General features: G+C 32.4%; 4 protein-coding genes across 4 annotated transcripts; all 4 read right to left on the bottom strand.

Moving 5' to 3' along the window:
* Positions 1-44,918: 44,918 nt before the first annotated feature.
* LOC139841840 (uncharacterized) lies at positions 44,919-46,499 on the bottom strand. The gene is made up of 3 exons (XM_071832034.1): positions 46,437-46,499; positions 45,982-46,077; positions 44,919-45,490 (listed from the first exon to the last, which is right to left on the bottom strand). Exons 1-3 carry the CDS (start codon positions 46,497-46,499, stop codon positions 45,104-45,106), a joined length of 546 nt encoding a protein of 181 aa, XP_071688135.1. The 3' UTR covers positions 44,919-45,103.
* Positions 46,500-46,939: 440 nt separating this feature from the next.
* Positions 46,940-48,206, bottom strand: LOC139841839 (agamous-like MADS-box protein AGL11). The gene is made up of 7 exons (XM_071832033.1): positions 48,025-48,206; positions 47,834-47,912; positions 47,697-47,758; positions 47,462-47,561; positions 47,301-47,342; positions 47,144-47,185; positions 46,940-47,017 (listed from the first exon to the last, which is right to left on the bottom strand). Exons 1-7 carry the CDS (start codon positions 48,204-48,206, stop codon positions 46,940-46,942), a joined length of 585 nt encoding a protein of 194 aa, XP_071688134.1.
* A 1,046-nt stretch (positions 48,207-49,252) lies between these two features.
* On the bottom strand, positions 49,253-51,647 carry LOC139841838 (uncharacterized). Its single transcript, XM_071832032.1, has 2 exons — positions 51,618-51,647; positions 49,253-51,030 (listed from the first exon to the last, which is right to left on the bottom strand). The coding sequence occupies exon 2, from the start codon at positions 50,753-50,755 to the stop codon at positions 49,253-49,255; it is 1,503 nt and encodes a 500-aa protein (XP_071688133.1). The 5' UTR covers positions 50,756-51,030; positions 51,618-51,647.
* Positions 51,588-55,801, bottom strand: LOC139841837 (probable caffeine synthase MTL3). Its single transcript, XM_071832031.1, has 6 exons — positions 55,718-55,801; positions 55,157-55,564; positions 54,982-55,006; positions 54,587-54,639; positions 52,099-52,205; positions 51,588-51,738 (listed from the first exon to the last, which is right to left on the bottom strand). Exons 1-6 carry the CDS (start codon positions 55,799-55,801, stop codon positions 51,588-51,590), a joined length of 828 nt encoding a protein of 275 aa, XP_071688132.1.
* Positions 55,802-72,089: the final 16,288 nt, after the last annotated feature.

Raw genomic sequence — 72,089 nt, 5'->3', positions numbered from 1 at the left:
CAAACTATAGAATCACATGCAGAATTGTTAGAAGAATTTCCAGAATTACAAGGAACAAGAGAATGTTCTTTAGGAGAAGGAACTGAACCAATTAATGAAACTGAAATGTTAGCTACACTTATGGCTAATGGATATGAACCAACAACAGAAGAAATTCAAATGCTAAAAGAAGAAGACAGATATCGATATAAATCATCGATAGAAGAACCACCGACATTAGAGTTAAAGCCACTTCCAAACCATTTGGAATACGCTTATTTACATGGTGAATCTGAATTACCTGTAATAATATCGTCTTCTCTTACTGAAAATGAAAAATCTCAACTCATTTCTGTGTTGAAAGCTCATAAACCAGCTATTGCATGGAAAATTCATGATATTAAAGGAATAAGTCCTTCGTATTGCACACATAAAATCCTTATGGAAGAAGGTCATAAAACATATGTGCAACGCCAATGAAGACTAAATCCTAATATGCAAGATGTTGTTAAAAAAGGAATTATTAAACTGCTTGATGCAGGTTTAATTTATCCAATCTCTGATAGTCCATGGGTAAGCCCAGTTCAATGCGTGCCTAAGAAGGGTGGCATGACTGTCATCACAAATGAGAAAAATGAGCTTATTCCTACTAGGACTGTAACAGGATGGCGTGTATGTATTGATTATAGAAAATTAAATGACGCTACCAGAAAAGATCACTTTTCCTTACCTTTCATTGATCAAATGTTGGAAAGATTAGCCGGAAATAGTTACTATTGTTTTCTTGATGGTTTTTCCGGATATTTTCAAATTCCAATAGCACCTGAGGACCAAGAAAAAACCACATTCACGTGCCCTTATGGAACTTTTGCTTACAAACGCATGCCATTTGGACTTTGCAACGCCCCTGTAACCTTTCAAAGGTGCATGATGGCGATTTTTCACGACATGATAGAAGAATGCATGGAAGTTTTCATGGATGACTTTTCAGTCTTCGGTGATACTTTTGAATCATGTTTAGTTAATCTTGAACGAATGCTTATTAGATGCGAACAATCAAATCTAGTACTTAATTGGGAGAAATGCCATTTCATGGTTAAAGAAGACATCGTTCTTGGTCATAAAATTTCAAAGGAAGGAATTGAAGTGGATAGAGCTAAAGTAGATGTAATTGCTAAACTTCCACATCCCACCAATGTTAGAGGAGTTAGGAGTTTTCTAGGGCATGCCGGTTTTTACCGACGTTTTATAAAAGATTTTTCTAAAATTGCCACTCCTATGAATAAACTCCTAGAAAAGGATGCTCCATTCATCTTTTCAGATAAATGTATCAAATCTTTTAATATTCTTAAAGAAAAACTCACTAATGCGCCAATCATGATAACTCCAAATTGGAATCTACCTTTTGAACTTATGTGCGATGCAAGTGATTTTGCAATGGGAGCCGTTTTAGGACAAACGATTGAAAAATGATTTCAACCTATATATTATGCTAGTAAGATGTTACAAGGAGCACAAACAAATTATATAACTACTGAAAAAGAACTCCTTGCTATTGTCTTTGCTTTCAACAAATTTCGATCATATCTCGTTCTAGCTAAAACGGTGGTCTATACCGACCATTCTGCTCTTAGATACCTATTTTCGAAACAAGATGCTAAACCAAGATTAATCCGTTGGATCTTACTCTTACAAGAGTTTGATATTAAAATCCGAGATAAAAGAGGAGCAGAAAATCTCGCAGCTGATCATCTTTCTCGTCTTGAAAATCCCGAATTAGAAGTTCTAAATGAATCGGCCATACAAGACAACTTTCCTGATGAATATCTATTGAAGATAGATTATAATGAAATTCCATGGTTTGCAGACTATGCAAACTATTTAGTATGTGGATTCCTTGAAAAAGGATTGTCATACCAAAAACGAAAGAAATTCTTTAGTGATATAAAACACTATTTCTGGGAAGATCCACATCTGTTTAAAAGTTGTCCCGATGGAATAATACGCCGATGTGTATTCGGAGATGAAGCTAGTAAAATCTTAAACCATTGTCACACATGACCAACAGGAGGGTATTATGGGCCTCAACTAACAGCAAGAAAAGTTTATGATGCTGGATTCTATTGGCCTACAATTTACAAAGACGCACACCTTCTTTGCAAATCCTGTGATGCATGTCAAAGGGCCAGAAAAATAAGTCAAAGTGATGAAATGCCACAAAATGTCATTCAAGTATGTGAAGTATTTGACATTTGGGGTATTGACTTTATGGGTCCATTTCCAAAATCTCATAATAAATCTCTACATTCTCGTATCCATTGATTATGTATCTAAATGGGCGGAAGCACAAGCTCTCCCAACTAACGATGCACGAGTTGTAGTCAACTTTTTAAAACGTCTTTTTGCAAGGTTTGGAACACCGAAAGCTTTAATAAGTGATCGGGGAACTCATTTCTGTAATAATCAACTTGAGAAAGTTCTTAAAAGATATGGAGTAACTCATAAAATCTCCACTGCTTATCATCCACAAACAAGTAGACAAGTTGAAAATACCAACCGAGCTTTAAAACGTATTCTAGAGAAAACCGTAGGATCAAATCCGAAGGAATGGTCCATTAAATTGGAGGATGCACTCTGGGCTTTTAGAACAGCCTACAAAACTCCAATTGGAACCACACCTTTTAAACTCGTTTACGTAAAAGCATGTCATCTTCCAGTAGAAATTGAAAACAAAGCATTTTGGGCTTTGAAGACATGTAATCTTGATTTACATGAAGCTGGACGTCTACGGTTAAGTCCACACCTTTTAAACTCGTTTACAGAAAAGCATGTCATCTTCCCGTAGAAATTGAACACAAAGCATTTTGGGCTTTGAAGACATGTAATCTTGATTTACATGAAGCTGGACGTCTACGGTTAAGTCAACTAAACGAATTAGAAGAATTAAGACATGATGTAGTGACCCGAACTTTTCCAGGTTTATATATATATTAAATGAAATTGTTATTTACATGATTAAGTGTTTCCAACATGTTAAGCAATCAAACTTGTTAAGACTTGATTAATTGAAATAGGTTTCATATGGACAATTGACCACCCAAGTTGACCGGTGATTCACGAACGTTAAAACTTGTAAAAAACTATACGATGACATATATATGGTTATATATATAGTTAACATGATTTTATTATAAGTATGTATCTCATTAGGTATTTTAACAATGAGTTATATACATAAAAATGATACTATTAATTTAAGAAACTCGAAAACGATATATATAACGATTATCGTTATAATAACGTCTTACTAGGTACATATGAATCATATTAAGATATTGATACACTTGATTAATTATGTTAAATGATAAGTAAATATATTATTAAGTGTATTAACAATGAAATACATATGTAAAAATAAGACTACTAACTTAATGATTTCGAAACGAGACATATATGTAACGATTATCGTTGTAACGACATTTAACTGTATATATATATATCATACTAAGATATATTATATATCATAATATCATGATAATATAACAATTTAACATCTCATTTGTTATAATAAATAATGGGTTAACAACATTCAACAAGATCGTTAACCTAAAGGTTTCAAAACAACATTTACATGTAACGACTAACGATGACTTAACGACTCAGTTAAAATGTATATACATGTAGTGTTTTAATATGTATTCATACACTTTTGAAAGACTTCGAGACACTTATCAAAATACTTATACTTAACAAAAATGCTTACAATTACATCCTCGTTCAGTTTCATCAACAATTCTACTCGTATGCACCCGTATTCGTACTCGTACAATACACAGCTTTTAGATGTATGTACTATTGGTATATACACTCTAATGATCAGCTCTTAGCAGCCCATGTGAGTCACCTAATATATGTGGGAACCATCATTTGGCAACTAGCATAAAATATCTCAAAAAATTACAAAAATATGAGTAATCATTCATGACTTATTTACATGAAAACAAAATTACATATCCTTTATATCTAATCCATACACCAACGACCAAAAACACCTACAAACTGTTTCATTCTTCAATTTTCTTCATCTAATTGATCTCTCTCAAGTTCTATCTTCAAGTTCTATGTGTTCTTCATAAATTCCAAAAGTTCTAGTTTCATAAAATCAAAAATACTTCCAAGATTGCAAGTTTACTTCCAAGTTTTCTAAATCCATTCCAAGTAATCATCCAAGATCAAGAAACCTTTGTTACTTACAGTAGGTTATCTTTCTAATACAAGGTAATAATCATATTCAAACTTTAATTCAATTTCTATAACTATAACAATCTTATTTCGAGTGGAAATCTTACTTGAAATTGTTTTCGTGTCATGATTCTGCTTCAAGAACTTTCAAGCTATCCAAGGATCCTTTGAAGCTAGATCTATTTTTCTCATTTCCAGTAGGTTTATCCAAGGAACTTGGGGTAGTAATGATGTTCATAACATCATTCTATTCATACATATAAAGCTATCTTATTCGAAGGTTTAAACTTGTAATCACTAGAACATAGTTTAGTTAATTCTAAACTTGTTCGCAAATAAAAGTTAATCCTTCTAACTTGACTTTTAAAATCAACTAAACACATGTTATATATCTATATGATATGCTAACTTAATGATTTAAAACCTGGAAACACGAAAAACACCGTAAAATCGGATTTACGCCGTCGTAGTAACACCGCGGGCTGTTTTGGGTTAGTTAATTAAAAACTATGATAAAATTTGATTTAAAAGTTGTTATTCTGGGAAAATTATTTTTATTATGAACATGAAACTATATCCAAAAATTATGGTTAAACTCAAAGTGGAAGTATGTTTTCTAAAATGGTCATCTCGTTCTTTCGACTGAAATGACTACCTTTACAAAAACGACTTGTAACTTATTTTTCCGACTATAAACCTATAATTTTTATGTTTAGATTCATAAAATAGAGTTCAATATGAAACCATAGCAATTTGATTCACTCAAAACGGATTTAAAATGAAGAAGTTATGGGTAAAACAATATTGGATAATTTTTCTCATTTTAGCTACGTGAAAATTGGTAACAAATCTATTCCAACCATAACTTAATCAACTTGTATTGTATATTATGTAATCTTGAGATACCATAGACACGTATATAATGTTTCGACCTATCATGTCGACACATCTATATATATTTCGGAACAACCATAGACACTCTATATGTGAATGTTGGAGTTAGCTATACAGGGTTGAGGTTGATTCCAAAATATATATATATAGTTTGAGTTGTGATCAATACTGAGATATGTATACACTGGGTCGTGGATTGATTCAAGATAATATTTATCAATTTATTTCTATACATCTAACTGTGGACAACTAGTTGTAGGTTACTAACGAGGACAGCTGACTTAATAAACTTAAAACATCAAAATATATTAAAAGTATTGTAAATATATTTTGAACATACTTTGATATATATGTATATATTATTATAGGTTCGTGAATCAACCAGTAGCCAAGTCTTACTTCCCGACGAAGTAAAAATCTGTGAAAGTGAGTTATAGTCCCACTTTTAAAATCTAATATTTTTGGGATGAGAATACATGCAGGTTTTATAAATGATTTACAAAATAGACACAAGTACGTGAAACTACATTCTATGGTTGAATTATTGAAATCAAATATGCCCCTTTTTATTAAGTCTGGTAATCTAAGAATTAGGGAACAGACACCCTAATTGACGCGAATCCTAAAGATAGATCTATTGGGCCTAACAAACCCTATCCAAAGTACCGGATGCTTTAGTACTTCGAAATTTATATCATATCCGAAGGGTGTCCCGGAATGATGGGGATATTCTTATATATGCATCTTGTTATTGTCGGTTACCAGGTGTTCACCATATGAATGATTTTTATCTCTATGTATGGGATGTGTATTGAAATATGAAATCTTGTGGTCTATTGTTACGATTTGATATATATAGGTTAAACCTATAACTCACCAACATTTTTGTTGACGTTTAAAGCATGTTTATTCTCAGGTGAATACTAATAGCTTCCGCTGTTGCATACTAAAGTAAGGACAAGATTTGGAGTCCATGTTTGTATGATATTGTGTAAAAACTGCATTCAAGAAACTGATTTCGATGTAACATATTTGTATTGTAAACCATTATGTAATGGTCGTGTGTAAACAGGATATTTTAGATTATCATTATTTGATAATCTACGTAAAGCTTTTTGAACCTTTATTTATGAAATAAAGGTTATGGTTTGTTTTAAAAATGAATGCAGTCTTTGAAAAACGTCTCATATAGAGGTCAAAACCTCGCAACGAAATCAATTAATATGGAACGTTTTTAATCAATAAGAACGGGACATTTCACATGAAGCATACGAAAATTCGTTGATCTATAAGGAAAGAATGAAGAAATGGCATGATAAAAGAATCAGAAGTTCAAAAGAATTTAAAGAAGGAGACAGAGTTCTTCTTTTCAATTCACGATTCAAGCTATTTCCTGGAAAATTGAAATCAAGATGGTCTGGACCATTCATAGTCAAAAGAGTTTTCCCGTACGGAACAATAGAATTAATAAATTCAAATGGAATTAAATTTAAGGTTAATGGTCACAGAGTTAAACATTACATAGATAGTCTGATGGAAGTCGACAACGAAGTTAATCACAATTTTGACACCACAGCTAACTAAGTGTGGGGAGAATCAAGTCTTTAAAGGATAATACGTATTTCTGTTAGAGTTAGATTTTCTGTTTTTGTGTAGTTCTCGAAAATGGAACCTGAATAGTCTTTCCCTAGCAGACCCTAAAGAACTAGTCTTCTCCCCCCATTCTAAATTTTTATTTTTTTAGGTTTTACGAGATGAAGACTTCCTGTGAATTAAACCATGGTCTAATGCTACACGCTTTGATTACTAAACGTAATAATGACACCCTTCCAAGTGAAATAGTATCATTAATCAGAGGCAAATTGGACGAAGTAAGAAAAGAATCCAGATGCGAAAATAATAAGTTACAATTTGGTAAAGGAAAATCAAAATCCGCAGCGAAAAGAAGAGCACGACACCTTGAAAGATGTCACAAATGCGGAAAATGGTCACACGAAGGTAAATGTTCAAATAATCAAACCTATTCAAACACCGAATTTGTTACTTTATGCAGAGACGGACCGTTCATATGTTTAGAAGAAAAAACGTTAAATGCTCGAGGTTACGCCTATGTAGCCATGGAAAATCAATTAGTCCGAATATCTTATAAATGGGCTAGAGCATATCACTAAGAATACTATCTCACAGATAAGTTTGTACAGTTTTTATTTTTATTTTTTATTTTTAACCTTTTGATAATAAATGCTAATTTGTTCGTTATAAAGTATTAAATTGGTATTCGATAAAATTAGGTCTTGCGACCGAAATTATTGATATCATACAAAAATTTATTACATCACTGCGAAATTTAACGTTTATTCTTAAGGTATAAATATCTTTAATCAATCAACCAAAAATATTTCAAAAATTCGTCATGAGTTAAATTAGGTCATGGAATCGAAATTACTTTACCGAAAAGAGAGGCGTATATTTTTGATAATATTTGATTGATTAAAGTGGGATAAAAGACCAAAAAGATTTTTAATTTTATTTTTACTTTGTTTTTAAATTTAATATATAAATATTAAAATACTATTGTAAACTTTTAAATCAATATATTTAAAATTGTAAATATTTGAAAAAATAATATTTTTAATATAAGTTTGTATGTATAAAAACAAAAATATAATATAAATTTGGTGTGAATTTTTAAAAATATGAATTTTTAATTTTATGCATTTTAAATTTAAGTTTGGTGTGAATTTAAAAACAAAAATTTACTTTATTTCGTAAGTTAAAAATATGATTTTTAAAATTCGTCGTGAGTTGAAGACTAGGTCATTGAACCGAAATTGCTTTACCCAAGGGAGGGACGAGAACTTTTATTATCATTATTTTTAATCTTATTGAACTAAAGTATGCCAAAAACATTTAAAAAACCCAAAAATCTTTACTTTTAAAACCGCGCTTTGAATTGACGAAATTTTAAAATTTTGTCGAGGGACGGACTAGGACAACGATCCGAAACACCCTCGCTCCTAAAGGAAAACATAATTTTTAGAATTTAATTAATTATAAGTTTTATAAAGTATAAGGTTTAAAAAAAAAAAGCCAAAAATACTGTAGCCGGAGCCCCATGCGATCGCATGGGTATTGCACTCCAACTCCATGCGATCGCATGGAGCTGGAAATTTGGCCAGGATCATAAGGCAGTCGCCTGTTCTGCCTCACACCACAACACACACACATACACGAAACTCTCTCAAAATCTCACCAAATTTCATCATTTTTCCACCGTAATTCATCAAATTTTTTGCTCTAATCATGCCTAGATTCTCATTCTTCAGCAAAAAGGTAAAAATTACACCCCTAAACTCTATAAATTCCTAGTTTTTGTGATAATTACCAATATTTTACCTAATGCAATTTTGTTGATTTCTAGTGTAATTAGTGTTAAATTGTTAGTATTTTATGCATGTATAACCTAGATTGATGCTATTTAACATGATTTGAAGCTAAAAACTTCAAAATTTTTAGAAATCTAGGGTTTGTGTTCTTGAGCAATTTGGGGCTTTTTGATATAAACAGGTTATGGCCGATTTTTGTCATGAATTATTGCTAAATTGAGTAGTATAACATGTTTAGGTAGTTAAATGATCCAAAAATTGATCCTAAACATGATTTTTAAAGATTAAAGTGGACTTTTTAGGCGAAAATTCATGAACTTGATTAATTTGATATATTTGCCATTTGAGACTTGTTTAATTGTTAGTAATGACTATTTTGACATGTTATTTGAGTTAAATGCTTATGAACTTTGTCTACATTTTCATATGTGCTTATTTGAAAAAGTATAGAATTGTAAAAAATGTGAAAATGTGTATAAGTTTAATTTTGATTTAACATGTTATTGTGATTGTTTTAAGTTGTTATTTTGCTAACACTAATGCATATTTGGATGCACAAATTTTGTGTTTAATGTGTTTTGCAGAAAGCCGATACTGGAGGTTCAGGAGCATCATCATCTAGACAACCTGCTCCAGCTCCAGAACCAGAACCAGAAATGCAATATGAACCTGAACAACAACCACAACAGGAACTACAACATCAGCCTGATCAGCACGTACCTTATTATGATCCGCTACAGTTACCTAATGAATTCATAGTATTTCCCCCACATCCGCCTGTCGAATACCCAACAATTCCGGAACATACGTTACATCCTAATCTGAGATTTGATAGACGATGGAGAGATTACCCGGCATATCAAAGTAATAAATTTAAATTGGTAACAAAAGAGGTAGAGGTGCCGAGGGTAATTGATTGGAATCCTTTGGAAACGGTCCATCTGGCTGACCGTGTTAGACAGCAAATGATTCAAAGGTATGGCAGTTCTTTTTTTACAGATTGGGAACGTCTTTTCACCATTCATAGACCTGTATATAAGGAATAGTGTGTTGAGTTGATGAGTACTATAGCATTAAATGTAGATGTAGATAGGTTAGATGATAGAAGTTTTCTTAGATTTATCCTTGGCGGTAGGATGTACAGAATGTCCATGATGGACATGGCTAGGGCATTACAGATTTACACTCCTAGTGAATTGCTACTACCCGATTGTATGAGTTTGATTTATCGTGGTGAAAGGGTAGATAGGAACTTTGACGCTGACGCCGTTTGGAGGCGTATGTCGAACTATAATGTTTTTACACTAGGAGGAAACCACTCCTACTTACATATTAACAAAGCCGAGCTTCATGTGATTCATAGATTTTTGGCTAACTCGATTACACAGAGAGGTCACAATAAGGAGAAAATGACCTTACATGATTTATTTTACCTAAAGTGTATTCAAGACCCGAGGAGCTTTGTTAATATCCCTTACTGTGTTGGTTTTTATTTATCTAAAATGGTAGAAGGAATGCAGGATGGGAGTATAATAGGAGGAGGTATTTTTGTTACTCTCATTGGAGAGTATTTAGGTGTTGATAGGAACCAAGGGGGTCCATTACAGCTTTGTAGAGAACAGGATGAGACCATAGGATTGCGGGTTTATGTGGGTGCTAAAGTATTGAAGAGTAGACGCAACTAGGCATTGCCCTATGAAGGTAATCATCCACAGGTAGAAAGGGGTTCAGACGAAGAAATGGAGGAAGCGGAAGACATTAGGGATGTCATTCGAGATGCTATTCTTGACGTCCACGTTCGTATAGATGAGGAATCAATGACGAGCGCGGCCAGACATAGTATGTACGAGCAGTGGAACTCCGAGCGAGTATACGAGGATTATAGGCGACGTCAACACGATAGCTGGTTAGTTCATCAGCACCAAATCATGAGCCAGCTATCATATCAGGTACCAAATAATTACGTACCTACTCGACCTGCTCATTTTTCGCCACACAACCCCGACATCCGACCACCCTTTAACCGGTATGACTATAACCAAGCCTATCAGAACACTTATAACCAACAATGGAACCCACCTGACGAGATGAACTGGAACCCCTATCCAGACTGATTTGGTTCCATTGGTTATTTTTATGATTTTTATGTTTTTATCTTTTTAATTATTCATGTTTAAACTTATGTTATTGGATATATTTATGTAATTTTTATCATTTTTATTATTATTGTGTACTAATATTTCACATTTAGGATTTGAAAGTGGGATATTAAGTCCCATTTCAAATTACCGTGCATGTTTATATTTGTATGTATGTATATTGTCGATTGTACAAAACAGGGTAAAACAGCGCATTTTCAAAGACTGGCATTAAGTTCAGCAAAAGCTACTAATTTTGACGACAAGATGAAAAATAAATGTGATGTAACAACAAGATGGAATGAACAAATGATATGCACCATTTATCATTCAGCAAACAAACGCCAATATGTTTGGAAACTTTGGTAAAATTTAATCATTTTTCTACACTAATCACCCTCAATAATTTAAATTGTTACCGATTTCTTGCAAATGAGGACATTGCAAGATCTTAAGTGTAGGAAGGGGTTAAATTCTTTCGGATTTAAAAAAAAAAATTTGATTTAAACACTTGGTTATCATTAAAAATACTAGTAACGTAGTAGTTGTATTAGAATCTAGTGCTCACTGATAACAAAGAACAGTCCTAGTCTTATATACTGACTACCCACTTCTAGTAAAAAAATTTAAAATTTTCAATTAAATGAATTCAAAATCATGTTTATACATATTTATGAACGATAAAACTAGGTGTTAACACCGAAATTATCGTTACCTCGGAAAGGACATAAATTGAGAAACAAACCAAAATGTTAGAATTCATTTAAAATGGAATAGAGGACAATAAAAATGAAAATAAAAAGCCAAGTGTGGGAAAAATTACCAAGTTATATAAAAAAAAACATATATCACATAAATAAGACTAGATTTAATTTTCAAATATGAAACCCACCAAACCCACAAAAATATTTTGCAAACACCGGTGAAGGGTTATTCCGGAAAACTTATCTAGGGTAAAAACTAGATTTAATTTTCAAAAGATCAAATGTTTTCATAAAGATCCAATTTCCTTAATGGATCTAAATTTTTATAGTCATGTGGGACTGTAAACCACATCATTACTACCATTGTTTATACCGCCGTAAAGAAATCACTGATGTACAAAGTGTGAAGAATAAAGAAGTGATTCTAGTATTTCAAGACTATATTGCTTGAGGACAAGCAACGCTCAAGTGTGGGAATATTTGATAATACTAAAAATGAACATATATTTCATAGCATTATTCCTCAAGAAAGACAAGCTTTTAGTTGCAATTGTTCTATTTAAAAGTGATATTCGTTTAAATAATAAAAGGTGAAGACAAAAGACAGATTCGACGAATTGAAGACGCAAAGGTCCAAAAAGCTCAAAAGTACAAAATACAATCAAAGTGGTTCCAATTATTGATAAGAAACGTCTCGAAATTACAAGAGTACAAGATTCAAAACGCAAAGTACAAGATATTAAATTATTCGCAAGGACGTTCGAAAATCCGGAACCGGGACCAGAGCCAACTCTCAATGCTCGACGCAACGGACTAAAAATTACAAGTCAACTATGCACATAAATATAATATAATATTTAAATAATTCTTATAATTATTTATATATTATATTTATTTAATTAAAACGTCGACAAACAATAAAACAAGGAACTTTGAGCTGTCACCGACGGCCATGCGATCGCATGGCCTGGAGGAAGAAACTCCATGCGATCGCATGAGCCCTTTTTCCAGGCCTGTCCTATAAAGTTCGCGAGTTTTGGACTCAAAAATACACCTTTTTCTCTTCATTCATCAACGTATATGTATATATATTTATATTATAATTTTAATTTTAATTTTAATTTCTAATAATAAGGGTATGTTAGCGAATATTGTAAGGGTGTAAGTCCAAATTCTGTCCGTGTAACGCTACGCTATTTTTAATCATTGTAAGTTATGTTCAACCTTTTTACATTAATGTCTCGTAGCTAAATTATTATTATGCTTATTTAAAACGAAGTAATCATGATGTTGGGCTAATTACTAAAATTGGGTAATTGGGCTTTGTACCATAATTGGAGTTTGGACAAAAAGAACGACACTTGTGGAAATTAGACTATGGGCTATTAATGGGCTTTATACTTGTTTAACTAAATGATAGTTTGTTAATTTTAATATAAAGATTTACAATTGGACGTCCCTATAAATAACCACATACACTCGATCGGACACGATGGGCGGGATATTTATATGTACGAATAATCGTTCATTTAACCGGACACGGGAATGGATTAATAATCTATGGAATTATTAAAACAGGGGTGAAATTATGTACAAGGACACTTGGCATAATTGATAACAAAGTATTAAAACCTTGGGTTACACGCAGTCGATAACCTGGTGTAATTATTAAACAAAGTATTAAAATCTTATTACAGTTTAAGTCCCCAATTAGTTGGAATATTTGACTTCGGGTATAAGGATAATTTGACGAGGACACTCGCACTTTATATTTATGACTGATGGACTGTTATGGATAAAAACCAGACGGACATATTAAATAATCCAGGACAAAGAACAATTAACCCATGGGCATAAAACTAAAATCAACACGTCAAACATCATGATTACGGAAGTTTAAATAAGCATAATTCCTTTATTTTATATTTAATTGCACTTTTAATTATCGCACTTTTATTTATTGTTATTGTATTTAATTTCACTTTTAATTATCGTACTCTTTAATTATCGCAAGTTTATTTTATTGCACTTTTATTTATCGCAATTTCATTATCATTATTTATTTTATGCTTTAAATTAAGTCTTTATTTTATTTAATATTTTACATTAGGTTTTAACTGCGACTAAGTTTTAAAATCGACAAACCGGTCATTAAACGGTAAAAACCCCCCTTTATAATAATAATATTACTTATATATATTTGTATTTTTATAAATTAAAACTAATATAGCGTTAAGCTTTGTTTAAAGATTTTCCTGTGGAACGAACCGGACTTACTAAAAACTACACTACTGTACGATTAGGTACACTGCCTATAAGTATTGTAGAAAGGTTTAAGTATATCCATTCTATAAATAAATAAATATCTTGTGTAAAATTGTATCGTATTTAATAGTATTTCCTTGTAAAAATAAAGCTATTTCATATACGCCTCGCATAACATCAATATCTTCGCCTAACCAACCCACCCGACACATTAGTATGCTCAAGAACATCCCAAGAACAGTCACCAAGTCGTGACTTACAGCTCTTAATCAGTTTGGACCTTTAATCCGCTCAAAAACGTGTTTTAATCATAACGGGTGATCCGTGGCTTGGATTTCGATGACCCTGATGTTCTGCGAGGTGTATATAAAATAGTTTATATTTTACTAGGAAAATACTATTAAATACGATACAATTTTACACAAGATATTTATTTATTTATAGAATGGATATACTTAAACCTTGCTACAACACTTATAGGCAGTGTACCTAATCGTACAGTAGTGTAGTTTTTAGTAAGTCCGGTTCGTTCCACAGGGAAATCTTTAAACAAAGCTCAACGCTATATTAGTTTACTTTTATTAAAAATACAAATATATATATAAGTAATATTATTATTATAAAAGGGGGGTTTTTACCGTTTAATGACCGGTTTGTCGATTTTAAGACTTTAGTCGCAGTTAAAACCTAATGTAAAATATAAAATAAATACAAGACTTAAATTAAAGCGTAAAGTAAATAACGATAATGAAATTGCGATAAAATAAAATTGCGATAATTAAAAAGTACGATAATTAAAAGTGCGATTAAATAACAATAAATAAAAGTACGATAATTAGAAGTGCAATTAAATATAAAATAAAGGAAATTAAATATGAAATAAAAGAATTATGCTTATTTAAACTTCCGTAATCATGATGTTTGACGTGTTGATTTTAGTTTTATGCCCATGGGTTAATTGTCCTTTGTCCTGGATTATTTAATATGTCCGTCTGGTTTTTGTCCATAACAGTCCATCAGTCATAAATATAAATTGCAAGTGTCCTTGTCAAATTATTATTATACCCGAAGTTAAATATTCCAACTAATTGGGGATTCGAATTGTAACAAGGTTTTAATACTTTGTTTAATGAATACACCAGGTTATCGACTGCATGTAAACCAAGGTTTTACTACTTTGTTAACAATTACACCAATTACCCTTGAATGTAATTTCACCCCTGTTTTAATTATTCTAGTGGCTATTAATCCATTCCCGTGTCCGGTTAAATGAACGATTATTCGTACATATAAATACCCCGCCCATCGTGTCCGATCGAGTGTATATGGTAATTTATAGGGACGCCCAATTGTAAATCTTTATATTAACATTAACAAACTTTCATTTAGTTAAACAAATATAAAGCCCATTAATAGCCCATAGTCTAATTTCCACAAGTGTCGTTCTTTTATCCAAACCTCAATTATGGTACAAAGCTCAATTACCCAATTTTAGTAATTAGCCCAACATCATGATTACTTCGTTTTAAATAAGCATAATAATAACTTAGCTACGAGACATTAATATAAAAAGGTTGAACATAACTTACAATGATTAAAAATAGCGTAGCGTTACACGGACAGAATTTCGACTTATACCCTTACAACATTCGCTAACATACCCTTATTATTAGAATTAAAATTAAAATTAAAATATAAATTATATATATATATATATAAGTTTTACGTATGAATGAGGAAGAAAAGATGATGATTTTTGATCAGAATTCGGTTGGCTTTATAGCCAGAGTTGATTTTTGGGGCTCCGCGACTCGCGGCAAAATCCCCTTCAAACTCCGCGAGTCGCGGAGATAGAAATTACAGCTCAGTCCTTGGAGTTTTCTCTGCCGACGGTTTTTAATATATATATATATAATATATATATAATTAATATAATTAATTATATATTATATTATATTTATATATATAGTTAACTTGTAATTTTTAGTCCGTTGCGTCGAGCGTTAAGAGTTGACTCTGGTCCCGGTTCCGGATTTTCGAACGTCCTCGCGTACAATTTAATATCTTGTACTTTACGTTTTGAATCTTGTACTCTTGTGATTTCGAGACGTTTCTTATCAATAATTGGAACCTTTTTGATTGTCTTTTGTACTTTTGAGCTTTTTGGTCGTTTGCGTCTTCAATTCGTCGAATCTGTCTTTTGTCTTCACCTTTTATTATTTAAACGAATATCACTTGTAAATAGAACAATTGTAACTAAAAGCTTGTCTTTCTTGAGGAATAATGCTATGAAATATATGTTCGTTTTTAGCATTATCAAATATTCCCACACTTGAGCGTTGCTTGTCCTCAAGCAATATCGTCTTGAAATACTAGAATCACTTCTTTATTCTTCACACTTTGTACATCAGTGATTTCTATACGGCGGTATAAACAATGGTAGTAACGATATGGTTTACAGTCCCACATGACTATAAAAATTTAGATCCATTAAGGAAATTGGATCTTTATGAAAACATTTGATCTTTTGAAATCTAGTTTTTACCCTAGATAAGTTTTCCGGAATAACCCTTTACCGGTGTTTGCAAAATATTTTTGTGGGTTTGGTGGGTTTTAGATTTGAAAATTTTAGCTCAAAACTTGCTGTTTTGTGTCACCCACTTGCTAACCTTGTATTTGGAAAGCAACACGTCCAGTTTACTTGTTCCGTATATTACCTTTCGGCAAACTACCGTCCGGTTGTAAAGGAAAGCGTTGAACAAGCAACTGTTAAGGCAATGTCCCGTGACATGCTTTTGATTATGGTCTATAACGTGTCGGACGCAATTACTATCCTTGGTAGGAGCAATAGTAAAGCTCACCCTTATAATTTTTCGGTCTGGCACAAGGTCCTGTCTTTGACCATGCTATGCAACCACCGTTCTTACGGTTGACACCCGATTTAGTTCAGGTGACCTAATGAATTCCAGGTGAATTCCTAGGATTTTACGTTCAATGGTAATGAACGCATTGAAAATAGGGTTTTCAGAAAACAAATTGGTTTGTAATTTTGATCAAAATATTTTCTCGTTTAAGCTCGAGTTTAGATATCATTGAATTCCATGAGTTTGAATTCTCAATCTTTAAGGTCAATCTCTAGGATTGAGTAATATCAGTCTTAAAAGCTGATTTTTAATCTTTAAGGAGATTATCCTTTCTGGGGATCTGATTCATTAGTCTTATCCAGCTAATTTGCATGGTGCCCCCCCATTGTACGAGATAAATCCTTCTCATGGTTAGGATAAATCTGACCACTTGGCGACCCTGTTTAATGCTGAGGTCCGTGGATTTCCTGCTGATTTTAGTGATGACTTTTCTAGATTTTTCGTCAACCTACAGCTGGTCTGGACGACAACTTCATGACCTAAATCAAGAAGCGCGTTTCTTTTTCGGAAGACTTTACTTCCTTTTAATGATGGAATTGATTCATCGTGTAGATCCATCTTTTCTTTTCTTTCATCGGGTAAAACAGTTTAGTTTAGTCCAAAGCAAAAGTATTTTCAGTTATTTGTTACAGATATATGTGACATATGTTTAAAATAACTTGGTAAATTTTCCCACACTTGGCTTTTATTTTCCTTTTTATCGTCCTCTATTCCATTTTAAATGAATTTTAACATTTTAGTTTGTTTCTCAATTTATGTCCTTTCCGAGGTAACAATAATTTCGGTGTTAAAACCTAGTTTTATCGTTCATAAATATGTATAAACATGATTTTGAATTCATTTAATTGAAAATTTTGAAAAATTTTACTAGAATTGGGTAGTCAGTATATAAGACTAGGGCTGTTCTTTTTTATCAGAGAGCACTAGATTCTAATACAACTACTGCTTTACTAGTATTTTTAATGGTAACCAAGTGTTTAATATAAAAATTTTAAAATCCGAAAGAATTTAACCCCTTCCCACACTTAAGATCTTGCAATGCCCTCATTTGCAAGAAATCAGTAACAATTTAAATTATTGAGGGTTATTTGTGTGAAAATGATTAAATTTTTACCAAAGTTTCCAAATATATTGGCGTTTGTTTGCTGAATGATAAATGGTGCACATCATTTGTTCATTCCGTCTTGTTGTTATTTCACATATATTTTGCATCTTGTCGTCAAAATTAGTTGCTTTTGCTGAACTTAATGCCAGTCTTTGAAAATGCGTTGTTTTACCCTGTTGTGTACATAAGATAAACTGCAAACATATATACATATTTTTGAAGTTTGGTATATTACCCCACATTCAAAAATTATTAAAATCTAAGAATAAAAGTTAGATAATTATAAAAATGTTTACAATATTAACAAAAATATTAAATGTATCAATAATTACAAATTACAAAATAAAAAAAAATAATAAGTAAACTAAGGATGATATTGGTACCAATAGGGGTTCCAGGCATAACCATAAGTGCTATAGAATGCTTCGGCAGGGTCATACGTAGGATATGGTGGCTGCATCTCTATAGACCAAGGAGGGAATACGGGTTTCGGTGTAGGAATATAGTTTCTACCTATATGTTGGCAATGAGCTATGATCTGGTTCTGATGAACTTGCCAATCTTCAAATGCTCTCTATCTAGCATTTTCGTATTCCTGAGAAGCTATAAACCTATGCATTTCTTGCATCTCATTCCCCCCTCCTATATTACCTTGCTGCTGGTTTCTCTCCACCTGTGGATGTCTACCATGGTATCGTACTGCGGCGTTATTTCGCCTCTTCAAAACTTTCGCACCATGGTATACATTTAAACCTATAGTATCGCGGGGTTCCGGCTCTTCTAGTAATAATCCCCCCCGACTTATATCCACACCGAGATATTCACCAATCAAAGTAATAAAAATACCACCTCCTATTATGCTATGTGGTCGCATCCCCCGAACCATAGCTGATAAATAATAACCCACACAATATGGTATACTTACAGCGCTTTGTGGGTCTCGAATACACATATGGTAAAACAAATCCTGTTCATTTACTTTTTCTTTGTTCTTACCCCTTTGTGTAATCGAATTAGCTAAAAACCTATGTATCACTCTTAATTCGGCTCTATCTATATCCAAATAAGAGTAGTTTCCCCCTTTGAAATGGTGATGGCTTGTCATTTGACTCCACACACCGTGTGTATCAAAATTCTCATCTATCTTTCTACCGTTTAGTATCAATCCTCTACAATCGGCAGACGCTAATTCCTCAGGCGTATATATACGTAAAGCCTGAGCCATGTCCAGTAAAGACATGTGGCGCATCAAACCGCCTAACAAAAATCTAATAAAAGAACGATCGGTTAAACTAGCTACCCGATCATTCAACTCTATACTACATAACAACTCTTCACACCATACTTTATATACAGGTCTGCGTATGGTGAATAAACATATCCAGTCATTAAAAGAAGAATTACCATACCTCTGTACAAGTAATTCCCTAATTGGCCCGGCCAATTCTACAGCTTCTAAGGGTCCCCATTCTATGACCCTCGGTACCTCAACAACCTTGGAATGAAGAGTATGCAAACCCCGTTGATATTTTGGATAATCTATCCAAAGTCTGTCAAATCTCAGGTTCGGGTGCAACTCTTCCAAATGCATATCGGAAAAGGTCATGACTGGATGAGGTACATCCTGCTTGTAGTAGTTATCTACCTCCTGTTGTTCCAAATTCTCGGCAGGAGCATTGCGGGCTTGGGATGAAGATTCACCCCTTTCATTCTGCAAAACATATCAAACACAAATTTTGTGCATCCAAATATGCATTAGTGTCAGCAAAATCATCAATCAAAATAATTACAATGACATTATCAATTTATATCAAACTTAAGCTTATTTTCACATTTTTATCAAATCTACACTTTTTCAAATAAGCATATACGAAAATTTTCGCCAAGTTCATAAGCATTCAACTCAAATAACATGTCAAAATAATCATTACTAGCAATTAAACAAGTCTCAAATGGCATTATCTTTCAAAAATCAAGTTCATGAATTTTAGACTTGAAAAAGTCCACTTTAATTCTCAAAATCATGTTTAGGCTCAAAGTTTGGATCATTTAACTACCTAGACATGTTACACTACTCAATTTAGCAACAATTCATGACAAAAATCGGCCATAACCTGTTTATATCAAAAAGCCCCAAATTTGCTCAAGAACACAAACCCTAGATTATTCAAAATTTGAAGTTTAAGGCTTCTAATCATGTTAAACAGCATCAATCTAGGTTATACAAGCATAATACATAAACAATTTAAGTCTAATTACACTAAAAAGCATCAAAATCAAATTGGGAAAAAAATAGCTCAAGAACACCAAATTTCGGATTAAATGGTGTTTAGGTGTACAAATTTACCGTTTTTCTTGAGTAATTCTTAGATAGCATCCTTCTCAACATGATTTTAGCAAAAAATTTGGTGATTAACGGTTAAAAATTGGGATTTTTGGGGGTGTTTTTCGGGTTCTTTTTTCGCAGTATTTTTCTGTTTTGTGTGGGGGGAGTTGGGACTGATCTGTTGTTCAGTTATATTTTTTTTTCGGTTTTTAGTCTCTCCGCGACTCGCGGAGATTTAAGCTCCAAACTCCGCGAGTCGCGGAGTTTGGTATTTATTTTTTTTTTTTATTTTTTTTTTATAATAATTAACTTTTGAAAACAATTAAGAAATTAATTTTAAAATTTTGTTTCCCTTGTTATTTAGGACGAGGTCGTTTCGGATCGATGTCCTAGTCCGTCCCTCGACAAAATTTTAAAATTTGTCTTTTAGTAGCGATTGTTTTAAAAGCTAAGATTTTTGGGTTTTTTAATTTTTTTGGCATACTTTAAATCAATAAGATTAAAAATAATGATAATAAAAGTTCTCGTCCCTCCCTCGGGTAAAGCAATTTCGGTTCAAAGACCTAGTCTTCAACTTACGACGAATTTTAAAAATCATATTCTTAACTTAATGAGATAAAGTAAATTTTTGTTTTAAATTCACACAACTTAAATATAAAATTCAAAATTATTATTAAAAATTCACACCAAACTTAAAATTTGAAATGCATAAAATTAAAAATTAATATTTTTAAAAATTAAAAATTCACACCAAACTTAAAATTTAAAAATTTATAAATTCATATCAAACTTATATTAATTTTTCAAATATTTACAATTTTAAATATATTGTTTTTACAAAGTTTACAATATTAATTTAAGATTTAAATATTAATTTTAAAAACATGGTAAAAATAAAATTAAAAATCTTTTTGTCTTTTTATCTCACTTTAATCAATCAAATATTATCAAAAATATGCGCCCCTCATTTCGGTAAAGTAATTTCGGTTCCAAGACCTAATTTAACTCATGACGAATTTTTGAAATATTTTGGGTTGATTGTTTAAAGATATTTATACCTTAAGAATAAACGTTAAATTTCGCAGTGATGTAATAAATTTTTGAATGATATCAATAATTTCGGTCGCCAAACCTAATTTTATTTAATACCAATTTAATACTTTTTAGCGAACAAATTAGCGTTTATTATCAAAGGGTTAAAAATAAAAATAAAAATAAAAACTGTACAGACATACCTGTGAAATAGATTTCATAGTTATATGATCTATTCCATTCATAAGATAGTCGGTTTAATTGGTTTTCCATGGCTACATAGGCGTAACCTCGAGCATTCAGTGTCTTTTCTTCTAAACATATGAACGGTCCATCTCTGCATAAAGTAACAAATTCGGTATTTGAATAGGTTTGATTATTTGAACATTTACCTCCATGTGACCATTTTCCGCATTTGTGACATCTTTCTAGGTGTCGTGCTCTTCTTTTCGCTGCGGATTTTGATTTTCCTTTACCAAATTGTAACTTATTATCTTCGCATCTGGATTCTTTTCTAACTCCGTCCATTCTTTCTCTGATTACTGATACTAATTCACTCGGTAGTATGTCATTATTACGTTTAGTGATCAAAGCGTGTAGCATTAGACCATGGTTTAGTTCACAGGCAGTCTTCATTTCATAAAAACCTAAAAAAAATAAAAATTCAGAATGGGGGGAGAAGACTAGTTCTTTAGGGTCTGCTAGGGAAAGACCATACGTGTTCCATTTTCGAGAACTACACGAAAACAGACAATCTAACTCTAACAGAAATACATATTATCCTTTAAAGACTTGATTCTCCCCACACTTAGTTAGCTGTGGTGTCGAAATTGTGATTAACTTCGTTGTCGACTTCCATCGGACCATGTATGTAATGTTTAACTCTGTGACCATTAACTTTAAATTCAATCCCATTTGAATTTATTAATTCTATCGTTCCGTATGGGAAAACTCTTTTGACTATGAATGGTCCAGACCATCTTGATTTCAATTTTCCAGGAAATAGCTTGAATCGTGAATTGAAAAGAAGAACTCTGTCTCCTTCTTTAAATTCTTTTGAACTTCTGATTCTTTTATCATGCCATTTCTTCGTTCTTTCTTTATAGATTAACGAATTTTCGTATGCTTCATGTCTTAATTCTTCTAATTCGTTTAGTTGACTTAATCGTAGACGTCCGGCTTCATGTAAATCAAGATTACATGTCTTCAAAGCCCAAAATGCTTTGTGTTCAATTTCTACTGGAAGATGACATGCTTTTCCATAAACAAGTCTAAAAGGTGTGGTTCCAATTGGAGTTTTGTAGGCTGTTCTAAAAGCCCAGAGTGCATCCTCCAATTTAATGGACCATTCCTTCGGATTTGATCCTACGGTTTTTTCTAGAATACGTTTTAAAGCTCGGTTGGTATTTTCAACTTGTCCACTTGTTTGTGGATGATATGCGGTGGAGATTTTATGAGTTACTCCATATCTTTTAAGAACTTTCTCAAGTTGATTATTACAGAAATGAGTACCCCGATCACTTATTAAAGCTTTCGGTGTTCCAAACCTTGCAAAAAGACGTTATAAAAAGTTAACTACAACTCGTGCATCATTAGTTGGGAGAGCTTGTGCTTCCGCCCATTTAGATACATAATCAATGGCTACGAGTATATATAGATTATTATGAGATTTTGGAAATGGACCCATAAAGTCAATACCCCAAATGTCAAATACTTCACATACTTGGATGACATTTTGTGGCATTTCATCACGTTGACTTATTTTTCCGGCCCTTTGACATGCATCACAGGATTTGCAAAGAAGGTGTGCGTCTTTGTAAATTGTAGGCCAATAGAATCCAGCTTCATAAACTTTTCTTGCTGTTAGTTGAGGCCCATAATGCCCTCCTGTTGGTCCTGTGTGACAATGGTTTAAAATTTTACTAGCTTCATCTCCAAATACACATCGGCGTATTATTCCATCGGGACAACTTTTAAACAGATGTGGATCTTCCCAGAAATAGTATTTTATATCACTGAAGAATTTCTTTCGACTTTGGTACGATAATCCTTTTTCAAGGAATCCACATACTAAGTAGTTTGCATAGTCTGCAAACCATGGGATTTCTTTATAATCTATCTTCAATAGATATTCATCAGGAAAGTTGTCTTGTATGGCCGATTCATTTAGAACTTCTAACTCAGGATTTTCAAGACGAGAAAGATGATCAGCGGCGAGATTTTCTGCTCCTCTTTTATCTCGGATTTCAATATCAAACTCTTGTAAGAGTAAGATCCAACGGATTAATCTTGGTTTAGCATCTTGTTTTGAAAATAGGTATCTAAGAGCAGAATGGTCGGTATAGACCACCGTTTTTGCTAGAACGAGATATGATCAAAATTTGTCAAAAGCAAAGACAATAGCAAGGAGTTCTTTTTCAGTAGTTGTATAGTTCGTTTGTGCTCCTTGTAATGTCTTACTAGCATAATATATAGGTTGAAATCGTTTTTCAATCCTTTGTCCTAAAACGGCTCCCATTGCAAAATCACTTGCATCGCACATTAGTTCAAATGGTAGATTCCAATTTGGTGTTATCATGATCGGTGCATTAGTGAGTTTCTCTTTAAGAATATTAAAAGATTTGATACATTCATCTGAAAAGATGAATGGCGCATCCTTTTCTAGGAGTTTATTCATAGGAGTGGCAATTTTAGAAAAATCTTTTATAAAACGTCGGTAAAAACCGGCATGCCCTAGAAAACTCCTAACTCCTCTAATATTGGTGGGATGTGGAAGTTTAGCAATTACATCTACTTTAGCTCTATCCACTTCAATTCCTTCTTTTGAAATTTTATGTCCAAGAACGATGCCTTCTTTAACCATGAAATGGCATTTCTCCCAATTAAGTACTAGATTTGATTTTTCGCATCTAATTAGCATTCGTTCCAGATTAACTAGACATGATTTAAATGTATCACCGAAGACTGAAAAGTCATCCATGAATACTTCCATGCATTCTTCTATCATGTCATGAAAAATCGCCATCATACACCTTTGAAAGGTTGCAGGGGCGTTACAAAGTCCAAATGGCATTCTTTTGTAAGCAAAAGTACCATAAGGGCACGTGAATGTGGTTTTCTCTTGGTCCTCGGGTGCTATTGGAATTTGAAAATATCCGGAAAATCCATCTAGAAAACAATAGTAACTATTTCCGGCTAATCTTTCCAACATTTGATCTATGAAAGGTAAGGGAAAGTGATCTTTTCTGGTGGCGTCATTTAATTTTCTATAATCAATACATACACGCCATCCTGTTACAGTCCTAGTAGGAATAAGCTCATTTTTCTCATTTGTAATGACAGTCATGCCACCCTTCTTAGGCACGCATTGAACTGGGCTTACCCATGGACTATCAGAAATTGGATATATCAAACCTGCATCTAGCAGTTTAATAATCTCTTTCTTAACTACATCTTGCATATTAGGATTTAGTCTTCGTTGGCGTTGCACATACGTTTTATGACCTTCTTCCATAAGGATTTTATGTGTGCAATACGAAGGACTTATTCCTTTAATATCATGAATCTTCCATGCAATGGCTGGTTTATGAGCTTTCAACACAGAAATGAGTTGTGATTTCTCATCATTTGTAAGAGAAGACGATATTATTACAGGTAATTCAGATTCACCATGTAAATAAGCGTATTCCAAATGGTTTGGAAGTGGCTTTAACTCTAATTTCGGAGGTTCTTCTATCGATGATTTATATCGATATCTGTCTTCTTCTTTTAGCATTTGAATTTCTTCTGTTGTTGGTTCATATCCATTAGATATAAGTGTAGCTAACATTTCAGCTTCATCAATTGGTTCATTACCTTCTCCTAAAGAACATTCTCCTGTTCCTTGTAATTCTGGAAATTCTTTTAATAATTCTGCATGTGCATCTATAGTTTGAATATAATAACATGTATCATCTGCAGATTGTGGTTGTTGCATTGATCTATCAACTGAAAAGGTAACACTCTCATCCTCTATACTTAGGGTCAATTTCTTACCGAACACGTCTATCATTGCTTTAGCCGTGTTTAAGAATGGTCTTCCTAATATGAGAGGAACTTGAGAATCTTCTTCCATGTCCAAAACAACAAAATCTACTGGAAATACTAAAGTACCAACTTTAACTAGCATGTTCTCCATTATCCCTCTAGGATATTTTATTGATCTATCGGCTAGTTGTATGCTTATTCTGGTTGGTTTCAATTCTCCAAGGTCTAGTTTAGCGTATAGTGAATACGGCATTAGATTTATACTAGCACCTAAGTCTGCCAATGCTTCTATTGAACTAAGACTACCCAGAAAACATGGAATTGTGAAACTTCCTGGATCAGATAGTTTTTCTGGTATCTTATTCAACAGCACTGCTGAACAATTAGCATTCATAGTAACAGCCGAGAGTTCTTCCATTTTCTTTCTATTTGAGATTAGATCTTTCAAGAATTTAGCATATCTTGGCATTCCTGAAATCACATCAATGAAAGGAAGATTTACATTTATCTGTTTAAACATATCCAAGAATTTGGATTGCTCGGCTTCAAGTTTCTCTTTCTTCATTTTACTCGGGTAAGGAAGTGGTGGTTGGTATGGTTTAACATAAGGTTTATCCTTAACTGTGTTATCTTCATTAACCTTTTCAACTACCGGTTCTTTTTCCTTATCTTGATCAGGTTGTGGTTCTTGTGGAGTAGGAATAGTTTCATCAGAAGTTACAGGTATTTCAGGTGGTTTAAGTGTTGTACCACTTCTTGTGGTAATAGCTTTAGCTGTTTCATTCCGGGGGTTAGCGTTTGTATCACTAGGTAGACTTCCCGGTTTTCTTTCACCTATTAACCTTGCTAGGTTACTTACTTCTTGTTCCAGATTTTGAATAGAAGCTTGTTGATTTCTAAATGCTTGAGCATTTTGTTCATTGGTTTGTTTCTGAGATGTGAAAAACTGCGTTTGAGTTTCAACTAGCTTCGTCATCATATCTTCTAAATTCGGCTTTTTATCATCGGTTTGTTGTGGTGGTTTGTTTTGAAAATTAGGTCTTTGCTGATTGTAAGTATTATTGGATACTTGTTGATTGCTAGGACCTTGTTGGTTGTTGTATGGAATATTTCGGTTATAATTCTGGTTTTGATTGTAAATCGGTCTTGGCGGTTGATAATTATTCTGATAATTATTTCCAGGCCTTTGGTTTATGTATGAAATATTCTCTCTTTGTTCCATTGTTAATTCAATACTGAGACAATCTTTTGTCAAATGTGGTCCTCCACACTGCTCACAACTAATTCGTATTGAGTGAATATCCTTAGTCATCTTTTCCATTCGTCTCTCCACAGCATCTATCTTTGCGGAAATGGAATCTAAGTCATGGCTAGAATCGGCTCTAGCTGCTTTAGATGATCTAATGATATCTTTTTCTTGGTGCCACTCATGTGAGTGGGAAGCAGTACTATCAATAATTTTGTAAGCATCAGTTTCAGTTTTCTTCATAATAGAACCACCAGCTGCTATATCTATATCTTTTCTTGTAGTGATGTCGCATCCTTGGTAGAATATTTGTACTATTTGGCAGGTGTCTAAACCATGTTGCGGACATCCTCTTAACAACTTTCCATATCTTGTCCACGCCTCATATAGAGTTTCATTTGGTTTCTGTGTGAACGTAACAATTTCTGCTTGAAGTCTTACGGCTTTAGATGCAGGAAAGAATTGTTTAAGAAATTTGTCAATTAAAACGTCCCATGTATCGATCGCCCCTTCAGGTAACGATTCCAACCAATCTTTGGCTTCTCCCTTTAAAGTCCAGGGAAATAACATGAGATATATCTGTTCATCCTCTACTTCTCGGATTTTAAATAGTGTGCAGATCCTATTAAAGGTACGTAGATGTTCATTTGGATCTTCCTTCGGCGCACCACTAAATTGGCATTGATTAGTCACCATGTGTAGAATTTGTCCTTTGATTTCATAATCTGGCGCATTAATGTCTGGATGAGTAATTGCGTGACCTTGGCCAGTGCGTTTAGCTCTCATTCGGTCTTCCATACTTAAAGGTTCCAGATTCTCCATAATTGAATTTGTTGAATCGGTATCACTAGATGATTCTGATTTAATAGTTCGTTCCTCAACAATCTCTGTTTGAATGATTGGTGGTTCCGGAGGAAAGTTTAATGGTTCAGGATCTACGAACCGTTCCTGAATATTCTCTGGATTCTCAATTGTGAAGTTGGGTTCAAAAAATGGATTATCGGAAATTTGAACTGAAGTACTTGGTCGACTGGATGACGATTCTAAAGAAAAATCAACGGCGGTTATATTTGTTAAACGATGTCTTGATCGAGTTACAGGTGGTGAACGTACAAAAGGTGATGAACGTCTTGCTCGGTGCATTCACTGAATATCCTATTAGTTTTAAAAAGGAAAGAAAAATTATAATAAGTTATCCAATCAATAGACTTTTCTGATTTTGCCCACGTTTCGAATAGCCAAAAGATGCAGCAGAGGGGCAGGATTCGTTTGGTCTCAATATAATTGAGGACTGTTTGGCTCCAATAACCCGGTCCACGTACAAATCCAACTATTACTACGAACCAGAAAATTTTGATGTCTATCAATTTAACCACTTAAAATAAATTTTCGTAATTTTAAGAAATTTAGAGAAGAAGTAGAAAAAATTCTAAGTCCTAAAAACTAGAATAGCGAGAAATAAGAGAGAAAAAGAGTTCGTCGAAAAAAAATCGAAAAAGAAAAAAATGGTTGAAAAATAAAAGGTGACGGAAAAATAAAAGAAACTTATAAAAACTTAAAAATACTTAACTAACCTAACCTTATTACTACAACTAACTTAAAATTATAATCGCAAATTGATATTACTAATTGGAATGATAATTGGTACATAGTAAAAGGTCTAAAAATATTAAAGCTTACAAAGAAAAACTAAATCCCAAATGGAAATAACTTAAAAAGAAACTAAAACTTAAAAAGGCGTCGCAAAATTCTAAAGCACCTAAATCTTAGTCTAAAAAAAAAGCACTTAAGGAATTCTACGGCAAAGCCTAAAAATCTAGGAGTAAAAATAACTATAGCAAAAACTAAGTTTAAAATTAAATATGAGCTAAAAAAAACAAATATTACGCTACAACGATTAAAAAGGCACAAAATATAAAAATATACAAAAAGTTGTAAAAAGTACAATTTTTATAAAAATATTATTTTTATATTATTTATTTAATAAAACTACTAATTTTACAATTTAATAAAACTAATTAATACTAAATACATTAAAAAGTAAAAATAAAAATAAAACTAATAATAATAATAATAATAATTAGGTTTAAATAATAATAATAATTAATTAAATCCCGTAATTAATGCAGATTTAGGGTTCTTTGTCCGTGTGTCAGATGGTCTCCGCGAGTTGCGGCAATTAAAGAAGAAAACCCCGCGAGTCGCGGGGTTCAGAAATTCAGTTGACAGCTTTGAAATTTTACGCGTTTTCTTTATTTATTTTTTTTTATTTTCTGTTTTCTGTTTTTTTTTTTCTAAAAGATATTTAATAAAAGTTATATTTTTATAAATTAAAATAAAGATAAAGAAACTTATAAAACTTAAATATTTAACAAAATCTTAAAAATACTTATATTTTTTGTTTTTCTTTTTATATTTTCGAATTTTTAAAACGTATTTATACAAAAGCGACTTTCAATAAAAGTTAACTAAAATTTTTTTTTTTTTTATATTAGCGTTGTGCTTCCGGCTTTTAAAATAATCCCCGGCAGCGGCGCCAAAAATGCTTGATGTTCTGCGAGGTGTATATAAAATAGTTTATATTTTACTAGGAAAATACTATTAAATACGATACAATTTTACACAAGATATTTATTTATTTATAGAATGGATATACTTAAACCTTGCTACAACACTTATAGGCAGTGTACCTAATCGTACAGTAGTGTAGTTTTTAGTAAGTCCGGTTCGTTCCACAGGGAAATCTTTAAACAAAGCTCAACGCTATATTAGTTTACTTTTATTAAAAATACAAATATATATATAAGTAATATTATTATTATAAAAGGGGGGTTTTTACCGTTTAATGACCGGTTTGTCGATTTTAAGACTTTAGTCGCAGTTAAAACCTAATGTAAAATATAAAATAAATACAAGACTTAAATTAAAGCGTAAAGTAAATAACGATAATGAAATTGCGAATAATAAAAGTGCGATAAAATAAAATTGCGATAATTAAAAAGTACGATAATTAAAAGTGCGATTAAATAACAATAAATAAAAGTACGATAATTAGAAGTGCAATTAAATATAAAATAAAGGAAATTAAATATGAAATAAAAGAATTATGCTTATTTAAACTTCCGTAATCATGATGTTTGACGTGTTGATTTTAGTTTTATGCCCATGGGTTAATTGTCCTTTGTCCTGGATTATTTAATATGTCCGTCTGGTTTTTGTCCATAACAGTCCATCAGTCATAAATATAAATTGCAAGTGTCCTTGTCAAATTATTATTATACCCGAAGTTAAATATTCCAACTAATTGGGGATTCGAATTGTAACAAGGTTTTAATACTTTGTTTAATGAATACACCAGGTTATCGACTGCATGTAAACCAAGGTTTTACTACTTTGTTAACAATTACACCAATTACCCTTGAATGTAATTTCACCCCTGTTTTAATTATTCTAGTGGCTATTAATCCATTCCCGTGTCCGGTTAAATGAACGATTATTCGTACATATAAATACCCCGCCCATCGTGTCCGATCGAGTGTATATGGTAATTTATAGGGACGCCCAATTGTAAATCTTTATATTAACATTAACAAACTTTCATTTAGTTAAACAAATATAAAGCCCATTAATAGCCCATAGTCTAATTTCCACAAGTGTCGTTCTTTTGTCCAAACCCCAATTATGGTACAAAGCCCAATTACCCAATTTTAGTAATTAGCCCAACATCATGATTACTTCGTTTTAAATAAGCATAATAATAACTTAGCTACGAGACATTAATATAAAAAGGTTGAACATAACTTACAATGATTAAAAATAGCGTAGCGTTACACGGACAGAATTTCGACTTATACCCTTACAACATTCGCTAACATACCCTTATTATTAGAATTAAAATTAAAATTAAAATATAAATTATATATATATATATATATATATAAGTTTTACGTATGAATGAGGAAGAAAAGATGATGATTTTTGATCAGAATTCGGTTGGCTTTATAGCCAGAGTTGATTTTTGGGGCTCCGCGACTCGCGGCAAAATCCCCTTCAAACTCCGCGAGTCGCGGAGATAGAAATTACAGCTCAGTCCTTGGAGTTTTCTCTGCCGACGGTTTTTAATATATATATATAATATATATATAATTAATATAATTAATTATATATTATATTATATTTATATATATAGTTAACTAGTAATTTTTAGTCCGTTGCGTCGAGCGTTAAGAGTTGACTCTGGTCCCGGTTTCGGATTTTCGAACGTCCTCGCGTACAATTTAATATCTTGTACTTTACGTTTTGAATCTTGTACTCTTGTGATTTCGAGACGTTTCTTATCAATAATTGGAACCTTTTTGATTGTCTTTTGTACTTTTGAGCTTTTTGGTCGTTTGCGTCTTCAATTCGTCGAATCTGTCTTTTGTCTTCACCTTTTATTATTTAAACGAATATCACTTGTAAATAGAACAATTGTAACTAAAAGCTTGTCTTTCTTGAGGAATAATGCTATGAAATATATGTTCGTTTTTAGCATTATCAGACCCGAACATGAAAGTTCATCCCATCATCAATCCTAACACACTAGTACACTCTAAGGACCCTAAAAATGGTCACAAAGTCGGACCAAACCTGGTTCAATTCTTTTTCATAGTTTAATCTCCACATAACACCATTTTAATAATATTTTAAGCTCCAGGAATCGAAATGACATGAATCCGGAGTCTAAAATTAATGTCTTGATGAGAGGAACTCATATAGATACTTTAATTTCACTTTTATATCAGTTACATAATCAGAAATTGAACGAAAATGCTGCTGTCCCAATTCAATCAAACCAAAAACATATATATTTGAGCATTTCTACGCATACAATCATCAATACAATAACATGTAATCATCATACTATCAATATAACATCAAAATATAGAAAATATAAGAAAAATTAAAAATCTAGGGTTAGGGTTTATACCCTAATCAAGAATCAAAAGATGTAGTCGCGTAGAGAACGAAGAGTAGAATCCGATTATACAAGAAGCCCTTTGATCCAAGCTATAATTGAATGAAGATGATGATGATAAGTGGTGGTGTAGGTGACGGCTAAGGATGGGAGAGGAGAGGAGAAGATGAGAGAAAAAAATGATTAGGTTTACAAATGAGGGAAGTAGTGAGGTATTATGATCTAATGCCTTAAGTTTAGCCAAAATGCACCAAACACCCCTCCCCATGGATGTGTTGGCCGAAATTTTGGTAGGGTGGAACCCTTAGTGGGCCAAATTTGATAAATGCTCAAAAACTTGTGGCCCAAATGTCCGAACGAAGCCCGAAACGCGAAAACACCGCTACGCGATTGATTTTTCGGAGAGATAACAAATACGCGACGAATAAAATATATAAACACTAAATATAAACATATGACATTAAAATATCATATTTAAAATAATTAGGACTAAAAAATCCCAAAAGCTTGCCCGTTGGTTTGAAAACCGAAAAGATTCGCCGGAAAGAAATCCGCGACACGTAGAAACGTATAACTTGAAATATGAATACAAATATTCATATAACACGTAATAATTAATATATTATTACTAAAATAATAATATAGATCATAGAAATGACGTGGAATGAATAACAATTAATGGTCGTTAAATAATTAACGGTAAAATATAACGGAAAAAGTAGGGTCGTTACAGTACCTTCCCGTTACGGAAATTTTGTACCGAAATTTAAGCAGGTGCAGGGGTTGACTCGGCATCTGAGAACAAATGCGGGTACTTCTTCCTCATCTGATCTTCACGCTCTCAAGTGAACCCGGGACCGCGTCTGGCGTTTCATCTAACTCGAACAATAGGAATTCTGTTCTGCTTGAGAGTCTTAACATCTCGACCCATAATTTCAACAGGTTCCTCAATAAAATATAGTTGCTTAACAACATGAAGCTCCTTCAGAGGAATAGTCTTATCGGCCTCGACCAAACACTTCTTTAAATTCGATACATGAAAAATGTCATGAACATCACTGAGTTCTTGTGACAATTTCAAACGATAAGCCACGAGTCTAACTCTCTCAATAATCTCAAACGGTCCAACAAAATGAGGACTCAACTTTCCCCTTTTACCAAAACGTATTACGCCCTTTCAAGGTGATACCCTCAACATAACATGATCACCAACCTGAAATTCAATATCGTTCCTTCTCTTATTAGCATAACTCTTTCGCCGACTTCTGGCGGTTCTCAACATTCCCTTAATCTGTACGATCTTCTTGGTAGTCTCATGAATAATTTCTGGATCTGCGAGTTGAGCATCCCCAACCTCATTCCAGCAGATAGGAGACATACACTTTCTACCATACAGCGCTTCAAAAGGTGCGGCATAATACTTGCATGATAACTGTTATTATAAGAAAATTCAGCCAGTGAGTAAGCTTAGTGAGTCGGTCAAACGAGTAAGCTTCTTCATTGAATCTGTTTCCTTAATTGGCAAGAAATGAGTTGACTTAGTGAGTCGGTCAACAATCACCCAAATGGTACCATAACCACCCACAACTCTCGGTAACTTCGTAATAAAGTCCACCGTAATACCTTCCCACTTCCACTCGGGAATTTCAGGCTGCACCAAAAGTCCTGACGGTTCTGATGTTCAGCTTTAACCTTAGCACAGGTCAAACACTTAGCCACATACGTAGCCACATCAGCCTTCAAATGAGGCCGCCAATACAACTCCTTAAGATGAATAGAGTACCTAGACTTATGAGCCTCATCTAAAACAAGTTGTCGCAGATCACCAAACTTCGGAACCCAAAGGCGTCCCGTAAAATACCGAGTACCATCGGTTCGTACCTCTAATTGTTTACTCAAGCCTCGGACCTTCCCGTTACAAAATTCTCCTCCTTCAAGGTTTCTTGTTGTGCCTCAAGAATCTGCCTTGCGAGGTTTGTTCGAATGGACATATTTAAGCCCCTAAACCTATGAGGTTCAGTCCTCTCTTTACGACTTAATGTATCGGCCTTAACATTAGCCTTCCCCGGATGATATAAAAGTTCACAATCAAAATCATCTCAATCCATCTTCGTTGCCTCATATTCAACTGTTTCTGATCAAGGATATGTTGAAGACTTTTGTGATCAGTGTACACAGTACTTTTGACTCCATATAAGTAATGTCTCCAATTCTTGAGTGTGAACACAACAGCTCCCAATTCTACATCATGGGTTGTATAATTATGTTCATAAATCTTCAACTAACGTGACGCGTAAACAATGACTTTCTTTCGTTGCATCAAAACACAACCAAAGTCTTGACACGGAGCATCACAATAGATAACAAGATCGTCACTACCCTCAGGTAGTGATAATATTAGTGCAGAAGTTAACTTCTTCTTTAGAGTTTGGAAAGCAGACTCTTGTTCACTCTTCCACTCGTACTTCTTCTCCTTATGCGTTAAAGCAGTCAGAGGTTTCGCTACTCGTGATAAATCTTGAATGAACCTTCTATAATAGCATGCTAATCCTAGAAACTGGCGAATTTGAGTAGGAGTTTTCAAAAATTTCCCATTTCCCAATTGCCTCAATCTTAGCAGGATCAACTTGAATTCCCTATTTAATAACAACGTGCCCAAGGAATTGAACTTCTTTAAACCAGAACGCACATTTAGAAAAATTCAGCATACATCTCTTCTTTTCTTAACAAATCAAGCACTTATCTTCGTGCTCTTGATCACTTCTTGGAATAGATAAGGATACCATCGATGAAAACGTTAACGAATTTATCCAGATATGAGCTACACACACAGTTCATGAGGTCCATGAACACAGCAGGTGTGTTAGTCAATTCGGAGGGCATAACAAGAAATTCGCAGTGACCATAACGGGTACGAAAAGTAGTTTTTGGAATATCAGTTTATTTAGTCTGCAGTTGGTGATAACCGGAATGAAGGTCAATCTTAGAATAAACGGACGAACCTTAAAGTTGATCGAACAGATCATCAATTCTCGGAAGAGGGTAACGGTTCTTAACTATAAGCTTGTTTAACTCGCGATAATCAATACACCATCGGAACGAACCACCTTTCTTCTTAACAAACAAAACAGGAGCTCCCCAAGGGGACGAACTGGGATGAATGAAATGTAGTTGCAACAATGAAGGAAGAAATATATGGAGTAGTCACATCGGTGGCATATGTATTTAAGGCCATTCTCTCAAAGGAGATAATGAGGATCATGGACTTCAAAGAAAATTTTCATTACACTTTCGATAGGAAGACGTACGAAAGGTGTGATATTTCAACGAGAGTGAACTTCCTTGTACAATGAGCGAGGAAATCTAGGATTCATCCATATTCTTAAATTTATGTGCGGATGAAAAGAACGCCAATCATGGGTTATAAAGAATGGTCGACTCCAGGTGAGATAAATCTCCAAAAAATAATTTCGTGTACCTCAAAGTATTGAATCCTAGGATTGATGTTTACGAGGGTGTTGCGGTTAACAACGAATTTTGAGAGTAGAAACTCCTCAAACGGTCTAGTGTAATATATATCCATGATACCCACTATACAACAGTTGGGGTAGAAACCCACCTAGCGCCTTTTCTACAATAGGGTGACCACCGAGTGTACCCCAGAAAATTGATTTATCGATCCACATTTCGGCCATGTCCAACCATAAGAGGGAAAATGTTATGAGCGCAAAGACTTTCCAACAAATTTTATAAACCGGCATCCAAAGTGGCGTAAGATTTTCTATCAATGAACTTAATGGTAAGTTTCATCCTTAAACGGAGGATGAGAAGAACTGTGATCCAGAAACTCTGTAGGGTAATACGAAAAGTTGATAAAATTAATCAAAGGAGTTTTGAAAAAGCTTTAAACGTTTGATGAGACAACATAAACGGAACGAAGTTCTTAGTAATTTAGAAGTATGTACAATGTGTACCATTTTATATAAAATAATTTGACTTAATTAAACAACTCAATAAAGGTGTGGTTTTAAAATAATTTTGAAGGTATAATTTAGTATGTACTAATCAAAATAGGTTAAGGTAAACTTATTCATTTGAATCCATACGTACATATATGATTTTATAAATTGTATACATGACAAAATATTTCATTACTTCTATTCGCCCATAAATCCGTGAGAACTACCCAATTAAACAAATGTGTAAAACTCCCGATGATAAACATAGTATCTGTATTTCAGAGGTTACAAGTTGAAGTAAGATCGTGAAAGATCGAGTAAATGACCTGAATCGTCGTGCGACATTTGACCAACAAATGTTACGAGGTCATGAAAACCAATGAGTTAAATATTTTTTTTGACTATTATCAGGACATAAGTCCTTGGACCAAAACTGTTCCCGAGCGAAGCTGTTGCTAACAAGCGAGTTATGAAAGGGTAGAGCATGAGCTAGATAATCTAGTTAAGACGAGCTCCTCGTATATCAACAAATAAGATAATGAATATTTTCCCTACCCATGTAATACATCGGAATTTCTAAAAGAGTAGTGTAAAAATTTTCTTTGACTCGCTTTCTATTCCTCATGTCACAATATTGGGACTTCTTTATGAATTAACGTAATATAATCACGTTGGCCTGACGCCATTATATTTCACTAATTCATAGTTCCATTCCAATAGCACTACATGAGGTCAGGACACACGATCAACCTCGAATTTCCACACACTTTCTCTAAAATAATTTCTTAAACAGTGTGCTAAGGATAGCACAAGAGACAAAAACATCAAAAGTAATGGATAGGAGTAACGATGACATAAAAATGTCTTCGAAGTACCAAGAATCTCTAAAAGTCAAGAATGACGTCTTCCGGTTCAAAAACCAAAGCACATAGGCACAACGGCACAAAGGCACGTAATATAACAAGAATGTTATATACCTAAACATAATAGCTGACATTGAAATGCCGAGCCTTTAGAAGTCAAGAATGACATCTCGTGTAATATAATTCAAACGTTATATACATAACCATAATAGATGACATAGAAATGTCAAAAATTCCAGAAGTCAAGAATGGCATTCCTCGGTTTCACTAACCGACGTGTTCTTATAAAAGATAAACTTGCATGAGTCAGAGGATACGTTTAAATCAGAATGGAAGTTCCTCCCGAATTCAGAACATATGAAGGAGATGTACGTATATGAAAACTATATACATACCAATATGATACAAATAATCACATATAATAATAATTTATAGGTCGGGCTGTAGACTAGACTCACTAATGCACCCTATTGACTCGGGTAACGACATCAATGCAGCCTAATTCCCTACAACCACGCTCTGATACCAACTTTAATGACCCTTCAAAGTACACTTGACGACCATCATTATCTTGGTCCCACAGCTTGATCATAACTCTATATGAATTTAATAAATAACCTTGCATTCTTTGTTTAAAAATGATTTTCTATAGAGGAAATCTACCAAAATATGTAAGTTTAGAAAAATCATACATTATTACTTAACCAAAAGTTGACCAAAACAAAGTCAACAACATCCACTATTAAATGTATCAAAATAGAATGCAAGTTATTGTTTAACAAAAGCTGCCATCATAAATATACAGACTCTCTAAGCACAGCGGAAGCAATCAATCATGAACTTGAGAATAAAACATGCGAGTAACAGTCAACAAAAATGTTGAGTGAATTATAGGTTTCATATTGCAACCAATATTTAATTTAAACCATAAAAATTTATGTTTGAAAACATAAAAACCCCTTTTTGGACCACAAAATTATATGCTAGAAAACATATAAAAACATTATTCCATTTTCCGTGAGCTACCTGGTAACCACTTAACCATTTATTTACCCTTGCCAAACACAATAAATAATATACATCGAACAAGTGTATCTTCAACTAAATACGAAGTACTAAACATTCCGATTATAAATTGCTATCGCGACTAGCTCGAAATGAGGTTGTCAAACCCGATAGATCTATCCGTAGGATTCGCGTTCACCAGTAGAAACCAGTGATTACAGTTATCAGACTAGGGAATATTTTTGTTCAACTCACAATGAATAATTTAAACCAACTTCCATATGTGTCCAAAAATATAAAATAAATTGTATGTATTCTCATCCCAAAAGATTTAAAATAGAAAAATGGGACTATAACTCACCTTAATAGCAAACGAAGTAACCATACAAATAAGCAAACATCAATCGAAGTAAAGTAGACATAGAACAATACTCAACATGCATCGGTTTGATCGGAACAGCGTACGGACACACACTTTCTATTTTTAGAAAGTTTCTATTTTTAGCATGTTTCCATTTTTCGAAAGTTTCTATTTTAGGAAAGTTTCTATTTTTGGAAAGTTTCCAAATTTAGAAAGTTTCTATTTTTAGAAAGTTTTAACTTAGGAAAGTTTCCTTATTTAGAAAGTCAAAAAATGTCAACTGAAAGTCAAAGTCAACCGAAAGTCAACTCAAAAGTCAACCTCGGTCAAACAAAGTCAACATTAATTTTAAAAGTATAAGTTATAATAATAATATAAGTTATAATGTTAATTAAAGTTAAATATGTATAATTATGTCATAACATAAGTTTAATTAAATTAAAATGAATTATTAAAGTTAACATAAGTTTAAATGATACATTTAATATAACATAAGTATTTAATTAATTAATTAAATATTAGTCATAATATAAGTATTATTAATTAATAATAAAATTTAAATCATATCATAAGTATTATTAATTAATATTGAATTATTAATCATATCATAAGTTTCTAATTATAATTATTACATCATAAGTATTTAATAATTAAATTATAATTAAATAATAACTAAGCCTTATAATAATTAAATAATTAATTAATCCTTATTATAAGTCTTATTATAATAATTTCATAATATAAGTTTAATACTTATCATAAGTATTTTCCATTAATAATAAAAGTATTATTAATCATCAGTTTAATTAAAAGTTTAATTAAATCATAAGTAATAATTAAATGATATAATAAATATATATCATTAGTCTTAAATTATAATAATTACTTTTTATATCATAAGTAATTTAATAATAATAAAAATTATTATTTATATCATAAGTTTTATTTAATAACCATAAGTTTTAATCAAAACTTGAGCCCCGGGAATCAGTTTTCGGCGAGCCTTATATATATCTTCGCCTAACCAACCCACCCGACACATTAGTATGCTCAAGAACATCCCAATAACAGTCACCAAGTCGTGACTTACAGCTCTTAATCAGTTTGGACCTTTAATCCGCTCAAAAACGTGTTTTAGTCATAACGGGTGATCCGTGGCTCGGATTTCGATGACCCAAACATGAAAGTTCATCCCATCATCAATCCTAACACACTAGTACACCCTAAGGACCCTAAAAATGGTCACAAAGTTGGACCAAACCTGGTTCAATTCGTTTTCATAGTTTAATCTCCACATAACACCATTTTAATCATATTTTAAGCTTCGGGAATCGAAATGACATGAATCCGGAGTCTAAAATTAATGTCTTGATGAGAGGAACTCATATAGATACTTTAATTTCACTTTTATATCAGTTACATAATCAGAAATGAATGAAAATGCTGCTGTCCCAATTCAATCAAACCGAAAACATATATATTTGAGCATTTCTACGCATACAATCATCAATACAATAACATGTAATCATCATACTATCAATATAACATCAAAATACAGAAAATATAAAAAAAAATTAAAAATCTAGGGTTAGGGTTTATACCCTAATCAAGAATCAAAAGATGTAGTCGCGTAGAGAACGAAGAGTAGAATCCGATTATACAAGAAGCCCTTTGATCCAAGCTATAATTGAATGAAGATGATGATGAGAAGTGGTGGTGTAGGTGACGGCTAAGGATGGAAGAGGAGAGGAGAAGATGAGAAAAAAAAATGATTAGGTTTACAAATGAGGGAAGTAGTGAGGTATTATGATCTAATGCCTCAAGTTTAGCCAAAATGCACCAAACACCCCTCCCCATGGATGTGTTGGCCGAAATTTTGGTAGGGTGGGACCCTTAGTGGTCCAAATTTGATAAATGCTCAATAACTTGTGGCCCGAATGTCCGAACGAAGCCCGAAACGCGAAAACACCGCTACGCGATTGATTTTTCGGAGAGATAACAAATACGCGACGAATAAAATATATAAACACTAAATATAAACATATGACATTAAAATATTATATTTAAAATAATTAGGACTAAAAAATCCCAAAAGCTTGCCCGTTGGTTTGAAAACCGAAAAGATTCGCCGGATAGAAATCCGCGACACGTAGAAACGTATAACTTGAAATATGAATACAAATATTCATATAACACATAATAATTAATATATTATTACTAAAATAATAATATAGATCATAGAAATGACGTGGAACGAATAACAATTAACGGTCGTTAAATAATTAACGGTAAAAGATAACGGAAAAAGTAGGGTCGTTACAGCCGCCAAGCAAGATCACAGTTTACAATATTCTTTCACATCTTTAGATCTTCAACACCACCACCATTTTTTTTTTACCTCTTACCTAACCACCACCCCTCCACCAGCACCGCCGCCACCGTCACCATACCGCTGCTACGAGCACGTCGCCACTAACACCAGCCAATATGGATCTAGAACTAAACAGATCTGAGGACAATTTTTTTTTATTTTTAGTTAAGCAAAGTCTGAAAATATAACAAACACAAAAAAACAACTGAAAAATAAAAACATACATCGCTATAATATACGAACTTACAAGATCATGAACTTGAAAATTTTTAATCTTAAACTTAAAAAATAAAAAATTCTAACCCAAAACAACTTTTCCGACCGATGCGGTTTCCGGTCTTGATTTAACATAAATTTCGGTTCTAATTGTTACGATGAGAGATCTACAACTAATATCGACCTCCACCACCACCATCATGAAATTCCGTTCACCGCCATCATCGCCCTACCACGAACTCCGTCCATCACCACCATCAACCTACTACAAATACCACTTTGAAAAGAAAAATATGAGTTTCTTAATAACGACGTTTATTTTTTCTAGATTTGTTGAACGAGAATGTTAGAGAAGGCATACATATAAAAAATCGTTTATATAAAACTCGATTTGATATTATTTATGCTAAAAATATACTAACAAAACAAGTTAGAAACTATTAAATTTTTTTTGATGAAAACGCGTTGAAGATGAAAATTCAAGAAGATAAACTCAGATACAGTTTAGTAGAGGATAAAGCAAATGGGAAAGTGTGTGGTGTTTGAATAATGATAAAAAAAAATTAACTTATACCAAAATCCTATCACAAATGAGCAGATTTCAAGCCTTTTCTGGTGGGCTTAAGCCCAAACATTAAACGAGATAAAAAAAGCCCACATATTTCTTATTATCTTAATTTTAATTTTTAATTTTAACTTATTTGAAATTAAATTAAAAGTTAAGTTCATTGAAAAAATATGCGTAGTATTTATACTCCTATTTCTTAACAATGACTTTTTTCTTTTTGTCTTTAAAATATTTTTTTGTACAACTTTAATTACTTATTTTTATTTTTGTCGTTGGTAAAAGTTATAAATATGAATTATGAAAGTTTACACTAACATAGTTGTAGTTTTATGTTCTTTTATTATCACCAAATTCAAACATTTATTTGTTCTTTTTATCTCAATAATTTAGAGTGTAAAAATGAACAAAGGATGCCTCAAACCATAATAGTTGCTGGGCATTGCGTAAATGGTCTGGAAAGAGTGGACAACATTTTGATGACTTTCAGCCCAAAAACTGTCTAACGATGTAGTAGCGTTAAAATGACACTAATCCGCCGCGAAGCGCGGACCACAAATCTAGTTATATATAAAAATAAAGTCAACTTTTACTAATCAATTTTAAAAAATTCTAAATGAAAGAAAATGTGACCTTTGGATTAATTTTTTTTTTATTTTTTTTAATATTAGATCGTGTGATCACTTAACAATTGTCTGTTTTCTCAATTTCAATTAATTGTTTGTTGAGTGACCGGTATAGACCGCCCCCGTTCAAAATCAAATTACAGGTAGTTTTTCCAAAATATCTCTATTCACAATCATCCAAAACAACAGCACCATCACTAAATTAGGGTTCTTCGTTGTATCTACAAATCAATTACGAAGTCGCCCAATCTACAATCCATTATTCACCATCAACAATCCAAATCAACAGCACCTACGCTAAATTAGGGTTCTTCGTTGCCAGTACCCTAATTTCTTTTCTTCTAATCATTCAGCCCGATCTAATTTCATGTATTAACTTTCACGGTATAGTATAATATTTTGAAAATGTGATTTTCTTTCAAGACTAGGGTTGTGTGATTGTTCATGATTATTCAGTCATACGCAAAAAAACTTATTAACAAGTTATTGCTCAACATTTATATTTTGAGGATATCTGCCATACTGTACTAACTTGTCTTACACTACTGCACAATTTATGTACCGAATATTCATGTTTTATATCTTTCTTAAAATATCTGAGTTTGAAGATTGTAATTATCTTTATATTTGTCCAACTTCGTCGAATACTTCAGTGAAAAGTTGAAAGAATATGCTCAATGATACAGGTATGTTCATATCGCATTCTTAATCAATATCTGAAACAATCTTCTCAATGATACAGGTAACTCAAGTTTTCTATTGGTGATTCTAAAATCTATAAAAATATAAATGTTCAAATTCGACTAAATAAATGTACGCGTCCTCTCGAAGACGTGGTTACCCCACTCAACCTTTTAATAGTTAGTGACGAAGAATGAAAGGTCCAAGTGAGGGTATTTTTGCTATGGAAGTACAATTATATCGAATTAGCATGCTGCAACCTTTATCCTACAACATCCAGAAGAAAGAAAGAGAAATAGAGGCGGCAATGAAAATTTCTGCACAGAAAATCTGTCAAATGGGTCTTTTTAGTAGTACTCAAAAGTCAAAATGGGTCATTTTTGTACTAGTCCTAATGGGTCGGGATGACTCAGTTTGACCTACAAATACTTATTATTCATGATTTAAGCTTTAAAAGCAACATATCACAGTATAGATTTTTCAGATAAAAACGTGTTTGAGCGGTGTATGGTATCAATGGGGATGACTTTCAGTCCATATGACATGTTCGACCCATCAGACTATACTATAGATAAAACAGAACCCAAATGGACCCATGTATTGATAAACATGTCATTATTGTTACCTCTAGATATACTGAATGAGATTGTTTTTTTTTTTTTTTTAATAGTATTAGTTTTTGACTATTTTGTCTTGTAGTGGAATGCGTTCGAGGAATACAAAGCTCAATCGTTCGGGCAGAAGCATGATCTTCTCAACAAAGGGGTCTTCATAGCTTATTGCATTACCTTGAAAGATATACAAAGATTTGTGGGTTAAACCATGTGTTTCAAGTTATAGTTATATGGAGAGTTAATGATTTTGATTATAGAAACTTTCATTAGGATGTTTAGTTAACAATGGGTAGTTAACATTGGGTGGTTATACTTTTGAGTTGGGGTTTTGGAAAATCAAGCCACTTCTCGAGTTATTAATTCGATTATTTGTCATGTTTTGTATAGATGCTGAAGATTCCCGGTGATAAATAAAACATCTAACGAATGTAAATCATGCAGGTGTGAATCTTTATAACATATCCACGCATGTAAGACCTGTTTCATGCTTGAAGGGTTTTTTTTCAGAAATCGAGGATTATGGCGGCAGCGTTGAAGATTTACTGCTTCGGATGGATCGTATGCTAAGACCACAAGGGTTTGTCATCATTAGAGATAAGTCTTATGACGTTTATAACATAAGAAAAGTCTTTTCTACTTTAAGATGGGATGAGTATTCACTAGAGGTAGAACCAAACTGATGCACTTTCTGTAAATAAAGAATTGTAGTTGCTAGAAAACAGCTATGGGGAGATGAATATGAAGAGGAGGGTTCAAAATTTTGAATATTCTTTCATATTAGTAGGTAAGTCGGTTTTTGTAATTGAGTTCACATGCCAATGTCAAACATATTATAGATTATTGATTTGTTACAAGAATGTTTGGGAGAGTAATATGGGGACTGTAGTTTTTAGGAGTGTAAGATCGGTGCAGATTGCATTATGTATATTGCATATAGTAATTCCTTTAGAAAATTTCGAAGCACCAAGATTTTGTAATTTACCTAAATTTTTGATTAAAGAAAGAAATATAAGTAGCTTATGTGCAGCCATAGATAACATTTTCAAGTGTTAAGTCTCGAGTTTAATTCCTACAATGCATTTAAACACTTCCATATTTTTTTTTAAACTATGTATTATTGAAAATCTATAAATGTTTTGATTGAGTTATCTTTGTAGTGATTAAAAGATTATGTAATATTGGAATTTTATCAAATCTAGCAGGAGCTAGAGAAAAAAAGAAAAAGAAAAAACAATTACAAAGAATGTAAAGGATCTTAGAATTACATGTTCCAATGAGTTCTAAACATTTTAAATCTGAAATCCATTCAAGGCAACAATATAATCTATTGACTTTTTTCAAATTTTGAATCCTAGAAAACAAAAGAACGGAGATGCGAAATTTTCAACTCGTCCAGAGAGTAGTAGCATGTTCTAAAATTTGGTCAATGAGATGACTAAGCTGAAGTGGTTTATTTTCTCACGTGACATATAGCTATCCGCATATTTTTCGAACTTGTGGAATAATATATCCGTAGGAGTCATTCCAAAATGAATAATTAGTATTGGTTCTAAACCAGCTCTCATGATTTTTGCTACATTAGTCTCAAATGGAACATCAAATGACTCAAAAAGATCAATACAAAATGATCCTTGCTTGTTAATAAGATCTTCAACTTCATCTTTATAAGGAAAATAAATTGGTAAATTGAAAGACTGAATCTCAGATTCTTTTATCAAACCCTGAAAAAATTAGTTAGATTAGTTAATCATTTTGATTCATCAAACGCAGCTTAAGTTGCGGTGTCTAGAATAACATGAAAGAATCGCATACCTCATTGACCATATCGACAAGTGAGTTACCGATGAGATCAAGTACATGGACCCTGTAGCATGGATCATCAACAGCACTTCGGCCTGGAATCACTACTGGAAAAACCCCAATTGGGGACAACAAAATTTTGTTTTTAGGGACGACATGTCGTCCTCAATAATCTTGCGGGACGACATGTCGTCCCCATAAAGTCGTCCCCAGTGTTCTGTCGCGAAAAGTTTTTCGGGACGACTGATTTTTTTTTAGGGACGACGGTGGGACCCACTTTGACTTTCCAATTGTTAATCTTGTCCATTTTTTGGGGACGACTTTTAGGGACGGCATGTCGTCCCTAAAGAAATAATATTAAAAAAATCATTTTTCCAACGAATTAATAATTATAATATTTTTAATCTAATTGGGACGACTCTTTAGGGACGACATGTCGTCTCTAAAAAAATAATATTAAAATATCCTATTTTCATTCTAAATAATAATAATAATATTAAAATGTAATTGGGGACGACAAAAGGGTACAACATGTCGTCCCCAATAAGCTGTTATCGTTTTTGGGCCGATTAAAAACTGCTTTTCCAGCCGTAAAAACGGCACATTTAAACCAAATCAAAACCTGTTGCACAAAACACAATATATTTCACAAACACAAGCTCAACATTAATTAAAACATGTCCGAAACATTATCCAACCGTTACAAACTTAATCCGAATACTAAAAGATTACAATCCGACACAAAGTTTACAACCTTAAAACATTATCCAAAGTTTACAAACTTAAACCAAATCCGAATAGCAAACAAACTTACAAACTTACCTTGCTTCATCTTCATTTTCTTCATCACTTTCGCTTTGAGACGCACCACTTTCTTCCATGTCTTCATCGTCATCACCTTCGTCTTCACCTTCGGTTTCTTGAGTTTGATTGGGGGTTGGGAAAAAAGATTGCCATTGGGGCGGGATTGCCATATTGTTAAAGGCAAAAGTATCGTATACCGCTTCCTTTAGCAATGGGTTTTCGGAACCCGGTGGTGGTGGTCGTCTTGTTTGACAAGTTGATGATGAAGATGATGTACTAGCCGATCCGGGTAACGTTTTACCCACTCCGCGACGGTACCCGCGACGTTTGCCTAAAACTTCCAACATAATGACTTCATCACTCCTTTCCGGATATTTTTCTTTTAATTTCAACATTTTTTCCTACATAGTTAACAAATATTATTATTAGTATTATCATATAACAATACGACAACCCATATTCACCATTTGACCCATATACACATATACATATACTTATATTGACCCATATTGACTAAATGACTCAATTGGGGACGATTTTAATCCACATTGACCCCAATTGACCATTTGACCCATATTGACCATTTGACCCGTATATACATATACATATACTTATATTGACCCATATTGACTAATTGACTCAATTTAACCCAATTTTAACCCATATTGACCATTTGGCCCACATATACATATACATATACTTATATTGACCAATTGACTTCATTTAAATCAATTTTAACCCATATTGACCAATTGACTAAATTTAACCCAATTTTAACCCAATTGACTTTTGTTGACTTCGTTTGACTTTATATATATATATATATATATATATATATATATATATATATATATATATATATATATATATATATATATATGTAAGTACTTACGTGGTTCACCCTAGCTTTATCCCCACTCCATCCACCTTTCTTAAAAGTGTGGTTGTTCTTGAAGTTTTCGATAAGACTCGGAGGATCCAGAGAGGCCTGCAAACACATATTATAACCGTAGTAGCAAGTATATCTAACAAGCATGGCAATCATAATATAACATGCTACTCTATACTATATACTCCAGTTAGTCCCACTCACCGATTCCGGCAATACTCAGTAGTCTAATATCACTGAGTCTTCTCCTCGTCTGTATCACCTGAGAACAATACTCACAAGTTAGTAAATCATATTTCAATTACTAACATATATCACAATATTCAAAATCACTTGTATAATATATATATATATATATATATATATATATATATATATATATATATATATATATATATATATATTGTAACACACTTCATATCAAATGGGCGGGTCAAAGTCAAAATGGGCAAACACACCTCGCACGAATCAAAAATACCTAAATACGGGTCTTTGGGACAATTATGACCCAAATGGGTCATAATTTCCCACTTTTAACCAAAATAAGTCCAAGCCCCAAATTTAAAATATCCAAACATGTGCATGTATTTACTACACCCACGGGAACATCTAATAATCAATTAATAATCATTTTGACACAATTAGTCCAAATGGGTCAACGGGGTCAAAATGGCCGATTCACACATATTTGCATACACATATACTCTTATATATATGTGTGTTAATATTTTAATATATATACCCATATATACACATCAATATATATCAATCTATATATACACTTATACATGCACATATGTACACACACTTTGTCCGAAAAAGCGGGTCTCACAAATTACACAATATACACTAAATACGACACAATCATATAAAACAATCACACTTAAATATTTAAAGACCCAAATGGTGTTTTGTAATGAGAATTAAAAAAAATTGTAGTAATTATGAAACAATCACTAGCTCATGCAGCTTTATTCAACTTAAATGAATCCAACCCTGAGTTCTCATCGCCCTCATTCAGTAGCTCATGCAGCTTGATCTCAATTTACATCACAAGCGATAAAACATTTCAGTAAAATTCCTACTACATAAACTGAATAAAACCATATAACTGTATTCCCATTGTAGTAATTATCATAAAAATAAACTTCAAGAAAATGTTCACCTTTTTCTGCAGAATGCTATTTTCTTCCTGCAAAGTTTTATGCTGCATATTTATATATAAAACTAATAACATACATTCTGAAGATCCCATAACATGAAAAAATGCATAGTAATGTAGCTAAATTTTAACACTAAAAAACATATAGCTTAAGACTCACATTTCTCTTCAATGCGCCTACTTGCTCTGATAAAAGACGCCACTGTCGAAATTAAATAATTAAATCTTTATTAAGATTTGAATGTAAAATTTAACAAACAATAATTCATCATATTAGTAATAATAAATTTCGGATCGGTTGGTAATAATCGTACATAGTACCTTCTTAGCGCGTACACGATCAACTCCAATTCTCAATTGGCGTTCGAGTTGTTTCAGTTCTTTCATCCATAATGTCATTATATCTTCTCCTAACAAATGCCTTAAACATAAATAACACACAAAGATGTTACCTTTAATTACTAGTAAATAGTAATCAAAATAATAGATTAAAATTTAAATCGAAAGACAACAAATTTTTAATAATAATAACAACAACAACAACAACAATTAATACCTATGTTTTGTTTCCAGTGTGTCAATAGTTTTCTTCATCTCATCCATTTCATTCTTCAAAACCTGTACTTAAAAACAAACATTTTATAGAAGATAATATTTTATCAAATCTTTAAGGACAAATAGAACATACGATACCTCGACAGTTGTAACTCCGTGACTAGTCGTATTTTGTAGACCCTTTTCGTTTCGGTACCTCCTGATAGTACTATCCATGCTGCAACATATATTCATACCATATATGCATCATGTATGTATACACATATAGATATACAAATACAAACATAACATAACATAACATATAGAGATCGTAATAAGTATGTATGTACTCATGGCTAGAGTAGTAATAAGGTTTGCCAGATGGAGAAAAAACAATAAGAGCAACTTGAGCATCACAAAGAATAGAGAGTTCAATTGATTTTTTAAGCAAACCATCTCTTCTTTTTGAGAAGGTCACTTGTCTGTTTGTTGGGTTCTCAATTCTCTTCAACTCAACTTTACCTCTTCCCATATTTTTTATTTTTATTTTTTATTTTGTCTTGATCATCACTCTTATTGAATCTATATATAATATAATATAATGTCTTTACTTAAAAAATCAATTGAACTCTCTATTCTTTGTGACCTTCTCATATAATCAGTTGAATATTGTTTGTTAAATTTTACATTCAAATCTTAATAAAGATTTAATTATTTAATTTCGACAGTGGCGTCTTTTATCAGGGTTGGAATGCTCTGTGTAGTTTTTAGCTATATTCAAACCCAAAATTATTTGCTAGCAATTATTCAACTTAAATCTAACATTTATCAAGCAATTTCATCACCAAAATCAAAAGATTCAAGCACCCATTTGCATCATTTAATAACAAATAGTAAAACCCTAAATAAACATAGATTAAGCATAAATTAAAGACAAACCTTGATGCTAGATGTTAAAGGAAGCACGAATCATGATTGAAAGCTTTCAATTTTATCATCCTCTTCAACAATAAAAACTAGGTCTTTCAATGGTGATGGCGAGTGGTGCGTGACAGAGACGAGAGGGAGAGAGATGAACAAACCCACAATTTAATCTTCAATTACATCTTCATCATCAACAATTTTGGCTAGGCTTTAGTGTTTGTGATGTGTGTGTTTTTATTTGATCTAGATAAAAAGAAAATAAAACAATGTACTGGAACCACAAAAACCACGAGCAGTTTTACTTAATTAAATGGGTTTTAAACCCATTCCCGATAATACACGGGTATTTATCTGTTATCAGATATCTTTCGTATTTAATTCAGCAAAGCATACGATGTCATAATTAAATAATATAACCTGTTTCGGGACCCTGGTCATAAAACGGACCCAATGGTCTAACAATTAATTATAAATAATTAATAATTATATATTTCATTAAAATTCACTTTAACACTCCTAAAGGGCAAAAAGGTAAATTTCACCTAGGCCCGATGTCAGGATGTTACACATAGGGATTTGAACACATGAAACTCACACGGTCTATTTGGCCCGTCCTCATATCTGTCAGGCCGATTAAATCTCGTTTGTACTCCTTCAAGAGACATTGAACATGTTGTTAACGCTTCGTCGGCAACGTACCCCTCTGCTATAGTTGAACTTTCTAGGTTTTTTGGTTTTATCAACCTTACCATTGAATTCTAAGCTTTGTCTGTAAGGGTGATTCATTTCAAGGTTCTGTCTATTACTTACGTAAACAATTTTGTTTTGCACACGCATTGCAGGAGTGTCCTCGTTACATATAGAGCATGCTTTATAACCTTGGCCACTCCAACCTGATAAACTACTACGGGCAGGATAATCGTTGATGGTCCAGATAAGTATGGCTTTCATTATAAAATTCGTGTTTGTAACTGAGTCTCTCGTAATCACTCCTTCGGACCATAAAGCCTTCAACTCATCAACCAAAGGCCTCAAGTAAACATCGATATCTTTTCCAGGTGATTTAGGACCAGGAATTAGCATAGTCAACATGAGAGAACTTTCTTTCATACATATCCACGGAGGCGTATTGTATGTTGTCAGTACTACTGGCCACATGCTATAAGCCGTATTCATGTTGCCGAATGGATTGAAACCATCGGCAGCCAACCCTAATCGAACGTTTCTGGGTTCTTGTGCAAAATCTGGATATCTTTGGTCGATTTCTTTCCACGCTCGACCATCTACCGGATGACGCATCTTACCCTCTTCCTTGCATTGTCCAGTAACATGCCAAGTCATATACTTTGCAGTGTGTCTGGAACTATACAAACGTTTAAGTCTGGGAGTTATAGGAAAATAACGCAAAACTTTATTAGCAACTTTCTTGCCCGTTGTGCGTTCCGCTTTCCATCTACTCTCCTCACATATTGGACAATTATCCAAATCTTTGTATTCCTTATAAAACAAACAACAATCATTCTTACAAGCATGTATCGCCTCATACCCTAAACCGATCTTTTTCATCCACTTCTTAGTTTCGTAATATGATTTTGGAATTGTGTTATCTGGGGGATGTGATTGTATGAGCAATTCTAACAATTGGTCAAATGCAGTATTCGTCCATCTGTTCAAGACCTTAAGGTGTGTTAACTTGGCTAAAAACTCTAATGAGGACAGCCTGGAACCAGGATATAGCTCGGTTTGGGTGGCGTCAATTAAATCCTCCAGACCTGCACTCGGAGTTTCGATCGTGTCATTCATAGTCTCATCGTCATTCGATCCTTCCTCGGTGAATTCTAAAATCGTTTCCCCTTGAACATCGTGCAAGAAATTTCTAAGGGGATCTGGTGTGTTGTGTACTACTGGCGGCGGTGGTAATTCTTCACCGTGATGCCGCCAAATCTTATAAGAAGGTTCAAACCCATTGCGTATAATATGTTGGTAAATTTCACGAGGTGTATGTCTTCTCGTATTACCACACGTAATACACGGGCACTGACATTTACCAATATCATTTAAATGGTTTTCACACCTCGCAATAAACGCGTTAAGACCAGTAAGAAACTCACTACTAACTCGATTTCGTAATCCAATCCAATTCTTATCAATCGTCATATAAACTACACAAATCAAGTGAACTTCATCATTTTCACGTTAAGACCAATAAGCATATTCATGTTAACAATTTACTGAGTTAATAAAATTAATAATCTAATATCCATCATGTATTTGTTTCATACTCCGTTCTACGTATTCTAATTTTGGAAATGATAAAAGATAATTGTGTAGGGTTGATAGCGAGTATCTTTCAAAACATAAAGGAGGAGTTGAGTTCAAAGTATAAACTTAAAGTACACAAGTACACCTACTTCTTCTCTGATTATTCTCCCCTGCATCACCATTATATATATATTACATAACAGATATATATTATTATTATTGGTGGAACTAATTATTATTATTATTATTATTATTATTATTATTATTATTATTATTATTAAAACTCTAATTGTTGTAATATATTAGTACTACTGTAGTGCAAGTTGGTTTAATGTGGGACAAAGTTTTGTCCAATTTTCTTAATAAGATACCAACGTGTAAGTTTTATTGTAAACGTTATGTTATTCATAATTCATGCATGTATGAATGAACATTCGTGATGAAGTGCCAACATACACAATTTCTGTCTTTCAGATTTTCGTATTTGTCTACAATCTACAAGTAACTATCACTTGTACCACTTCCTAACAAATAACCATCATATGAGAAATGATAAATCCACAATTGAAATTGAATATATAGTAAATAAAAAATTAAAGTAAAAAAACAACTAGTAATATTAATAATAATAATTTTTGACGGATCGTTAATAAAAAAATAAATAAAAATGGACAACCATATAGTATGATAGTGTGTGACGCAATACTTATACTAGAAAATAATATTACTAGTTGAATTCAACCTTTTTTCGTTTGACCTTTAGTGGCGCTGGTGCGCCACAAAAGGCGCCACAAATGTCATCCCCAAAAGTTTTTAGAGACGACGTGTCGTCCCCAAAAAATAGCACGAAATTTTCCCACCTTTGGAGCCAAATATTTCTGCGCCAAAAAAACAATTAAATATAATTCTTTTTTTGGGGACGACATTTAGGGACGACATGTCGTCCCCAAAAGTTTGGCGGGATTTTTTTTGCTTTTTGGAGCCAGTTTTTTACCAAAAAAATAAATGAAAAATGGTAATTTCTTTGGGGACGACATGTCGTCCCTAAATGTCGTCCCCAAAAAACTGGTCAAACGTCTCAGAAAAAGCTGGCCCATTTTTTGTCGTTTTCCTTATTTTTGGGGACGACATTATGTCGTCCCGAAAAAGGTCGTCCCCAATTTATACTTTTCTAGTAGTGAATGGTCAGAAACATGCGGCCTCCTCGTACTATTTCTATAGATCGTGATTCTAAAAACTTTGTAAAATCCTTTTCAAATTGTTTCTTGTAGATTTCACATACAATTGGAGGGCTTGTGTTTGACATGTAGATATTTAGATTATTGTTCTCGAGGCCTTTTGGGATCTGACATCATATTCAATTGAAAATACTCAAAGCGTTAGTATTCATGTTATCATATAGCATATTCTCCAAATATTTCTAGGCAAATTATACGAAGAACATATACCTTTATACTAAATTACGTACGTACTTATAAGACCATTTTGTTACGGTAACACTGGCGTGGAGTGGTTGGGGGAGTTTTTGGAATATGATTGTAATATGACAAAATTGAGAGATGTTAAAAATGATACATTTAAGAAACTTGTTTTGAATCATTCTTAATTTATATCTTCTTATTTGCGGTTTGTTCTAGAATGTTTTGCAGGTTATTAAGTTTTGCTGAGATGCATTTTGGATTGTTGATCATCTGGTTGCTGAGAGTTTGGATTTATTCAGCTGGATGCAAGCAGTATAGAAGTGCAGCAGCTCAGGAAGCTTTTTTAATTTAAGAAGACTAATTTATTTATTTTTGTGTTGGTTCTTCCAACTTGAAAAGTTAAGGGGTTATTTTTTCCATGTTTCCAAAGTTCATATTGGTAGAGTATAAAAGGGAGAAGATGTCAGATTAGGGTTCATTCGACTGCACGATTTTATATCTTCTTCTCAAATTCGTTCACCCTTTTTGTTCAGATTACACTGATCTTTTCCTCTTCGTGTGATTTGATTCAATCCACATCTTGTGGTTTGATAATATTGTGAGTTGTTTGTTCCTGTATCTCATTTGATGTGAGTACAGTTGATAGTTGTTTTAGATCGGTTGTAATAAGTTTTTGGTTGAGTCTTGGTTTGGATCTTGTAATTCTGTTAATTAATCAAAGTGTTATGGTTTGTTTTATACAATTTTACATGAGAAAAGATTATGTAATTGGGAATGTTGTGTAAGAGGGTTGCGAAAAGGAATAATTCATGTGATAAAATATGATTGGAAGAAGAGTTAAAAATTGAGAAAATTGTAGTAAAATAATACTGCAACATAATAATGGAAAACAATCTTTGATCGCTCTGATGAAAACCTACCCTCAACGCCCCAACAACGTTTTTAGCTGCCAGCTCACCCAACCATGGTCTTGGACAGGCGTATCTGCTGTATAGGTGTGGGGTTCACGGACCGCACTACTTTAGAACCTTTTTTTTACAAAGTAGTCTTAAATTGTATATGATATAACTAAATATATGATCCATATATTTTATGATTTATGGTTTTTTGGAAGGTAAACAACCACTAAATATAATTAGTTGGACCCTTTTGAGTTTTTGATTCTAGAATTGTCACTGACGATGATGTAACAAGTGTTCATCTTCTTAACACATTACAACAACAACAACAACAAAATTCAATACCACATAAGTAGTGTATGGGGAGGTGAGATGTAGACAATACTTTTCCTATCCGAGAATAAAGACAAGTCATTTCTCCACCCAGAGTGAAAGCACTCTCAAAAGTAGAGAAAGTCATCCCTCTCTCTATTCGACGGATAGAGAGACTGCTTCCGAGTGGACCTCCGGCCAATAAGTAGGAAAAAAAATTAATAAAAAAATATTAAATTAAAAATAAAATTGAGACGCCATGAAAATGGTAAAATCAAATTTTCATGGGTTTTAAATCCTGTCTGAAATTTAATTTAGGCTCTAAAAGTCAGTCAAGTCGTCAATAAATCGACGATTGCTGTCGACTCAATAACTCTTCTTAACACATTATCATTATAAAATAGTAATTCTTAAGTTCATAAACCCGTTTATATTATATTCTCTCCGTTCCGAATCTATTGTCTATTATTACTTTTATAGATGTGTTAAATTTATTATCTACCTTCAAAATAGATAATAATGTGAAGGTAAAGTTCTTTTTTACACTTAATGTATGTATGTAAAATGATTGATCTTTAAAAAGTAATGGCTAAAACACAAAAGTTAATAAAAAATACAATAAATTTTTTATAACGAGTGAGAAGTGCTCATACGTTACCTCGAGAAATGATTTAACTCTATACTTTAAATACAATTTTAATAGTGTTTAACTACATTACGCAAATTAACTAGAATTATATATAGTCATTAACTAGAATTATATATAGTCATTAAATTTTTTTATATATTTTTATAAATAAAGTTATGCTAAAGCATATACTCATATTCTAAATTTTAATAAAATTAATGTAAATTATAAAAAGAAAAATAAAAAAAGGAATTATGACATTTTGATGATGTCAATGATACTACTAATAAGATAAATAATGACTAATAGAAGTATATAGCAGGGAAGATTACTCACACACCAACTTACTATTATATCCTTAATTTACAATTATGAAGGTTCAAGTCCCTAAATAAACTTAGGGTTATAACTGTCAATTTTGTGCTAAATAGTGTGGATGAATCAATTTTAGGTGTGTGAGTATCACCTCCCATATAGTAGGGTTAAAGCCATATACTTTCAGTTTTGTCCCAATGTAGGCTATATACCCAAAAAAATATCAATGTATGTTATATACTCTTAAAAGTTGTATCGATGTACACAAATTTAACAAGTTACCTGCTGAACCGGTAAAGTTAATTATTTAATATTTTTTTTGCATTTTATATGGCTACAAATAGGTCATATACTTTCAGTTTTGTTCCGATGTAGGCTATATACTTTCAGTTTTGTTCTGATGTATGCTATATTCTTTCAGTTTTGTTCCGATGTATCACCAACGTCATTCTTCACGTAGAATGCCACGTCATCGTTTAGTTGTTTATCCGGTTAATAAGTTTTTTTCGTTCATATTAGTACACTTTATGAAAGTATATAAACTACATTGGTATTTTTCAGGGTATACAGCCTATATTGGAACAAAAATAAAAGTATATGGCTTATTTATGGCTTTAATCCTATATAGTAATGCGTGTTTTTTAGTCTTGAAATAATAGAATTGAAGGGAGGGAGTATACTTTAAATGGGTATTATCTTTAATATAAGTACATATACTAACCTGAGAAAGCCATTGGAGGCTAGTAGATGAATGAAAAAAGTGCATACTCTTGTCTGAAAACAACCTCCCATAAAATGAACCAGGCACGGCAGAAATAAAACATCGACCCGAGCTCCCTTCTTTATCCACATTATACTTGGCATAAAACATCGGTAACGATTTGAATATCGAGTTAAAGTCATTCAGAAATAGATCATTTAAGCAAATATGAAATTGTGGGGCTTCAAGATTCTTTTCTTTACACACCCCATGAACTTCATCAATAATATTAGATATAACTAATAGTGTGTTTGGTCCTGAAGAACACCCCAAATCGGCTATACAGAAACATCGAGGAAAACCATCCGAATCGGTTATACCTTTGATCGTTTCCTTTAGTATCATCTGCGCTTTTTTTATAACGGATTCCTGAAAAGTAAAAAAAAAAAAAAAAAGATTATTTATGATCTTGAAGAATATATAAATATATATATATATATATATATATATATATATATATATATATATATATATATATATATATATATATATATATATATATAGAGAAAATGAGAACTAGACTTGAAGAGATGAGTTGTTTGCATAGCTGCTTTCTTCATTTTCGCTATTCATGTGTAGGAGCTCTGATAGTGTTGCTACAGCCATTGCACCTGCTAGTAATTATTTCAATATGTCGAGCATGTCCTTATACTCTACTTTAAATAATAGTTCCTCGGTTCCAAAACCATCCTCTAATAATTTGTGTTGAATTTAATATAGTATTTGATAAATAATTAAATATTAATTTTGTAATAATTGGTCCAGTGATATCGAGGAGTTCCTCCAATCAAAAGCTTATGAGTTCAGGTGTACATGTGTAAATTTTCGTGAAAAAATTCGCGTAGAGTGCATAAGTATGCTTTTAAAGTACGCACATACATACATAGACACATACATACGTACATATGTAAATACGTACATACGTACATAAGTACATACGTACGTACATACATACATACATACATACATACATACATACATATAGTGGCGATTCCAGTATTATAACCTCATGGGGTCCTGAAATTTTTTCCAGTACCAATTATATATGAATGATATTTTAGTGGTAGTTTACCTTTAGATAACTACATATTCAAAAAATATATTTGGTCCGAGTAGTTAAATTTGGTAGTGTTCTATACAATTTAAAAGGAAAAACTATAAATTTGAAAACTATACGGGTCCTGCAGTTAAATTTAGTAGTGTACTATATAATCTAAAGGTTATTTTCTGCTAAAATTTTTCAAACTAGTGGTGTCCCGTGACCCCATGGGTCATCACATAAATTCGCCTCTACATACATACATACATACATACATACATACATACATACATACATGCATGCATGCATGCATGCATACATACATACATACATACATACATACATACATACATACATACATACATACATACATACATACATACATACGTGTCTGCGTGCGAGTGTGCGTGCCACACATACACACATACACATACACATAGACACACAGACACACACAGACACACACACACACACATACACACACACAGACACACACACAGACACACTTACACACATACACACATACACACATACACACATATACACATACATATATACATACATACATACATACATACATACATACATACATACATACATACATACATACATACATACATACATACATACATACATACATACATACATACATTGGCGATTCCAGTATTATAACCTCATGGTGTCCTGAATTTTTTTTTCAGTACCAATTATATTTGAATGATATTTTAGTGGTCATTTACCTTTAGATAACTACAGATTCGAAAAATATATGTGGTCCGAGTATTTAAATTTGGTAGTGTTCTATACAATTTAAAAGGAAAAACTATAAATTTGAAAATTATACGGGGTCCTGCAGTTAAATTTAGTGGTGTCCTATATAATCTAAAGGGTATTTTCTGCTAAATTTTTTCAAACTAGTGGTGTCTCGTGACCCTACGGGTCAACACACACACACACACACACACACACACACACACACACACACACACATAGGTATAGGTAAAACCATCACTAGATAGTCGAGTAGTTAGGTTCTTGAGTTCCTTGCAAGAGGCCTCAGGTTCGATCTTGTCTAGGACGAATATTTAGTAGTGGCTAGAGATGGGTTGGAAACAACCAGGGAGTAATCCTGCCGGGCTGCGTACATTAGAGTATGGGGTCGGATTACGCGCCTTCTCGGGTATCCCGAACAGAGAAAACCTTCTTTTTTTTAACAGCAGTACAGGATCACCTAGGGGGACTTAACCACCCACTTGTTCATCTCTCGCAGTTGCATAACCCGCCCCCAACTGCTGGCCAAGAGGAAACCCGGTCCAATCCGAGGGTATGGGCAGTAAAACCCCCTCCCCATTTCCCCCGTAACGCGATGTGCGGAAGGAACCCACGGGTGGAATTTAAGGGTAAATGAGCAACCTTGTGTGCAATGCTGCACTCCACTGGAGTCAAACTCTTGTCCTCTCGCTAAGAGAGGCAAACCTCTACTACATGATGTACAATACCTTTTACCTTTTACCTTTATAAGTATAGGTAAGTTAAAGTTTGACTAATTAATTTAAGAAACAACTAAGAGTAATAAATAAGGGTGAATTAAGTAGTTAAATGTATAATGTATTTAAAGCGGTGTTATGTAACGACCCAAAAATTTGGTATTTGGAATGTCGAGAGTTTGATGTGCAAAAGTTTGGTGTATGCTGCGAGGTTATGCGCGCGTTCACCGTTTGGGCCATAACTTCCTCATACGAACTCGGATTGAGGCGAATCAAAAGCTCAGATGACCGTAATTTGAGCCCGGACGTTTTTAATTTCAATTTGTGAGCTGGAAGGCTCCAGGAGCGCTGATTTTAGGCTAGGAGAACTGCTTTTGGACCTGTTTGGGTGCTGATTGTATTTTTGGACTTTTAAATGAAGGGCATTTTGGTCCTTTTGCTTGTGGACGGGTTTTATACCCCAAAACTGATCTCAAACTCATTCTTATCCTCTTTTCCACCAACCAAACCTTAGAAAGAGAGAGAGAGAGGAGTTTCTAGAGAGAGGAATCTTGAGTTAGTGATGAAGATGGTGTTTCTTGCCCAAATTAGAAGCGGATTTTGGTTCTCCTTGATGTTTCTTGTTACTAGCTCGATTTTGGAGTTGAGGTAAATCCTAGATTCGATTTAATTACTTTGATTTGGATTTGAGGTTAGGGTTTGTGTTAATTAGGGTTATAAACCCCATTTCTTGTTATTTGGGGGGGGGGGGGGGGTGGGTAAGATTCATGTAAGTAAACCTGAATTGGTGATTTAGGGTTTTGAATGTTGAGATTGTAAGTTTGGGTCTTGCATGTGTTGTTTAAACTTTAGAACACTTGTGTACTAGTAATTTTGGTTTTGTGTTGACTTGATTTTGGGTGTAAACCCTAATTTGGGTCAAAATGGGTTTTGTGTTGAAATGGGTCAAGTGTTCTTGATTTTTGATGTCAAATGATGATTTTAAGACACAATCACTAGTTGTTAGTGATTGTAAGTGTTTTGCGTGTAAATTGACAAGTCAAAGTGAGTTAGACCTAATTTAGTCAATTAGAAGTCAAACTCTTGTGTTAAGTGTTAAATTGGTGATTTTATGACATAATCACTAGTAATGGTGCCTATGGGTTGAACTTGACTTGTTTTAGTGGTTAAGTGCAATTTGGGTCAAGTTGCACTTATGGGTTGATTTTGTAAGGTCAAGTGCAATGAGTGTTAGTTTGTGCTTGTTTGAATGGGTCAGAATTACCACCCATAGTGGTAATTGGTGAAGTCCATTTTAGGGGTCTAAATGGGCGGGCATTTGTGAGCTTGACGAAAACCCTGGGTTAAGGGTGTTGTGTAAATTCTCTTTTAGAGAATGTGTGTTTATGTGTATTGTACCTATTTGTGTATTATAGGTAAAGGTTTGCTCGATTGCGTTTGGAGGCGATTTACATACATGACTTGTGCGGGCATTTCAAGGTGAGTGCAATAATTATACGTGTATATATATGATGTACTTACTTGTGTAGCGTGATATGTGAAGTGTCGACGTGTTAAGACACCACATTTCACGTGACGAGTGAAGTGTCGACGTATTAAGACACCACTCCGGGAAGTATGAGGGGTGAAGTGTCGACGTGTTAAGACACCACCTGGGGTGAAGTATTGACGTGTTAAGATGCCACCGGTAGGGTTAGGGTACGACATGTTAAGTACTCTAATGGTTGTTGTAAACACCGATGGTCTTTCGCGAGCATCATTCCCTTGTGCGATCTGTGAACCATGGTTATGTGTTGTAGTTTTAGCATATTAAATTGTGAACTATATGCTATTGGCGATGCTAGCTTATTGTGAATTGTGGATATCTAGTTATGCATTGTGATTGCATGGTTGTTGAATTATTAGCTAGTATGCGGTATGTGTGTAAGTGTATGCAAGAAATTAGATTATATATGTATATGTATAATTATTGTATTCACTAAGCTTTGCTTACTCCCTCGTTGTTTACCTTTTTGTATAGGTACCGTTTGATGTATTGGAGGATTCTAGTAGATTGGCTAGGTTGCTAGAAGTTGGCTTGGCGGAGTAGCATTGGCTTTGGATGTGGGTTGGGGGTTTGGTAAAATCCCCAGGATCATGCTCTTGGTATTGGGTTGGAATGTCGAGTCTTAATCCTTTGTTTTGGTGTAAATGGGTCGAAATTGTCGCCTAAATTGTATCGGGTCGTTTTGTTGCAATTAATAAATTATTATGGTCATGTGGTGCTAAAAAATGTGAACGGATGTGTTTTGGATCATAATAAACTTGTATTGGGTCCTTGTAATGTGAGACTTGTGATTGGGGTTTAATGGGTTGGTTTAGCACTTAGTAAAATCTGAACCTGCACTACTTCAGTGTCAAAAGCGCCGCTTTTAAGGGTAAAAGTGCCGCTCCTGGTCAGTAACTGGTGGTCTTGTTGAACAGTCGGCAGAAGCGCCGCTTTTGGGCAACAAAAGCGCCGCTCCTTAGTGTGACAAACCGGAAATTTCTGACCAAATTTAAACTTCAATCTTCATATTATTCCGACACGATAAGCAAAGTTTGTTAAGTTAAATCTCAAGAATTTTAAACTGTGTTCATACATTCATTTAACCTCGACCAAATTCTGACAATTCACGAACCATTATATATAATTATATAGATATGTATATATTATAACTTGAGAAAATTAACAAAGAATTAAACGTATTTACATGAACGTATTTGTTTCAATATGTTCATCGATGGAATTAGAAGATAATATCAAATGATTGATTTATCAGATACATTGTATGATTTTGAGTCTCTGTTGAGAGGTCCACTTTGATTTAGAAAATCTTTTCTTTTTAACGGTATTCGGAATAATTGGTAAAGTGATTTACAAGTAAGAATAAATGTGTCAATTGACGAAGGTTAGACAAAAGTTAGTGGAGAACTAGATTCCATAATATTCGACTGATCTATTTTCAAACGTATGAAAACGATTTCAAAAACTGAGTTATTATAATCTGTTATTTTTTAAAGGTAAATTGATTATATAGAATTAGAAGAATTTAAGTAAAGCTTTATATATATATATATATGGGCAGGATCAATGGGGAAGTAACCAATCGGGGGGAAGCGGGGGGAAGCAAAAAAAAATTTTTTAAATTTTTTTTTCCGGCATCAAGATCACACGAAAATATGAACATTTAGAAGAGACACTTCGTGATGAATGTTATTATTTAGGTGGGAAAACGATCGACAAAAATAACATTCAAGATAATATTGTTCGTGAAGAATATCAACGTTTTTTTTTTCTTCATGTTTTGTGAAGTAAAATTTAGCCCGATATAGAGTTTAGGGTTTAGGGTTTGGTGTTTTGGGTTTATTCCATAAACCCAAAACACCAAACCCTAAACCCTAAACCCTAAACTCTAAACCGTTCGTGTTAAAAACTCAATCTAAATCCTAAATCTAAACCCTAAACCCTAAATTTCTAAACCCTAATATCTAAACCCTATAAACCCTAATATCTAAACCCCAATAGCTAAAACCTCAAAATACGCTCGAAAAACACGATAATTGTTATTTATTACTTCTTCGAGCATTTTCCCGCCAAAATAAAAATATTTATCACAAAGTGTCTCTACTAAATGTTCATATTTTCATCTCATCTTTAATGTTTGTGAACAAAGTTTTTTCAAAAAACGTAGAAAAAAAAATTTGCTTCCCCCCGCTTCCCCCCGAATGGTTACTTCCCTCTTGATCCTACCCCTATATATATATATATATATATATATATATATATATATATATATATATATATATATATATATATATATATATATATATATATATATATATATATATATATATATATAGTGTTTCAAAAAAACGTGAATGTAACATGACATAATATATTCTATTAGTAAAACGAATGTAAACAAGCCTTAAAATATAATTACTTTTGAAAAACTAAATATTATATTATTAAATAAATATTTCTAACTTATATTTTGAGATATATATATATATATATATATATATATATATATATATATATATATATATATATATATATATATATATATACTTTACAATGTAACGAGATATAATAATAACGTAGTCATAAAACGTTTTGAGTTAAAATAATATTATTATATAACGAGACGTTGATTTATAGAAACAAATGACCAAAACACTCAAATGATAATGATACATCTTTAGTGATATAGTTTATTGATAATCTAAGTTTATATTTTGACAAGGGTACGAGTCACTAAACGTAAAGTGCTAGTTTTCTCAGCGTACGAGTTAATGTTCGAGAAATCGAAACCGAGACATAAGTCGAGTGTCAACGTACGAGTCATCGGAACTACATTTATGTTCTAACTATGCACATAAATATAATATAATATATATATAATTATATAAATTAAAAATATATATATATATATATATATATATATATATATATATATATTAAATATTAATATAAGTGTCGGCATAACCAAACAAGCGAATGTGACCAGGATCTCCTAGCCATGCGATCGCATGGCTATCCCATACAAACTCCATGTGATCGCATGGAGTGGTTAGGTGGGAGAAATGTCTTTAAAAGCTCGATCGTTCTGGTTGCTAAATCATTCTCAATCTCTCTATCTAATATATGTACTCGTATATAATTATAATTATATTATTATTATTATTATTATTATTATTATTATTATTATTATTATTATTATTAAGATTAATATTATTATTTATCTTATAATTAGGAGTATTATGTAACAACCCCGACAAATCGTCAAGTGACGGCGTCGTCTACATGGGTCCCATCACCTGGTCATAAGTCTTTATGACAACGTTTGACCAAAATATGTCGCCTTCATTTCAAAATAAAGATTGTTTCCAAAGTTTACAAGAATTGTTCAACCAGAAGTTAAGTTACAAGGTTATAAGTACAAATGAAATCTAGACGACACGGTTTAAAGTAAAGTCAAAAGACGCTCCATGAAATGCATGTATACTCAACATCCAATGCAAGTATCAAATAGTAAGCGGAAGCATGTTTCACATGTGAAGACCCGTCCTAATCCATCCGGACGAAGTCCATATCGATTATAAACGATTCACAACAGTTGATTACATCGCGAGGTACTTGACCTCTATATGATACATTTTACAAACATTGCATTCGTTTTTGAAAAGACAAACTTTCATTACATCGAAAGTTGACAGGCATGCATACCATTTCATAATATATCCAACTATAATTGACTTGATAATAATCTTGATGAACTCGACGACTCGAATGCAACGTCTTTTGAAATATGCCATGAATGACTCCAAGTAATATCTATAAAATGAGCAAATACACAGCGGAAGATTTCTTTCGTACCTGAGAATAAACATGCTTTAAAGTGTCAACCAAAAGGTTGGTGAGTTCATTAGTTTAACTTAAACAATCGTTTCCATCATTTTAATAGACCACAAGATTTCAGATTTCCATTTCTCATAAACATACGTCCCATGCATAGAGACAAAAATATCATTCATATGGATTGAACACCTGGTAACCGACATTAACAATATGCATATATAAGAATATCCCCATCATTCCGGGATCCTCCTTCGGACATGATATAAATTTCGAAGTACTAAAACATCCGGTACTTTGGATGGGGCTTGTTGGGCCCGATAGATCTATCTTTAGGATTCGCGTCAATTAGGGTGTCTGTTCCCTAATTCTTAGATTACCAGACTTAATAAAAAGGGGCATATTCGACTTCGATAATCCAACCATAGAATGTAGTTTCACGTACTTGTGTCAATTTCGTAAAACAGTTATAAAAGTTGCGCATGTATTCTCAGCCCAAAAATATAAAGGGTAAAAAGGCAAATGAAACTCACGATACTGTATTTTGTAGTAAAAATACATATGACGTCATTGAACAATGCAGGGTTGGCCTCGGATTCACGAACCTATATCAATTGTGTATATATTAATACGTATAATGTAAGTTACAAAATTTCATTTATTAATATGTATTATTTATATATTATAGTTTTGTAGAATTTATTCTAACCTTTATTTTAAAACGTATACTTATATTATATTTTAAGTTATATTTTATATATATATATCGATTTTATGTATATATCTATAATGATTTACGTTTATATAAATAGTGACATTAATATATTTATATACATATATTTGTGGTTAGTATTGTATTTATGAAATTTTATTAGTTTGTTATGTGAATTATTAATACAATCCTAGTATATACCATAAGTATATATATAGTGTACAAAAGATTTATTTGTTAAAATAATAATTTAGATAATAATGATTTACTAATAATAATAATAATTTTATTAATAATGATAATACTAATAGCAAAAAAAATGAAAATGATAACTGTTAATGATACTAATAATAATAACTCTAAAATAATATTAATACTAATACCATACTTATGTTAATAATAAGGGTTCTAATATTTATAAAATGATAAATGATAATCATAATAATACTAGTAAATATTAATGATGATACTGATAAATATGATATTATTAATTGTAAATGTACTGATGATACTATTATTTATAAACCGGTACAAATTCTAATATTGATGATAATAATATATTTTTATTTCCTTCATAATAATAATAATGATAATCATAATCATAATCCTAATGATGATAAAATACTAAAATGATAAGTTTATTACTAATAATAATATTATTAATACCTATCATAATAATAATAGTAATGTCTATAATACTTTCAAATATGATAACAAGTATGATACTAATAATAACAATAACAATAACAATCAAAACAATCACAATAATAATAATAATACTAATAATAATTAATATATAATAACAATAAAAAAATTAGAAAAGAAAACTACCTCACATGAAAAGAGTTTCAAAAAAAAAAAAGAAACTACCGTCCTCTGGACTCGATCTCGTGACCACATGCTCACACGCAAACACTCTCGACCATCCCACCAATTCTGATTCTCTGTACTAATATCGAATTTAAATTTTATATATAAACTGTTTTTCTTCTATTCCTCTTCTTCTCCACAAGTCTCATGGATTCAACAAAACATCAATAACCAAAAAAAAAAAAAAAAAAAATAAAAAATCGGGGTTCCCTTTAAAGCTTCAAAACATTACAGAAAAAAAAATAATTTGGGTTCTAAAATAAAAAAAAAAAAACACTAAGGCCTACTGCAGCGTCGGTTCTTGGAACAAAACAAAAAAAATTGATTTCGTAATAGATAACATTATAGATAATGTTTATAACATGAAATAGTTTTCTAAACATGTATAAAAACTACTGGAATCGTCAATTTGATCAGAAACATATACACGAACGCGAATTTGTCTCAAGAACAATTGTTGACTTTTTTTAAACTAAACTTTGACTTCAAAATTCAAGATCGATATAAAGATTTGAGAGTTGAGATTTTGCAGATAGATTCAAAGAAAGATTTCTAACCTTTCTGCATTTTTAGATTTTGAAACTTTATTCGAAATTGAATTAAGAGAAAAAAAAATTGGAGCGTGCAGAGAAGAAGAAAACAAAAATATCGCTGTGCTCTTTAATCCCATTGGATTTCCTTTTTATTTGATTTGCAATTATACATAATCATGTTGTAATAATAGAGATCGGTTGATAAAAAATGGAGAAAATGTCAACACAGGTTCACGAGTTGGGAGCAGGAAAGAAACAAAAAAAATAATAATAATAGAGATAAAGGATACAGAGGTCAAGCGTATAATATAGATCCCTACTGCTTTTTTTTAATTAATAATAATAATATATAATAACAATACTATTAATATCTAATAATATTAATAAAATTAATAATAATGATAAATATAATATTAATGATAATAATAATTGTAAAAATGATAATAATAATAATAATAATAATACCATACTAATTATGATAATATTAATATTTTATCGATAATAATAATATTAGTAATAATAATCTAATTTATACATCCAATTTCATCTTTATATGATATAAAGTGATATTATGAATACAAATATTGATATTTGACGATACAAATAACATTACTACAACAACTATATTTGTATTTAAATTTAATTTATTAATATCATCTATTATTATGTAATATTTAATAATTATGTAATATGTATTGTAACATATACTGAATATTATATATTTATGCATTTTAATATAAATATATTATAATATTTATTTACATACTAATTATATTATACTTATGTATGTAATTATGAAAAATATAAATGTTTTATATATGTAAGTATTATATATATTTATTAAAATAGTACATTATTTCATCATAGATATATTATAAATTTCTACATATACATAATATAATAATTATGTATAAAATCATATATATATATATATATATATAGTTATATTTATGTATATATGTATACTACCATATATATAAAATCATGTTTTAAATGTTGAGTAGATGATTAATTATGTATATTAAACAATTAACTACAAAGTATAACATTGTACATTTAATATTTTGATAACGTTGGTAAAATATGTTTGAATCATTTATATACAATATACTATATATATTCAAAATGAAAATCTTTAGTTATTAAATGTTATCTTTTATAATAACAAAATTACTTAATAGTTCATTAATACTAATATAATTAGTTTTATATATAATTATTTATATTTACATTCTTAGTTACAATTAAAGGTTCGTGAATCGTCGGAAATAGTTAAAGGTCAAATGTTATCATGAAATAGTTCAAACATAATGAGACTCGGTTTAATAGACTTTGCTTATCGAGTCGAATCATATAAGATTATGTTTAAATTTGGTCGGAAATTCCCGGGTCATCACAGTACCTACCCGTTAAAGAAATTTCGTCCCGAAATTTGAGTGAGGTCGTCATAGCTAACAATAAATATGTTTTCCTGACGAATATGAGTTGATAACTTGAGTTTTATCATCATTGAGTAATATGGATAAAAATAATTCGATTATTCGAAGAGTGCGAATGAAGCTATTCACAAAAGGATGAAATGAGAAACAAAGATTTGTTTTTAACTTTTGACGTAGTCAGGTTTGAATTTAGAAAATAAGGCGCGTCTTAACTTTTGACATTGCCTTGGTTGAATTCCGGAATTTAAGGAATTTAAAGAAAATCTTGAAGATCTATAAAATCTGATTCTTCGGGATTTATGGAAATTAAGATCTCTTTAATTAAATACGGTGATCTGCCCCGATTACTACGTCTGATATTTCCAGTATAAATTAAGCTCTTCCTTTCCATTATTCTCACCATTCTTATACTTTCTTTCTTAGTTCATACATCCAAAAGATTCTGAAAATGATTAATCCAGTTTTGATCCTTGTCCTCATCCTTACTATCGCAACAATCATTCTCCTTTTCCAACTTCCACCAGAGGAATCTGCTTTCTTCTACTTCGCCCTCGGGATTATAATGTTTTTAATTCTCCCGTGTCTTTATGTTGCGATAAACATTGATATACACGGTTTGTAATTTATGTGTTGTTATCGGACTTTATATTCTCCCTTATATTTCAAAGCTCTATGCTTTTGTTTTCTCTTCCCGACTTCAAGTCAAGCGAATAATGGTCCAGAATTTATAGATATAGAGTTTCGAATGATTATAATGTTCTAAGCATGAAGGAACGTGATAGCACGATTTGATTTTCAAATTTATCAACATCACGGAAGATAGAACCATCAAGAATACATTTTCTTGATTTGTTACGGAGTTAAGTAGGATGAAAGAGTTATGTAACATGGCACATGATGACGTTATGATCTGTGAATCATCACGTTTCATTTAGAAACTCAGCATGACTTACTGTAATATAATCACGTTGATCAAGTGTCATTATATTATACTAACTCATGCATTAGTTCCCATCATTACTACAATAACATTCATATTTTAAGCTTGAAAATTTACAGAATATAGAAACTAACAGTTTCTACATGATGTAATACTGATAGCACGAAAAGATTAATGATTTCAGATAAGAATAGTTATAAAAATATCTCCAGAAATATGGAGGATATTTATAATGAAAGGTACGATAATATCTCAGAATATCTAAGATCATAGGATGATAGAAACTATTGTCTGCAAGGGTTTAGAGTAAGGAGCAAGTTATTCACTATAGACTTTAGCAGACATTGAATTATTTGGATTCTTTGAAGTCAAACTTATTCTTTGTGATTTATCCACGGCTTTCTTCATAGTTTCGCATAATCTGCTTTTCGGCACTATATTTTCTATTGAATGTTTCCAATATATTGATACACAGGAAGCACGAAGAGGTATATAATTTCGGACGAGAATATTTATGAAAATATCCTCAGAAATATCAAAGATATTGATGATGATATTTTGGAATTTCTAAGTTCGACGGTTGATGGAGAAAGATTTTCCGCAAGATTTTAACATGACTTCGGAGCAAGATATTCTCTAAAGATTTCAACGGATCCAGAATTACCTGAATCCTTTGAATATAGGATTTGGTCCTTGTATTTGTCCTTGGTCTCCTTCATGGGTAACTCAATCTGTTTTTCAATACCCAATTTTCTATCGAGCGTTCCTAACACTCCTTTCTTTATCATCAAACTTTTGTCCGTTTAGACCATCTACCATTTTTCTGTTTCCTCTGCATTTAATGCTATGATATCTGAATCATCGGTTATTAATCCGAGGTGGTTTCAGGAGAATTGTGTTTTTAGATGATTAAACGCTGATGGTAATATGATGGAATATGAAAGGTTACCTGGTAACAATAAAAGAGCACGCGTATATATAAACGTTATAATAAGGTTGTTTCGTACGAAAAGTCGAAGTTGACTTGTTGGAGCTGTGACAAAATTGGCTAATTTTGAAAAGGGATCGCAAAGTTGTTTTTGTTAATAAATGCCAAAGGATCTGACGCGGCTACGTGTTGAACTTTTACACAATTGCCGAGAGTTTCTCAGGTGCATAACTATATGCATAAATCTTTCCTTCCGTAGATAAAGTGCGGTTGATTCATCCTATCGATTGAGGTGTTTTCAAGAATCATGAAAGGTTTGAACGCAGAATGTAATCGTGAAGATACAAATGAGGTTTAAGACGAAATCAAGTGGCAAACTTGAAGAATTGTTTAGTTTCATATGTTATATTCAATATTTTAATTCATTTTAATTGTCCAATGTTATTAGTCCACAGTCGATAGTCCACAGTTGACAGTGCAATCATTCATATATAGTTTAATATATAATATTTGAATTAATTAATACGTATCGTGACCCGTGTACATGTCTCAGACTCGATCACAACTCAAAGTATATATATTATTATAGAATCAACCTCAACCCTGTATAGAGAACTCGATCATTACTGCATATAGAGTGTCTATGGTGATTCCAAATAATATATATAGATGTGTCGATATGATATGTCAAAACCTTGTATACGTGTCCCGATATTTAAAGTGCGTAAAATAAATAACAGAAATTAAATGACGATAAATAAAGTGCGTAAAGTAAATAACAGAAATTAAATGACAATAAATAAAATTGCGAGAATATAAATTGCGATAAAATAAATTGCGATAAATAAATTGCGATAAATAAATTGCGATAAATAAAATGTAATACGGAATTAACAGTTAGCTAGGAACAGTTAGCTAGGATTTTGTTAGCGTGGTTTCTTAATAAAATTTAATATTGTTAATTAGTCTGTTTCTAATCAATTTTTATTGTGTCCATTATTTCTTCATTATGCCACTTGTTGGATTCTGATAGGTCAAAATTCAAATATGAAATTGAATTTGAATAAAAATAGTTATTCTTTGGTGAACGGATAAGTATCCCGGTGGTTGTAAATAGGATAGTGAATAACTGTTGAATCAGATTCGAAGAATATACAGTGTAACTTATTAATGTGAAATTTAAATATTCCTCGGGTATTACCTACCCGTTAAAATATTTTTATTATTAACAGTTTGTACAAAAGAATTTTTAATTACAATCTTTATGAAAACATATATACATATATATTTTCTTCAGATGTAATCATGAATTTAATGAGTTAACATGATATTAAACTCATTTAGTTTTCAGTTGGAACTAGAATAAATAATCTCTAAAACATTAGAGATTACATAATCACCATGTCGAACGAAGATAACTGATGTAGAATGTCATGTAGAATGATGATTATACTCGAGGTATAGATTGAGATGTTGAGGCATGTGATATTGAAATTTGGGTTGTTGGTGGTACTGTTGGTGCCGGTGATTTGGATGAAGCTGGTACGTTTTGCACCATATTTTCCAAGACTACAACTTATGCGCGAAGTTCGTTAACTTCTTCTATTACACCGGGATGATTGTCGGTTCGGACGAGCGGATGAATGAGGTTTAGAATCTGAGATAGTATATGATCGTGATGAGATACTTTGGAAATGAGAGAGAAAATGGTGTCTCGAACAGGTTCGCCGGTAAACGTTTTAGGTTCATTGTCAAGAGGTGAATTTGGTTAGTGGAAATGATCGCCTTCTTCGCGTTTCCATTGATTAAGTCGACTACGAACCCATCTCCAATTCATTCAGAATAGATGATGGCTAATTGATCGATTCATTCCGGTTACTCTGCTTTCGGAGCTCGAGTGGAAATCCATATCGAAATAGCTGTCGGAATAACTATCGAAATAGCTATCGAAATCTGATGGACTCGAACTGGTTGAGGGATTCATCTCGTACGATCAGATGAAGGATTTTCGATAAGAAATAGATTATAGGATGTAGATTAGTACCCTGCAATACATAATTTACATAAGCATATATAATACTAAAATCCCATAAGCTATGGAGGAATCTACGGAAGCTGTCAGGCAAAGGTAACAATAACAGATACGCTAAGATATGAATTTAACTATACACTGTCTATGCAATAAAGGCAGTAAGACGTGTCTTAGACTTTAAGGATGATAAGCAAATAATTTTTTGACACTAAATGATAAGCAAAACTTTTGACATGCAAACACGGTCGAAGTCCAGACTCATTAATGCATTCTAACGACTATCAGTTAGACTCACTAATGCAAGACCTGGTTCGCTAAGACCACCGCTCTGATACCAACTGTGAAGACCCGTCCTAATCCATCCGGACGAAGTCCATATCGATTATAAACGATTCACAACAGTTGATTACATCGCGAGGTACTTGACCTCTATATGATACATTTTACAAACATTGCATTCGTTTTTGAAAAGACAAACTTTCATTACATCGAAAGTTGACAGGCATGCATACCATTTCATAATATATCCAACTATAATTGACTTGATAATAATCTTGATGAACTCGACGACTCGAATGCAACGTCTTTTGAAATATGCCATGAATGACTCCAAGTAATATCTATAAAATGAGCAAATACACAGCGGAAGATTTCTTTCGTACCTGAGAATAAACATGCTTTAAAGTGTCAACCAAAAGGTTGGTGAGTTCATTAGTTTAACTTAAACAATCGTTTCCATCATTTTAATAGACCACAAGATTTCAGATTTCCATTTCTCATAAACATACGTCCCATGCATAGAGACAAAAATATCATTCATATGGATTGAACACCTGGTAACCGACATTAACAATATGCATATATAAGAATATCCCCATCATTCCGGGATCCTCCTTCGGACATGATATAAATTTTGAAGTACTAAAACATCCGGTACTTTGGATGGGGCTTGTTGGGCCCGATAGATCTATCTTTAGGATTCGCGTCAATTAGGGTGTCTGTTCCCTAATTCTTAGATTACCAGACTTAATAAAAAGGGGCATATTCGACTTCGATAATCCAACCATAGAATGTAGTTTCACGTACTTGTGTCAATTTCGTAAAACAGTTATAAAAGTTGCGCATGTATTCTCAGCCCAAAAATATAAAGGGTAAAAAGGCAAATGAAACTCACGATACTGTATTTTGTAGTAAAAATACATATGACGTCATTGAACAATGCAGGGTTGGCCTCGGATTCACGAACCTATATCAATTGTGTATATATTAATACGTATAATGTAAGTTACAAAATTTCATTTATTAATATGTATTATTTATATATTATAGTTTTGTAGAATTTATTCTAACCTTTATTTTAAAACGTATACTTATATTATATTTTAAGTTATATTTTATATATATATATCGATTTTATGTATATATCTATAATGATTTACGTTTATATAAATAGTGACATTAATATATTTATATACATATATTTGTGGTTAGTATTGTATTTATGAAATTTTATTAGTTTGTTATGTGAATTATT

The sequence above is a fragment of the Rutidosis leptorrhynchoides genome, chromosome 4 (genome assembly GCF_046630445.1).
Source record: "Rutidosis leptorrhynchoides isolate AG116_Rl617_1_P2 chromosome 4, CSIRO_AGI_Rlap_v1, whole genome shotgun sequence".
NCBI lineage: Eukaryota > Viridiplantae > Streptophyta > Magnoliopsida > Asterales > Asteraceae > Rutidosis > Rutidosis leptorrhynchoides.
The sequence above is the reverse complement of the archived record's forward strand: the minus strand, read 5'-3'. Positions and strand labels throughout refer to the sequence as shown.

Coding starts and splice junctions, on each gene's coding strand:
- LOC139841838 (XM_071832032.1), bottom strand. CDS start 50,755: ATGACGATTGATAAGAATTGGATTGGATTACGAAATCGAGTTAGTAGT.
- LOC139841837 (XM_071832031.1), bottom strand. CDS start 55,801: ATGGCTGTAGCAACACTATCAGAGCTCCTACACATGAATAGCGAAAAT. Junction 55,565..55,717: donor CAAACAACTCATCTCTTCAA/GTCTAGTTCTCA, acceptor TTTACTTTTCAG/GAATCCGTTATAAAAAAAGC. Junction 54,640..54,981: donor ATACCCTGAAAAATACCAAT/GTAGTTTATATA, acceptor TTGGGTATATAG/CCTACATTGGGACAAAACTG.
- LOC139841839 (XM_071832033.1), bottom strand. CDS start 48,206: ATGGGAAGAGGTAAAGTTGAGTTGAAGAGAATTGAGAACCCAACAAAC. Junction 47,343..47,461: donor ATCGTGTACGCGCTAAGAAG/GTACTATGTACG, acceptor TAATTTCGACAG/TGGCGTCTTTTATCAGAGCA. Junction 47,018..47,143: donor ATAGCATTCTGCAGAAAAAG/GTGAACATTTTC, acceptor ATGTAAATTGAG/ATCAAGCTGCATGAGCTACT.
- LOC139841840 (XM_071832034.1), bottom strand. CDS start 46,499: ATGACCCATTTGGGTCATAATTGTCCCAAAGACCCGTATTTAGGTATT. Junction 46,078..46,436: donor GTATTTTTGATTCGTGCGAG/GTGTGTTTGCCC, acceptor ATGTGTTTGCAG/GCCTCTCTGGATCCTCCGAG. Junction 45,491..45,981: donor ATAAAGCTAGGGTGAACCAC/GTAAGTACTTAC, acceptor TTAACTATGTAG/GAAAAAATGTTGAAATTAAA.